General features: G+C 52.7%; 11 non-coding genes across 11 annotated transcripts; 3 read left to right on the top strand and 8 right to left on the bottom strand.

Moving 5' to 3' along the window:
- Positions 1-10,985: 10,985 nt before the first annotated feature.
- On the bottom strand, positions 10,986-11,059 carry TRNAN-GUU (transfer RNA asparagine (anticodon GUU)). Its single transcript has one exon. It is a non-coding gene; the product is annotated as a tRNA-Asn (tRNA).
- Positions 11,060-17,906: 6,847 nt separating this feature from the next.
- TRNAN-GUU (transfer RNA asparagine (anticodon GUU)) lies at positions 17,907-17,980 on the bottom strand. The gene has a single exon. It is a non-coding gene; the product is annotated as a tRNA-Asn (tRNA).
- A 4,570-nt stretch (positions 17,981-22,550) lies between these two features.
- On the bottom strand, positions 22,551-22,624 carry TRNAN-GUU (transfer RNA asparagine (anticodon GUU)). Its single transcript has one exon. It is a non-coding gene; the product is annotated as a tRNA-Asn (tRNA).
- Positions 22,625-24,909: 2,285 nt separating this feature from the next.
- On the bottom strand, positions 24,910-24,986 carry TRNAN-GUU (transfer RNA asparagine (anticodon GUU)). The gene has a single exon. It is a non-coding gene; the product is annotated as a tRNA-Asn (tRNA).
- A 2,501-nt stretch (positions 24,987-27,487) lies between these two features.
- TRNAN-GUU (transfer RNA asparagine (anticodon GUU)) lies at positions 27,488-27,561 on the bottom strand. Its single transcript has one exon. It is a non-coding gene; the product is annotated as a tRNA-Asn (tRNA).
- A 3,604-nt stretch (positions 27,562-31,165) lies between these two features.
- On the bottom strand, positions 31,166-31,239 carry TRNAN-GUU (transfer RNA asparagine (anticodon GUU)). The gene has a single exon. It is a non-coding gene; the product is annotated as a tRNA-Asn (tRNA).
- Positions 31,240-32,795: 1,556 nt separating this feature from the next.
- Positions 32,796-32,869, bottom strand: TRNAN-GUU (transfer RNA asparagine (anticodon GUU)). Its single transcript has one exon. It is a non-coding gene; the product is annotated as a tRNA-Asn (tRNA).
- Positions 32,870-38,408: 5,539 nt separating this feature from the next.
- On the bottom strand, positions 38,409-38,482 carry TRNAN-GUU (transfer RNA asparagine (anticodon GUU)). Its single transcript has one exon. It is a non-coding gene; the product is annotated as a tRNA-Asn (tRNA).
- Positions 38,483-45,245: 6,763 nt separating this feature from the next.
- Positions 45,246-45,319, top strand: TRNAN-GUU (transfer RNA asparagine (anticodon GUU)). Its single transcript has one exon. It is a non-coding gene; the product is annotated as a tRNA-Asn (tRNA).
- A 1,393-nt stretch (positions 45,320-46,712) lies between these two features.
- Positions 46,713-46,786, top strand: TRNAN-GUU (transfer RNA asparagine (anticodon GUU)). The gene has a single exon. It is a non-coding gene; the product is annotated as a tRNA-Asn (tRNA).
- Positions 46,787-58,468: 11,682 nt separating this feature from the next.
- TRNAN-GUU (transfer RNA asparagine (anticodon GUU)) lies at positions 58,469-58,542 on the top strand. Its single transcript has one exon. It is a non-coding gene; the product is annotated as a tRNA-Asn (tRNA).
- Positions 58,543-70,114: the final 11,572 nt, after the last annotated feature.

The following is a 70,114-nucleotide window of genomic DNA, read 5'->3' as shown; positions in this document are numbered from 1 at the left end:
AAAAAAAAGCAACACACCACTCCCGGGAGGGCTCGAAACTCCAACCTTTCGGTTAACAGCCGATCGCGCTAGCCAATTGCGCCACGGAGACAGTCCTGCTCCACTCTCACCACCATCAGAACATATCTTCAAAGCTATCAGCCCAAAGAAAAAAAAAGCGCCGCACTACCACCGGGTGGGCTCTAACCTCCAACCTTTCGGTTAACAGCCGATCGCGCTCGCCAATTGCGCCATGGAGACAGTCGTGCTCCACTCTCACCAACATCAGAACATATCTTCAAAGCTATCAGCCCAAAGAAAAAAAAGCGCCGCACCACCCCCGGCTGGGCTCGAACCTCCATCCTTTCTGTTAACAGCCGATCGCGATAGCCAATTGCGTCACGGAGACAGTCGTGCTCCACTCTCACCACCATTAGAACATATCTTCAAAGCAATCAGCGCAAAGAAAAAAAAAGGGACACACCGTCCTCGGGTGGGCTCGAAACTCCAACTTTTCGGTTAACAGCCGATCGCGCTAGCCAGTTGCGCCACGGAGACAGTCCTTCTCTACTCTCACCACCATCAGAACATATCTTCAAAGCTATCAGCTCAAAGAAAAAAAAGCGCCGCACCACTACCGGGTGGGCTCGAAACTCCAAGCTTTGAGTTAACAGCCGATCGCGCTAGCCAATTGCGCCACGGAGACAGTCCTGCTCCACTCTCACCACCATCAGAACATATCTTCAAAGCTATCAGCCCAAAAAAAAGCACCGCACCACCACCGGGTGGGCTCGAACCTCCAACCTTTCGGTTAACAGTCGATCGCGCTAGCCAATTGCGCCACGGAGACAGTCCTGCTTCACTCTCACCACCATCAGAACATATCTTCAAAGCTATCAGCCCATAGAAAAAAGCCCGCACCACCACCGGGTGTGCTCGAAACTCCAAGCTTTGAGTTAACAGCCGATCGCGCTAGCCAACTGCGCCACGGAGACAGTCGTGCTCCACTCTCACCACCGCCAGGACATTTCTTCAGAGCTATCAGCCCAAAAAAAAGAAGCGCCGCACCACCCCCAGGTGGGCTCGAACCTCCAACCTTTCAGTCAACAGCAGATCGCGCTAGCCATTTGCGCCACAGAGACAGACGTGCTCCACTCTCACCACCATCAGAACATATCTTCAAAGCTATCAGCGAAAAGAAAAAAAAGCGACACACCGTCCCCGGGTGGGCTCAAACCTCCAACCTCTCGGTTAACAGCCGATCGCGCTAGCCAAAAAATCGCCACGGAGACAGTCCTGCTATACTCTCACCACCATCAGAACATATCTTCAAAGCTATCAGTCCAAAGAAAAAAAGCGCCGCACCACTCCGGGTGGGCTTGAACCTCCAACCTTTCGGCTAACAGCCGATCGCGCTAGCCAATTGCGCCACGGAGACAGTCGTGCTCCACTTTCACCACCATCAGAACATATCTTCAAAGCTATCACCGCAAAGAAAAAAAAGCGACACACTGTCCCCGGGTGGACTCGAAACTCCAAGCTTTCGGTTAACAGCCGATCACGCTAGCCAATTGCGCCACGGAGACAGTCATGCTCCACTCTCACCGCCATCAGAACATATCTTCAAAGCTATCAGCCCATAGGAAAAAGCCCGCACCACCACCGGGTGTGGTCGAACCTCCAACCTGTCGGTTAACGGCCGAACGCGCTAGCCAATTGCGCCACGGAGACAGTCCTGCTCCACTCTAGCCACCATCAGAACATATCTTCAAAGCTATCAGCCCAAAGAAAAAAAAAGCGCCGCACTACCACCGGGTGGGCTCTAACCTCCAACCTTTCGGTTAACAGCCGATCGCGCTCGCCAATTGCGCCATGGAGACAGTCGTGCTCCACTCTCACCAACATCAGAACATATCTTCAAAGCTATCAGCCCAAAGAAAAAAAAGCGCCGCACCAACCCCGGCTGGGCTCGAACCTCCATCCTTTCTGTTAACAGCCGATCGCGATAGCCAATTGCGTCACGGAGACAGTCGTGCTCCACTCTCACCACCATTAGAACATATCTTCAAAGCAATCAGCGCAAAGAAAAAAAAAGCGACACACCGTCCTCGGGTGGGCTCGAAACTCCAACTTTTCGGTTAACAGCCGATCGCGCTAGCCAATTGCGCCACGGAGACAGTCCTGCTCTACTCTCACCACCATCAGAACATATCTTCAAAGCTATCAGCTCAAAGAAAAAAAAGCGCCGCACCACTACCGGGTGGGCTCGAAACTCCAAGCTTTGAGTTAACAGCCGATCGCGCTAGCCAATTGCGCCACGAAGACAGTCCTGCTCCACTCTCACCACCATCAGAACATATCTTCAAAGCTATCAGCCCAAAAAAAAAGCACCGCACCACCACCGGGTGGGCTCGAACCTCCAACCTTTCGGTTAACAGTCGATCGCGCTAGCCAATTGCGCCACGGAGACAGTCCTGCTTCACTCTCACCACCATCAGAACATATCTTCAAAGCTATCAGCCCATAGAAAAAAGCCCGCACCACCACCGGGTGTGCTCGAACCTCCAACCTTACGGTTAACGGCCGAACGCGCTAGCCAATTGCGCCACGGAGACAGTCCTGCTCCACTCTAGCCACCATCTGAACATATCTTTAAAGCTATCAGCCCAAAGAAAAAAAAGCAACACACCACTCCCGGGAGGGCTCGAACCTCCAACCTTTCGATTAACAGCCGATTGCGCTAGCCAATTGCGCCACGGAGACAGTCGTGCTCCACTCTCACCACCATCAGAACATTTCTTCGGAGCTATCAGCCCAAAGAAAAAAAAGCGCCGCACCACCACCGGGTGGGCTCGAACCTCCAACCTTTCGGTTAACAGCCGATCGCGCTAGCCAATGGCGCCACGGAGACAGTCGTGCTCCACTTTCACCACCATCAGAACATATCTTCAAAGCTATCAGCCCAAAGAAAAAAAGCGCCGCACCACCCCCGGGTGGGCTCCAACCTCCAACCTTTCGGCTAACAGCTGATCGCGCTAGCCAATTGCGCCACGGAGACAGTCACGCTCTACTTTCACCACCATCAGAACATATCTTTAAAGCTATCACCGCAAAGAAAAAAAGCGACACACCGTCCCCGGGTGGGCACGAAACTCCAAGCTTTCGGTAGACAGCCGATCACGCTAGCCAATTGCGCCACGGAGACAGTCATGCTCCACTCTCACCACCATCAAAACATATCTTCAAAGCTATCAGCCCAAAGAAAAAAAAAGCGCCGCACTACCACCGGGTGGGCTCTAACCTCCAACCTTTCGGTTAAAAGCCCATCGCGCTCGCCAATTGCGCCATGGAGACAGTCGTGCTCCACTCTCACCAACATCAGAACATATCTTCAAAGCTATCAGCCCAAAGAAAAAAAAGCGCCGCACCACCCCCGGCTGGGCTCGAACCTCCATCCTTTCTGTTAACATCCGATCGCGATAGCCAATTGCGTCACAGAGACAGTCGTGCTCCACTCTCACCACCATTAGAACATATCTTCAAAGCAACCAGCGCAAAGAAAAAAAAGCGACACACCGTCCTCGGGTGGGCTTGAAACTCCAACTTTTCGGTTAACAGCCGATCGCGCTAGCCAATTGCGCCACGGAGACAGTCCTGCTCTACTCTCACCACCATCAGAACATATCTTCAAAGCTATCAGCCCATAGAAAAAAGCCCGCACCACCACCGGGTGTGCTCGAACCTCCAACCTTTCGGTTAACGGCCGAACGCGCTAGCCAATTGCGCCACGGAGACAGTCCTGCTCCACTCTAGCCACCATCAGAACATATCTTTAAAGCTATCAGCCCAAAGAAAAAAAAGCAAGACACCACTCCCGGGAGGGCTCGAACCTCCAACCTTTCGGTTAACAGCCGATTGCGCTAGCCAATTGCGCCACGGAGACAGTCGTGCTCCACTCTATCCACCATCAGAACATTTCTTCGGAGCTATCAGCCCAAAGAAAAAAAAAGCGCCACACCACCACCGGGTGGGCTCGAACCTCCAACCTTTCGGTTAACAGCCGATCGCGCTAGCCAATGGCGCCACGGAGACAGTCGTGCTCCACGCTCACCACAGTCAGAACATTTCTTCAGAGCTATCAGCCCAAAGAAAAAAAAGCGCCGCACCAACACCTGGTGGGCTCGAACCTCCAAACTTTACGTTAACAGCGGATCGCGCTAGCCAATTGGGCCACGGAGACAGTCGTGCTCCACTCTCACCACCATTAGAACATATCTTCAAAGCTATCAGCGCAAAGAAAAAAGCAACGAACACTCCCGGGAGGGCTCAAACCTCCAAATTTTCGGTTCACAGCCGAACGTGCTGGCCAATTGCGCCACGGAGGCAGTCGTGCTCAGATCTGGCCACTGTGAGAACATGTCTCTAAAGTTATCAGCGCAAAGAAAAAAGCAACACACCACTCCCAGGAGGGCTCGAACCTCCAACCTTTACGTTAACAGCGGATCGCGCTAGCCAATTGGGCCACGGAGACAGTCGTACTCCACTCTCACCACCATTAGAACATATCTTCAAAGCTATCAGCGCAAAGAAAAAAGCAACACACCACTCCCGGGAGGGCTCAAACCTCCAATTTTTCGGTTAACAGCCGAACGTGCAAGCCAATTGCGCCACGGAGACAGTCGTGCTCAAATCTGACCACCGTGAAAACATGTCTCTAAAGTTATCAGCGCAAAGAAAAAAGCAACACACCACTCCCAGGAGGGCTCGAACCTCCAACCTTTCGCTTAACAGCCGATCGCGCTAGCAAATTGCGCCACGGAGCCAGTCCTGCTATACTCTCACCACCATCAGAACATATCTTCAAAGCTATCAGCCCAAAGAAAAAAAAGTGCCGCACCACAACCGGGTGGGCTCGAACCTCCAACTTTTCGGTTAACTGCAGATCGCGCTAGCCAACTGCGCCACGGAGACAGTCGTGCTCCACTCTCACCACCGCCAGGACATTTCTTCAGAGCTATCAGCCCAAAAAAAAGAAGCGCCGCACCACCCCCAGGTGGGCTCGAACCTCCAACCTTTCAGTCAACAGCAGATCGCGCTAGCCATTTGCGCCACAGAGACAGTCGTTCTCCTCTCTCACCACCATCAGAACATATCTTCAAAGCTATCAGCGAAAAGAAAAAAAAGCGACACACCGTCCCCGGGTAGGCTCAAACCTCCAACCTCTCGGTTAACAGCCGATCGCGCTAGCCAATTGCGCCACGGAGACATTCCTGCTATACTCTCACCACCATCAGAACATATCTTCAAAGCTATCAGTCCAAAGAAAAAAAGCGCCGCACCACTCCGGGTGGGCTCGAACCTCCAACCTTTCGGCTAACAGCCGATCGCGCTAGCCAATTGCGCCACGGAGACAGTCGTGCTCCACTTTCACCACCATCAGAACATATCTTCAAAGCTATCACCGCAAAGAAAAAAAAGCGACACACTGTCCCCGGGTGGGCTCGAAACTCCAAGCTTTCGGTTAACAGCCGATCACGCTAGCCAATTGCGCCACGGAGACATTCATGCTCCACTCTCACCGCCATCAGAACATATCTTCAAAGCTATCAGCCCATAGAAAAAAGCCCGCACCACCACCGGGTGTGCTCGAACCTCCAACCTGTCGGTTAACGGCCGAACGCGCTAGCCAATTGCGCCACGGAGACAGTCCTGCTCCACTCTAGCCACCATCAGAACATATCTTTAAAGCTATCAGCCCAAAGAAAAAAAAGCAACACACCACTCCCGGGAGGGCTCGAAACTCCAACCTTTCGGTTAACAGCCGATCGCGCTAGCCAATTGCGCCACGGAGACAGTCCTGCTCCACTCTCACCACCATCAGAACATATCTTCAAAGCTATCAGCCCAAAGAAAAAAAAGCGCCGCACTACCACCGGGTGGGCTCTAACCTCCAACCTTTCGGTTAACAGCCGATCGCGCTCGCCAATTGCGCCATGGAGACAGTCGTGCTCCACTCTCACCAACATCAGAACATATCTTCAAAGCTATCAGCCCAAAAAAAAAGCGCCGCACCACCCCCGGCTGGGCTCGAACCTCCATCCTTTCTGTTAACAGCCGATCGCGATAGCCAATTGCGTCACGGAGACAGTCGTGCTCCACTCTCACCACCATTAGAACATATCTTCAAAGCAATCAGCGCAAAGAAAAAAAAAGGGACACACCGTCCTCGGGTGGGCTCGAAACTCCAACTTTTCGGTTAACAGCCGATCGCGCTAGCCAATTGCGCCACGGAGACAGTCCTGCTCTACTCTCACCACCATCAGAACATATCTTCAAAGCTATCAGCTCAAAGAAAAAAAAGCGCCGCACCACTACCGGGTGGGCTCGAAACTCCAAGCTTTGAGTTAACAGCCGATCGCGCTAGCCAATTGCGCCACGGAGACAGTCCTGCTCCACTCTCACCACCATCAGAACATATCTTCAAAGCTATCAGCCCAAAAAATAGCACCGCACCACCACCGGGTGGGCTCGAACCTCCAACCTTTCGGTTAACAGTCGATCGCGCTAGCCAATTGCGCCACGGAGACAGTCCTGCTTCACTCTCACCACCATCAGAACATATCTTCAAAGCTATCAGCCCATAGAAAAAAGCCCGCACCACCACCGGGTGTGCTCGAAACTCCAAGCTTTGAGTTAACAGCCGATCGCGCTAGCCAACTGCGCCACGGAGACAGTCGTGCTCCACTCTCACCACCGCCAGGACATTTCTTCAGAGCTATCAGCCCAAAAAAAAGAAGCGCCGCACCACCCCCAGGTGGGCTCGAACCTCCAACCTTTCAGTCAACAGCAGATCGCGCTAGCCATTTGCGCCACAGAGACAGACGTGCTCCACTCTCACCACCATCAGAACATATCTTCAAAGCTATCAGCGAAAAGAAAAAAAAGCGACACACCGTCCCCGGGTTGGCTCAAACCTCCAACCTCTCGGTTAACAGCCGATCGCGCTAGCCAAAAAATCGCCACGGAGACAGTCCTGCTATACTCTCACCACCATCAGAACAAAACTTCAAAGCTATCAGTCCAAAGAAAAAAAGCGCCGCACCACTCCGGGTGGGCTTAAACCTCCAACCTTTCGGCTAACAGCCGATCGCGCTAGCCAATTGCGCCACGGAGACAGTCGTGCTCCACTTTCACCACCATCAGAACATATCTTCAAAGCTATCACCGCAAAGAAAAAAAAGCGACACACTGTCCCCGGGTGGACTCGAAACTCCAAGCTTTCGGTTAACAGCCGATCACGCTAGCCAATTGCGCCACGGAGACAGTCATGCTCCACTCTCACCGCCATCAGAACATATCTTCAAAGCTATCAGCCCATAGGAAAAAGCCCGCACCACCACCGGGTGTGCTCGAACCTCCAACCTGTCGGTTAACGGCCGAACGCGCTAGCCAATTGCGCCACGGAGACAGTCCTGCTCCACTCTAGCCACCATCAGAACATATCTTTAAAGCTATCAGCCCAAAGAAAAAAAAGCAACACACCACTCCCGGGAGGGCTCGAAACTCCAACCTTTCGGTTAACAGCCGATCGCGCTAGCCAATTGCGCCACGGAGACAGTCCTGCTCCACTCTCACCACCATCAGAACATATCTTCAAAGCTATCAGCCCAAAGAAAAAAAAGCGCCGCACTACCACCGGGTGGGCTCTTACCTCCAACCTTTCGGTTAACAGCCGATCGCGCTCGCCAATTGCGCCATGGAGACAGTCGTGCTCCACTCTCACCAACATCAGAACATATCTTCAAAGCTATCAGCCCAAAGAAAAAAAAGCGCTGCACCACCCCCGGCTGGGCTCGAACCTCCATCCTTTCTGTTAACAGCCGATCGCGATAGCCAATTGCGTCACGGAGACAGTCGTGCTCCACTCTCACCACCATTAGAACATATCTTCAAAGCAATCAGCGCAAAGAAAGAAAAAGCGACACACCGTTCTCGGGTGGGCTCGAAACTCCAACTTTTTGGTTAACAGCCGATCGCGCTAGCCAATTGCGCCACGGAGACAGTCCTGCTCTACTCTCACCACCATCAGAACATATCTTCAAAGCTATCAGCTCAAAGAAAAAAAAGCACCGCACCACTACCGGGTGGGCTCGAAACTCCAAGCTTTGAGTTAACAGCCGATCGCGCTAGCCAATTGCGCCACGGAGACAGTCCTGCTCCACTCTCACCACCATCAGAACATATCTTCAAAGCTATCAGCCCAAAAAAAAGCACCGCACCACCACCGGGTGGGCTCGGACCTCCAACCTTTCGGTTAACAGTCGATCGCGCTAGCCAATTGCGCCACGGAGACAGTCCTGCTTCACTCTCACCACCATCAGAACATATCTTCAAAGCTATTAGCCCATAGAAAAAAGCCCGCACCACCACCGGGTGTGCTCGAACCTCCAACCTTTCGGTTAACGGCCGAACGCGCTAGCCAATTGCGCCACGGAGACAGTCCTGCTCCACTCTAGCCACCATCAGAACATATCTTTAAAGCTATCAGCCCAAACAAAAAAAAGCAACACACCACTCCCGGGAGGGCTCGAACCTCCAACCTTTCGGTTAACAGCCGATTGAGCTGTCCAATTGCGCCACGGAGACAGTCGTGCTCCACTGTCACCACCATCAGCACATTTCTTCGGAGCTATCAGCCCAAAGAAAAAAAGCGCCGCACCACCACCGGGTGGGCTCGAACCTCCAACCTTTCAGTTAACAGCCGATCGCGCTAGCCAATGGCGCCACGGAGACAGTCGTCCTACCGCTGAGGATGGGGCCCTTGCCACCCCTACCTTTGCTTCTGGACTGCTGCTTCTGTTGATGATGACCGCTCCACTGCTTAATTAATCTTTCCTCTTCTTTCCACTTTTCTCCCTTTTTCCCTTCCCCGCAGGCACTGCGCCGTGCTCCCGACCGGGTTGCAGAAATTAGGTGCCTTTTCTCATCTTCTAACCACTACCACCACCACCACAGTCGTGCTCCACGCTCACCACAGTCAGAACATTTCTTCAGAGCTATCAGCCCAAAGAAAAAAAAGCGCCGCACCAACACCTGGTGGGCTCGAACCTCCAAACTTTACGTTAACAGCGGATCGCGCTAGCCAATTGGGCCACGGACACAGTCGTGCTCCACTCTCACCACCATTAGAACATATCTTCAAAGCTATCAGCGCAAAGAAAAAAGCAACGCAACACTCCCGGGAGGGCTCAAACCTCCAAATTTTCGGTTAACAGCCGAACGTGCTGGCCAATTGCGCCACGGAGACAGTCGTGCTCAGATCTGGCCATTGTGAGAACATGTCTCTAAAGTTATCAGCGCAAAGAAAAAAGCAACACACCACTCCCAGGAGGGCTCGAACCTCCAACCTTTCGGCTAACAGCCGATCGCGATAGCCAATTGCGTCACGGAGACAGTCGTGCTCCACTCTCACCACCATTAGAACATATCTTCTAAGCAATCAGCGCAAAGAAAAAAAAGCGACACACCGTCCCCGGGTGTGCTCGAAACTCCAACTTTTCGGTTAACAGCCGATCCCGCTAGCCAATTGCGCCACGGAGACAGTCCTGCTGTACTCTCACCACCATCAGAACATATCTTCAAAGCTATCAGCTCAAAGAAAAAAAAGCGCCGCACCACTACCGGGTGGGCTCGAAACTCCAAGCTTTCAGTTAACAGCCGATCGCGCTAGCCAATTGCGCCACGGAGACAGTCCTGCTCCACTCTCACCACCATCAGAACATATCTTCAAAGCTATCAGCCCAAAGAAAAAAAAGCGCCGCACTACCACCGGGTGGGCTCGAACCTCCAACCTTTCGGTTAACAGCCGATCGCGCTCGCCAATTGCGCCATGGAGACAGTCGTGCTCCACTCTCACTAACATCAGAACATATCTTCAAAGCTATCAGCTCAAAGAAAAAAAAGCGGCGCACCACCCCCGGGTAGGCTCGAACCTCCATACTTTCTGTTAACAGCCGATCGCGCTAGCCAATTGCGCCACGGAGACAGTCGTGCCCCACTCTCACCACCATCAGAACATATCTTCAAAGCTATCAGCGCAAAGAAAAAAAAAGCGACACACCGTCCAGGGGTGGGCTCGAAAGTCCAACCTTTCGGTTAACAGCCGATCGCGCTAGCCAATTGCGCCACGGAGACAGTCCTGCTCCACTCTCACCAACATCAGAACATATCTTCAAAGCTATCAGCTCAAAGAAAAAAAAGCGCCGCGCCACTACCGGGTGGGCTCGAAACTCCAAGCTTTCGGTTAACAGCCGATCGCGCTAGCCAATTGCGCCACGGAGACAGTCCTGCTCCACTCTCACCACCATCAGAACATATCTTCAAAGCTATCAGCCCAAAGAAAAAAAAGCGCCGCACCACCACCGGGTGGGCTCGAACCTCCAACCTTTCGGTTAACAGTCGATCGCGCTAGCCAACTGCGCCACGGAGACAGTCCTGCTTCACTCTCACCACCATCAGTACATATCTTCAAAGCTATCGGCCCATAGAAAAAAGCCCGCACCACCACCGGGTGTGCTCGAACCTTTAACCTTTCGGTTAACGGCCGAACGCGCTAGCCAATTGCGCCACGGAGACTGTCCTGCTCCACTCTAGCCAACATCAGAACATATCTTTAAAGCTATCAGCCCAAAGAAGAAAAAGCAACACACCACTCCCGGGAGGGCTCGAACCTCCAACCTTTCGGTTAACAGCCGATAGCGCTAGCCAATTGCGCCACAGAGACAGTCGTGCTCCACACTCACCACCGTCAGAACATTTCTTCGGAGCTATCAGCTCAAAGAAAAAAAAGCGCCGCACCACCACCGGGTGGGCTCGAACCTCCAACCTTTCGGTTAACAGCCGATCGTGCTAGCGAATGGCGCCACAGAGACAGTCGTGCTCCACTCTCACCACCATCAGAACATATCTTCAAAGCTATCAGCGAAAAGAAAAAAAAAGCGACACACCGTCCCCGGGTGGGCTCAAACCTCCAACCTCTCGGTTAACAGCCGATCGCGCTAGCCAATTGCGCCACGGAGACAGTCCTGCTATACTCTCACCACCATCAGAACATATCTTCAAAGCTATCAGTCCAAAGAAAAAAAGCGCCGCACCACTCCGGGTGGGCGCGAACCTCCAAACTTTCGTCTAACAGCCGATCGCGCTAGCCAATTGCGCCACGGAGACAGTCGTGCTCCACTTTCACCACCATCAGAACATATCTTCAAAGCTATCACCGCAAAGAAAAAAAAGCGACACACTGTCCCCGGGTGGGCTCGAAACTCCAAGCTTTCGGTTAACAGCCGATCACGCTAGCCGATTGCGCCACGGAAACAGTCATGCTCCACTCTCACCACCATCAGAACATATCTTCAAAGCTATCAGCCCAAAGAAAAAAAAAGCGCCGCACTACCACCGGGTGGGCCCTAACCTCCAACCTTTCGGTTAACAGCCGATCGCGCTCGCCAATTGCGCCATGGAGACAGTCGTGCTCCACTCTCACCAACATCAGAACATATCTTCAAAGCAATCAGCGCAAAGAAAAAAAAAGCGACACACCGTCCCCGGGTGGTCCCGAAACTCCAACTTTTCGGTTAACAGCTGATCGCGCTAGCCAATTGCGCCACGGAGACGGTCCTGCTTTACTCTCACCACCATCAGAACATATCTTCAAAGCTATCAGCTCAAAGAAAAAAAAGCGCCGCGCCACTACCGGGTGGGCTCGAAACTCCAAGCTTTCAGTCAACAGCAGATCGCGCTAGCCAATTGCGCCACAGAGACACTCGTGCTCCACTCTCACCACCATCAGAACATATCTTCAAAGCTATCAGTGAAAAGAAAAAAAAGCGACACACCGTCCCCGGGTGGGCTCGAAACTCCAACCTTTCGGTTAACAGCCGATCGCGCTAGCCAATTGCGCCACGGAGACAGTCCTGCTCCACTCTCACCACCATCAGAACATATCTTCAAAGCTATCAGCTCAAAGAAAAAAAAGCGCCGCGCCACTACCGGGTGGGCTCGAAACTCCAAGCTTTCGGTTAACAGCCGATCGCGCTAGCCAATTGCGCCACGGAGACAGTCCTCCTATACTCTCACCACCATCAGAACATACCTTCAAAGCTATCAGTCCAAAGAAAAAAAGCGCCGCACCACTCCAGGTGGGCTCGAACCTCCAACCTTTCGTCTAACAGCCGATCGCGCTAGCCAATTGCGCCACGCAGAGAGTGAGGCTCCACTTTCACCACCATCAGAACATATCTTCAAAGCTACCAGCCCAAAGAAAAAAAAGCGGCGCACCACCCCCGGGTGGGCTCAAACCTCCAAACTTTCTGTTAACAGCCGATCGCGCTAGCCAATTGCGCCACGGAGACAGTGAGGCTCCACTTTCACCACGATCAGAACATATCTTCAAAGCTATCAGCGCAAAAAAAAGCGACACACCGTCCCCAGTGGGCTCGAAACTCCAAGCTTTTGGTTAACAGCCGATCACGCTAGCCAATTGCGCAACGGAGACAGTCCTGCTCCACTCTCACCACCATCAGAACATATCTTCAAAGCTATCAGCCCAAAGAAAAAAAAGCGCCGCACTACCACCGGGTGGGCTCGAACCTCCAACCTTTCGGTTAACAGCCGATCGCGCTCGCCAATTGCGCCATGGAGACAGTCGTGCTCCACTCTCACTAACATCAGAACATATCTTCAAAGCTATCAGCCCAAAGAAAAAAAAGCGGCGCACCACCCCCGGGTGGGCTCGAACCTCCATACTTTCTGTTAACAGCCGATCGCGCTAGCCAATTGCGCCACGGAGACAGTCGTGCCCCACTCTCACCACCATCAGAACATATCTTCAAAACTATCAGCGCAAAGAAAAAAAAGCGACACACCGTCCCCGGGTGGGCTCGAAACTCCAACCTTTCGGTTAACAGCCGATCGCGCTAGCCAATTGCGCCACGGAGACAGTCCTGCTCCACTCTCACCACCATCAGAACATATCTTCAAAGCTATCAGCCCAAAGAAAAAAAGCGCCGCACCACCACCGGGTGGGCTCGAACCTCCAACCTTTCGGTTAACAGTCGATCGCGCTAGCCAACTGCGCCACGGAGACAGTCCTGCTTCACTCTCACCACCATCAGTACATATCTTCAAAGCTATCAGCCCATAGAAAAAAGCCCCCACCACCACTGGGTGTGCTCGAACCTTTAACCATTCGGTTAACGGCCGAACGCGCTAGCCAATTGCGCCACGGAGACTGTCCTGCTCCACTCTAGCCAACATCAGAACATATCTTTAAAGCTATCAGCCCAAAGAAATAAAAGCAACACACCACTCCCGGGAAGGCTCGAACCTCCAACCTTTCGGTTAACAGCCGATTGCGCTGTCCAATTGCGCCACGGAGACAGTCGTGCTCCACTGTCACCACCATCAGAACATTTCTTCGGAGCTATCAGCCCAAAGAAAAAAAGCGCCGCACCACCACCGGGTGGGCTCGAACCTCCAACCTTTCAGTTAACAGCCGATCGCGCTAGCCAATGGCGCCACGGAGACAGTCGTCCTACCGCTGAGGATGGGGCCCTTGCCACCCCTACCTTTGCTTCTGGACTGCTGCTTCTGTTGATGATGACCGCTCCACTGCTTAATTAATCTTTCCTCTTCTTTCCACTTTTCTCCCTTTTTCCCTTCCCCGCAGGCACTGCGCCGTGCTCCCGACCGGGTTGCAGAAATTAGGTGCCTTTTCTCATCTTCTAACCACTACCACCACCACCACAGTCGTGCTCCACGCTCACCACAGTCAGAACATTTCTTCAGAGCTATCAGCCCAAAGAAAAAAAGCGCCGCACCAACACCTGGTGGGCTCGAACCTCCAAACTTTACGTTAACAGCGGATCGCGCTAGCCAATTGGGCCACGGAGACAGTCGTGCTCCACTCTCACCACCATTAGAACATATCTTCAAAGCTATCAGCGCAAAGAAAAAAGCAATGCAACACTCCCGGGAGGGCTCAAACCTATAAATTTTCGGTTAACAGCCGAACGTGCTGGCCAATTGCGCCACGGAGACAGTCGTGCTCAGATCTGGCCACTGTGAGAACATGTCTCTAAAGTTATCAGCGCAAAGAAAAAAGCAACACACCACTCCCAGGAGGGCTCGAACCTCCAACCTTTCGGCTAACAGCCGATCGCGATAGCCAATTGCGTCACGGAGACAGTCGTGCTCCACTCTCACCACCATTAGAACATATCTTCTAAGCTATCAGCGCAAAGAAAAAAAAGCGACACACCGTCCCCGGGTGGGCTCGAAACTCCAACTTTTCGGTTAACAGCCGATCCCGCTAGCCAATTGCGCCACGGAGACAGTCCTGCTCTACTCTCACCACCATCAGAACATATCTTCAAAGCTATCAGCCCATAGAAAAAAGCCCGCACCACCACCGGGTGTGCTCGAAACTCCAAGCTTTGAGTTAACAGCCGATCGCGCTAGCCAACTGCGCCACGGAGACAGTCGTGCTCCACTCTCACCACCGCCAGGACATTTCTTCAGAGCTATCAGCCCAAAAAAAAGAAGCGCCGCACCACCCCCAGGTGGGCTCGAACCTCCAACCTTTCAGTCAACAGCAGATCGCGCTAGCCATTTGCGCCACAGAGACAGACGTGCTCCACTCTCACCACCATCAGAACATATCTTCAAAGCTATCAGCGAAAAGAAAAAAAAGCGACACACCGTCCCCGGGTTGGCTCAAACCTCCAACCTCTCGGTTAACAGCCGATCGCGCTAGCCAAAAAATCGCCACGGAGACAGTCCTGCTATACTCTCACCACCATCAGAACAAAACTTCAAAGCTATCAGTCCAAAGAAAAAAAGCGCCGCACCACTCCGGGTGGGCTTGAACCTCCAACCTTTCGGCTAACAGCCGATCGCGCTAGCCAATTGCGCCACGGAGACAGTCGTGCTCCACTTTCACCACCATCAGAACATATCTTCAAAGCTATCACCGCAAAGAAAAAAAAGCGACACACTGTCCCCGGGTGGACTCGAAACTCCAAGCTTTCGGTTAACAGCCGATCACGCTAGCCAATTGCGCCACGGAGACAGTCATGCTCCACTCTCACCGCCATCAGAACATATCTTCAAAGCTATCAGCCCATAGGAAAAAGCCCGCACCACCACCGGGTGTGCTCGAACCTCCAACCTGTCGGTTAACGGCCGAACGCGCTAGCCAATTGCGCCACGGAGACAGTCCTGCTCCACTCTAGCCACCATCAGAACATATCTTTAAAGCTATCAGCCCAAAGAAAAAAAAGCAACACACCACTCCCGGGAGGGCTCGAAACTCCAACCTTTCGGTTAACAGCCGATCGCGCCAGCCAATTGCGCCACGGAGACAGTCCTGCTCCACTCTCACCACCATCAGAACATATCTTCAAAGCTATCAGCCCAAAGAAAAAAAAGCGCCGCACTACCACCGGGTGGGCTCTTACCTCCAACCTTTCGGTTAACAGCCGATCGCGCTCGCCAATTGCGCCATGGAGACAGTCCTGCTTCACTCTCACCACCATCAGAACATATCTTCAAAGCTATTAGCCCATAGAAAAAAGCCCGCACCACCACCGGGTGTGCTCGAACCTCCAACCTTTCGGTTAACGGCCGAACGCGCTAGCCAATTGCGCCACGGAGACAGTCCTGCTCCACTCTAGCCACCATCAGAACATATCTTTAAAGCTATCAGCCCAAAGAAAAAAAAGCAACACACCACTCCCGGGAGGGCTCGAACCTCCAACCTTTCGGTTAACAGCCGATTGCGCTGTCCAATTGCGCCACGGAGACAGTCGTGCTCCACTGTCACCACCATCAGCACATTTCTTCGGAGCTATCAGCCCAAAGAAAAAAAGCGCCGCACCACCACCGGGTGGGCTCGAACCTCCAACCTTTCAGTTAACAGCCGATCGCGCTAGCCAATGGCGCCACGGAGACAGTCGTCCTACCGCTGAGGATGGGGCCCTTGCCACCGCTACCTTTGCTTCTGGACTGCTGCTTCTGTTGATGATGACCGCTCCACTGCTTAATTAATCTTTCCTCTTCTTTCCACTTTTCTCCCTTTTTCCCTTCCCCGCAGGCACTGCGCCGTGCTCCCGACCGGGTTGCAGAAATTAGGTGCCTTTTCTCATCTTCTAACCACTACCACCACCACCACAGTCGTGCTCCACGCTCACCACAGTCAGAACATTTCTTCAGAGCTATCAGCCCAAAGAAAAAAAAAGCGCCGCACCAACACCTGGTGGGCTCGAACCTCCAAACTTTACGTTAACAGCGGATCGCGCTAGCCAATTGGGCCACGGAGACAGTCGTGCTCCACTCTCACCACCATTAGAACATATCTTCAAAGCTATCAGCGCAAAGAAAAAAGCAACGCAACACTCCCGGGAGGGCTCAAACCTCCAAATTTTCGGTTAACAGCCGAACGTGCTGGCCAATTGCGCCACGGAGACAGTCGTGCTCAGATCTGGCCATTGTGAGAACATGTCTCTAAAGTTATCAGCGCAAAGAAAAAAGCAACACACCACTCCCAGGAGGGCTCGAACCTTCAACCTTTCGGCTAACAGCCGATCGCGATAGCCAATTGCGTCACGGAGACAGTCGTGCTCCACTCTCACCACCATTAGAACATATCTTCTAAGCAATCAGCGCAAAGAAAAAAAAGCGACACACCGTCCCCGGGTGGGCTCGAAACTCCAACTTTTCGGTTAACAGCCGATCCCGCTAGCCAATTGCGCCACGGAGACAGTCCTGCTGTACTCTCACCACCATCAGAACATATCTTCAAAGCTATCAGCTCAAAGAAAAAAAAGCGCCGCACCACTACCGGGTGGGCTCGAAACTCCAAGCTTTCAGTTAACAGCCGATCGCGCTAGCCAATTGCGCCACGGAGACAGTCCTGCTCCACTCTCACCACCATCAGAACATATCTTCAAAGCTATCAGCCCAAAGAAAAAAAAGCGCCGCACTACCACCGGGTGGGCTCGAACCTCCAACCTTTCGGTTAACAGCCGATCGCGCTCGCCAATTGCGCCATGGAGACAGTCGTGCTCCACTCTCACTAACATCATAACATATCTTCAAAGCTATCAGCTCAAAGAAAAAAAAGCGGCGCACCACCCCCGGGTAGGCTCGAACCTCCATACTTTCTGTTAACAGCCGATCGCGCTAGCCAATTGCGCCACGGAGACAGTCGTGCCCCACTCTCACCACCATCAGAACATATCTTCAAAGCTATCAGCGCAAAGAAAAAAAAAGCGACACACCGTCCCCGGGTGGGCTCGAAAGTCCAACCTTTCGGTTAACAGCCGATCGCGCTAGCCAATTGCGCCACGGAGACAGTCCTGCTCCACTCTCACCAACATCAGAACATATCTTCAAAGCTATCAGCTCAAAGAAAAAAAAAGCGCCGCGCCACTACCGGGTGGGCTCGAAACTCCAAGCTTTCGGTTAACAGCCGATCGCGCTAGCCAATTGCGCCACGGAGACAGTCCTGCTCCACTCTCACCACCATCAGAACATATCTTCAAAGCTATCAGCCCAAAGAAAAAAAAGCGCCGCACCACCCCCGGGTGGGCTCGAACCTCCAACCTTTCGGTTAACAGTCGATCGCGCTAGCCAACTGCGCCACGGAGACAGTCCTGCTTCACTCTCACCACCATCAGTACATATCTTCAAAGCTATCGGCCCATAGAAAAAAGCCCGCACCACCACCGGGTGTGCTCGAACCTCCAACCTTTCGGTTAACGGCCGATCGTGCTAGCCAATGGCGCCACAGAGACAGTCGTGCTCCACTCTCACCACCATCAGAACATATCTTCAAAGCTATCAGCGAAAAGAAAAAAAAAGCGACACACCGTCCCCGGGTGGGCTCAAACCTCCAACCTCTCGGTTAACAGCCGATCGCGCTAGCCAATTGCGCCACGGAGACAGTCCTGCTATACTCTCACCACCATCAGAACATATCTTCAAAGCTATCAGTCCAAAGAAAAAAAGCGCCGCACCACTCCGGGTGGGCGCGAACCTCCAAACTTTCGTCTAACAGCCGATCGCGCTAGCCAATTGCGCCACGGAGACAGTCGTGCTCCACTTTCACCACCATCAGAACATATCTTCAAAGCTATCACCGCAAAGAAAAAAAAGCGACACACTGTCCCCGGGTGGGCTCGAAACTCCAAGCTTTCGGTTAACAGCCGATCACGCTAGCCGATTGCGCCACGGAAACAGTCATGCTCCACTCTCACCACCATCAGAACATATCTTCAAAGCTATCAGCCCAAAGAAAAAAAAAGCGCCGCACTACCACCGGGTGGGCCCTAACCTCCAACCTTTCGGTTAACAGCCGATCGCGCTCGCCAATTGCGCCATGGAGACAGTCGTGCTCCACCCTCACCAACATCAGAACATATCTTCAAAGCAATCAGCGCAAAGAAAAAAAAAGCGACACACCGTCCCCGGGTGGTCCCGAAACTCCAACTTTTCGGTTAACAGCTGATCGCGCTAGCCAATTGCGCCACGGAGACGGTCCTGCTTTACTCTCACCACCATCAGAACATATCTTCAAAGCTATCAGCTCAAAGAAAAAAAAGCGCCGCGCCACTACCGGGTGGGCTCGAAACTCCAAGCTTTCAGTCAACAGCAGATCGCGCTAGCCAATTGCGCCACAGAGACACTCGTGCTCCACTCTCACCACCATCAGAACATATCTTCAAAGCTATCAGTGAAAAGAAAAAAAAAGCGACACACCGTCCCCGGGTGGGCTCGAAACTCCAACCTTTCGGTTAACAGCCGATCGCGCTAGCCAATTGCGCCACGGAGACAGTCCTGCTCCACTCTCACCACCATCAGAACATATCTTCAAAGCTATCAGCTCAAAGAAAAAAAAGCGCCGCGCCACTACCGGGTGGGCTCGAAACTCCAAGCTTTCGGTTAACAGCCGATCGCGCTAGCCAATTGCGCCACGGAGACAGTCCTCCTATACTCTCACCACCATCAGAACATACCTTCAAAGCTATCAGTCCAAAGAAAAAAAGCGCCGCACCACTCCAGGTGGGCTCGAACCTCCAACCTTTCGTCTAACAGCCGATCGCGCTAGCCAATTGCGCCACGCAGAGAGTGAGGCTCCACTTTCACCACCATCAGAACATATCTTCAAAGCTACCAGCCCAAAGAAAAAAAAGCGGCGCACCACCCCCGGGTGGGCTCAAACCTCCAAACTTTCTGTTAACAGCCGATCGCGCTAGCCAATTGCGCCACGGAGACAGTGAGGCTCCACTTTCACCACGATCAGAACATATCTTCAAAGCTATCAGCGCAAAAAAAAGCGACACACCGTCCCCAGTGGGCTCGAAACTCCAAGCTTTTGGTTAACAGCCGATCACGCTAGCCAATTGCGCAACGGAGACAGTCCTGCTCCACTCTCACCACCATCAGAACACATCTTCAAAGCTATCAGCCCAAAGAAAAAAAAAGCGCCGCACCACTCCGGGTGGGCTTGAACCTCCAACCTTTCGGCTAACAGCCGATCGCGCTAGCCAATTGCGCCACGGAGACAGTCGTGCTCCACTTTCACCACCATCAGAACATATCTTCAAAGCTATCACCGCAAAGAAAAAAAAGCGACACACTGTCCCCGGGTGGACTCGAAACTCCAAGCTTTCGGTTAACAGCCGATCACGCTAGCCAATTGCGCCACGGAGACAGTCATGCTCCACTCTCACCGCCATCAGAACATATCTTCAAAGCTATCAGCCCATAGGAAAAAGCCCGCACCACCACCGGGTGTGCTCGAACCTCCAACCTGTCGGTTAACGGCCGAACGCGCTAGCCAATTGCGCCACGGAGACAGTCCTGCTCCACTCTAGCCACCATCAGAACATATCTTTAAAGCTATCAGCCCAAAGAAAAAAAAGCAACACACCACTCCCGGGAGGGCTCGAAACTCCAACCTTTCGGTTAACAGCCGATCGCGCCAGCCAATTGCGCCACGGAGACAGTCCTGCTCCACTCTCACCACCATCAGAACATATCTTCAAAGCTATCAGCCCAAAGAAAAAAAAGCGCCGCACTACCACCGGGTGGGCTCTTACCTCCAACCTTTCGGTTAACAGCCGATCGCGCTCGCCAATTGCGCCATGGAGACAGTCCTGCTTCACTCTCACCACCATCAGAACATATCTTCAAAGCTATTAGCCCATAGAAAAAAGCCCGCACCACCACCGGGTGTGCTCGAACCTCCAACCTTTCGGTTAACGGCCGAACGCGCTAGCCAATTGCGCCACGGAGACAGTCCTGCTCCACTCTAGCCACCATCAGAACATATCTTTAAAGCTATCAGCCCAAAGAAAAAAAAGCAACACACCACTCCCGGGAGGGCTCGAACCTCCAACCTTTCGGTTAACAGCCGATTGCGCTGTCCAATTGCGCCACGGAGACAGTCGTGCTCCACTGTCACCACCATCAGCACATTTCTTCGGAGCTATCAGCCCAAAGAAAAAAAGCGCCGCACCACCACCGGGTGGGCTCGAACCTCCAACCTTTCAGTTAACAGCCGATCGCGCTAGCCAATGGCGCCACGGAGACAGTCGTCCTACCGCTGAGGATGGGGCCCTTGCCACCGCTACCTTTGCTTCTGGACTGCTGCTTCTGTTGATGATGACCGCTCCACTGCTTAATTAATCTTTCCTCTTCTTTCCACTTTTCTCCCTTTTTCCCTTCCCCGCAGGCACTGCGCCGTGCTCCCGACCGGGTTGCAGAAATTAGGTGCCTTTTCTCATCTTCTAACCACTACCACCACCACCACAGTCGTGCTCCACGCTCACCACAGTCAGAACATTTCTTCAGAGCTATCAGCCCAAAGAAAAAAAAAGCGCCGCACCAACACCTGGTGGGCTCGAACCTCCAAACTTTACGTTAACAGCGGATCGCGCTAGCCAATTGGGCCACGGAGACAGTCGTGCTCCACTCTCACCACCATTAGAACATATCTTCAAAGCTATCAGCGCAAAGAAAAAAGCAACGCAACACTCCCGGGAGGGCTCAAACCTCCAAATTTTCGGTTAACAGCCGAACGTGCTGGCCAATTGCGCCACGGAGACAGTCGTGCTCAGATCTGGCCATTGTGAGAACATGTCTCTAAAGTTATCAGCGCAAAGAAAAAAGCAACACACCACTCCCAGGAGGGCTCGAACCTTCAACCTTTCGGCTAACAGCCGATCGCGATAGCCAATTGCGTCACGGAGACAGTCGTGCTCCACTCTCACCACCATTAGAACATATCTTCTAAGCAATCAGCGCAAAGAAAAAAAAGCGACACACCGTCCCCGGGTGGGCTCGAAACTCCAACTTTTCGGTTAACAGCCGATCCCGCTAGCCAATTGCGCCACGGAGACAGTCCTGCTGTACTCTCACCACCATCAGAACATATCTTCAAAGCTATCAGCTCAAAGAAAAAAAAGCGCCGCACCACTACCGGGTGGGCTCGAAACTCCAAGCTTTCAGTTAACAGCCGATCGCGCTAGCCAATTGCGCCACGGAGACAGTCCTGCTCCACTCTCACCACCATCAGAACATATCTTCAAAGCTATCAGCCCAAAGAAAAAAAAGCGCCGCACTACCACCGGGTGGGCTCGAACCTCCAACCTTTCGGTTAACAGCCGATCGCGCTCGCCAATTGCGCCATGGAGACAGTCGTGCTCCACTCTCACTAACATCATAACATATCTTCAAAGCTATCAGCTCAAAGAAAAAAAAGCGGCGCACCACCCCCGGGTAGGCTCGAACCTCCATACTTTCTGTTAACAGCCGATCGCGCTAGCCAATTGCGCCACGGAGACAGTCGTGCCCCACTCTCACCACCATCAGAACATATCTTCAAAGCTATCAGCGCAAAGAAAAAAAAAGCGACACACCGTCCCCGGGTGGGCTCGAAAGTCCAACCTTTCGGTTAACAGCCGATCGCGCTAGCCAATTGCGCCACGGAGACAGTCCTGCTCCACTCTCACCAACATCAGAACATATCTTCAAAGCTATCAGCTCAAAGAAAAAAAAAGCGCCGCGCCACTACCGGGTGGGCTCGAAACTCCAAGCTTTCGGTTAACAGCCGATCGCGCTAGCCAATTGCGCCACGGAGACAGTCCTGCTCCACTCTCACCACCATCAGAACATATCTTCAAAGCTATCAGCCCAAAGAAAAAAAAGCGCCGCACCACCCCCGGGTGGGCTCGAACCTCCAACCTTTCGGTTAACAGTCGATCGCGCTAGCCAACTGCGCCACGGAGACAGTCCTGCTTCACTCTCACCACCATCAGTACATATCTTCAAAGCTATCGGCCCATAGAAAAAAGCCCGCACCACCACCGGGTGTGCTCGAACCTCCAACCTTTCGGTTAACGGCCGATCGTGCTAGCCAATGGCGCCACAGAGACAGTCGTGCTCCACTCTCACCACCATCAGAACATATCTTCAAAGCTATCAGCGAAAAGAAAAAAAAAGCGACACACCGTCCCCGGGTGGGCTCAAACCTCCAACCTCTCGGTTAACAGCCGATCGCGCTAGCCAATTGCGCCACGGAGACAGTCCTGCTATACTCTCACCACCATCAGAACATATCTTCAAAGCTATCAGTCCAAAGAAAAAAAGCGCCGCACCACTCCGGGTGGGCGCGAACCTCCAAACTTTCGTCTAACAGCCGATCGCGCTAGCCAATTGCGCCACGGAGACAGTCGTGCTCCACTTTCACCACCATCAGAACATATCTTCAAAGCTATCACCGCAAAGAAAAAAAAGCGACACACTGTCCCCGGGTGGGCTCGAAACTCCAAGCTTTCGGTTAACAGCCGATCACGCTAGCCGATTGCGCCACGGAAACAGTCATGCTCCACTCTCACCACCATCAGAACATATCTTCAAAGCTATCAGCCCAAAGAAAAAAAAAGCGCCGCACTACCACCGGGTGGGCCCTAACCTCCAACCTTTCGGTTAACAGCCGATCGCGCTCGCCAATTGCGCCATGGAGACAGTCGTGCTCCACCCTCACCAACATCAGAACATATCTTCAAAGCAATCAGCGCAAAGAAAAAAAAAGCGACACACCGTCCCCGGGTGGTCCCGAAACTCCAACTTTTCGGTTAACAGCTGATCGCGCTAGCCAATTGCGCCACGGAGACGGTCCTGCTTTACTCTCACCACCATCAGAACATATCTTCAAAGCTATCAGCTCAAAGAAAAAAAAGCGCCGCGCCACTACCGGGTGGGCTCGAAACTCCAAGCTTTCAGTCAACAGCAGATCGCGCTAGCCAATTGCGCCACAGAGACACTCGTGCTCCACTCTCACCACCATCAGAACATATCTTCAAAGCTATCAGTGAAAAGAAAAAAAAAGCGACACACCGTCCCCGGGTGGGCTCGAAACTCCAACCTTTCGGTTAACAGCCGATCGCGCTAGCCAATTGCGCCACGGAGACAGTCCTGCTCCACTCTCACCACCATCAGAACATATCTTCAAAGCTATCAGCTCAAAGAAAAAAAAGCGCCGCGCCACTACCGGGTGGGCTCGAAACTCCAAGCTTTCGGTTAACAGCCGATCGCGCTAGCCAATTGCGCCACGGAGACAGTCCTCCTATACTCTCACCACCATCAGAACATACCTTCAAAGCTATCAGTCCAAAGAAAAAAAGCGCCGCACCACTCCAGGTGGGCTCGAACCTCCAACCTTTCGTCTAACAGCCGATCGCGCTAGCCAATTGCGCCACGCAGAGAGTGAGGCTCCACTTTCACCACCATCAGAACATATCTTCAAAGCTACCAGCCCAAAGAAAAAAAAGCGGCGCACCACCCCCGGGTGGGCTCAAACCTCCAAACTTTCTGTTAACAGCCGATCGCGCTAGCCAATTGCGCCACGGAGACAGTGAGGCTCCACTTTCACCACGATCAGAACATATCTTCAAAGCTATCAGCGCAAAAAAAAGCGACACACCGTCCCCAGTGGGCTCGAAACTCCAAGCTTTTGGTTAACAGCCGATCACGCTAGCCAATTGCGCAACGGAGACAGTCCTGCTCCACTCTCACCACCATCAGAACACATCTTCAAAGCTATCAGCCCAAAGAAAAAAAAAGCGCCGCACTACCACCGGGTGGGCTCGAACCTCCAACCTTTCGGTTAACAGCCGATCGCGCTCACCAATTGCGCCATGGAGACAGTCGTGCTCCACTCTCACTAACATCAGAACATATCTTCAAAGCTATCAGCCCAAAGAAAAAAAAGCGGCGCACCACCCCCGGGTGGGCTCGAACCTCCATACTTTCTGTTAACAGCCGATCGCGCTAGCCAATTGCGCCACGGAGACAGTCGTGCCCCACTCTCACCACCATCAGAACATATCTTCAAAGCTATCAGCGCAAAGAAAAAAAAGCGACACACCGTCCCCGGGTGGGCTCGAAACTCCAACCTTTCGGTTAACAGCCGATCGCGCTAGCCAATTGCGCCACGGAGACAGTCCTGCTCCACTCTCACCACCATCAGAACATATCTTCAAAGCTATCAGCCCAAAGAAAAAAAGCGCCGCACCACCACCGGGTGGGCTCGAACCTCCAACCTTTCGGTTAACAGTCGATCGCGCTAGCCAACTGCGCCACGGAGACAGTCCTGCTTCACTCTCACCACCATCAGTACATATCTTCAAAGCTATCAGCCCATAGAAAAAAGCCCCCACCACCACTGGGTGTGCTCGAACCTTTAACCATTCGGTTAACGGCCGAACGCGCTAGCCAATTGCGCCACGGAGACTGTCCTGCTCCACTCTAGCCAACATCAGAACATATCTTTAAAGCTATCAGCCCAAAGAAAAAAAAGCAACACACCACTCCCGGGAGGGCTCGAACCTCCAACCTTTCGGTTAACGGCCGAACGCGCTAGCCAATTGCGCCACGGAGACAGTCCTGCTCCACTCTAGCCACCATCAGAACATATCTTTAAAGCTATCAGCCCAAAGAAAAAAAAGCAACACACCACTCCCGGGAAGGCTCGAACCTCCAACCTTTCGGTTAACAGCCGATTGCGCTGTCCAATTGCGCCACGGAGACAGTCGTGCTCCACTGTCACCACCATCAGAACATTTCTTCGGAGCTATCAGCCCAAAGAAAAAAAGCGCCGCACCACCACCGGGTGGGCTCGAACCTCCAACTTTTCAGTTAACAGCCGATCGCGCTAGCCAATGGCGCCACGGAGACAGTCGTCCTACCGCTGAGGATGGGGCCCTTGCCACCCCTACCTTTGCTTCTGGACTGCTGCTTCTGTTGATGATGACCGCTCCACTGCTTAATTAATCTTTCCTCTTCTTTCCACTTTTCTCCCTTTTTCCCTTCCCCGCAGGCACTGCGCCGTGCTCCCGACCGGGTTGCAGAAATTAGGTGCCTTTTCTCATCTTCTAACCACTACCACCACCACCACAGTCGTGCTCCACGCTCACCGCAGTCAGAACATTTCTTCAGAGCTATCAGCCCAAAGAAAAAAAAGCGCCGCACCAACACCTGGTGGGCTCGAACCTCCAAACTTTACGTTAACAGCGGATCGCGCTAGCCAATTGGGCCACGGAGACAGTCGTGCTCCACTCTCACCACCATTAGAACATATCTTCAAAGCTATCAGCGCAAAGAAAAAAGCAATGCAACACTCCCGGGAGGGCTCAAACCTATAAATTTTCGGTTAACAGCCGAACGTGCTGGCCAATTGCGCCACGGAGACAGTCGTGCTCAGATCTGGCCACTGTGAGAACATGTCTCTAAAGTTATCAGCGCAAAGAAAAAAGCAACACACCACTCCCAGGAGGGCTCGAACCTCCAACCTTTCGGCTAACAGCCGATCGCGATAGCCAATTGCGTCACGGAGACAGTCGTGCTCCACTCTCACCACCATTAGAACATATCTTCTAATCAATCAGCGCAAAGAAAAAAAAGCGACACACCGTCCCCGGGTGGGCTCGAAACTCCAACTTTTCGGTTAACAGCCGATCCCGCTAGCCAATTGCGCCACGGAGACAGTCCTGCTCTACTCTCACCACCATCAGAACATATCTTCAAAGCTATCAGCTCAAAGAAAAAAAAGCGCCGCACCACTACCGGGTGGGCTCGAAACTCCAAGCTTTCAGTTAACAGCCGATCGCGCTAGCCAATTGCGCCACGGAGACAGTCCTGCTCCACTCTCACCACCATCAGAACATCTTCAAAGCTATCAGCCCAAAGAAAAAAAAGCGCCGCACTACCACCGGGTGGGCTCGAACCTCCAACCTTTCGGTTAACAGCCGATCGCGCTCGCCAATTGCGCCATGGAGACAGTCGTGCTCCACTCTCACTAACATCAGAACATATCTTCAAAGCTATCAGCTCAAAGAAAAAAAAGCGGCGCACCACCCCCGGGTAGGCTCGAACCTCCATACTTTCTGTTAACAGCCGATCGCGCTAGCCAATTGCGCCACGGAGACAGTCGTGCCCCACTCTCACCACCATCAGAACATATCTTCAAAGCTATCAGCGCAAAGAAAAAAAAAGCGACACACCGTCCCCGGGTGGGCTCGAAAGTCCAACCTTTCGGTTAACAGCCGATCGCGCTAGCCAATTGCGCCACGGAGACAGTCCTGCTCCACTCTCACCACCACCAGAACATATCTTCAAAGCTATCAGCTCAAAGAAAAAAAGCGCCGCGCCACTACCGGGTGGGCTCGAAACTCCAAGCTTTCGGTTAACAGCCGATCGCGCTAGCCAATTGCGCCACGGAGACAGTCCTGCTCCACTCTCACCACCATCAGAACATATCTTCAAAGCTATCAGCCCAAAGAAAAAAAAGCGCCGCACCACCACCGGGTGGGCTCGAACCTCCAACCTTTCGGTTAACAGTCGATCGCGCTAGCCAACTGCGCCACGGAGACAGTCCTGCTTCACTCTCACCACCATCACTACATATCTTCAAAGCTATCAGCCCATAGAAAAAAGCCCGCACCACCACCGGGTGTGCTCGAACCTTTAACCTTTCGGTTAACGGCCGAACGCGCTAGCCAATTGCGCCACGGAGACTGTCCTGCTCCACTCTAGCCAACATCAGAACATATCTTTAAAGCTATCAGCCCAAAGAAGAAAAAGCAACACACCACTCCCGGGAGGGCTCGAACCTCCAACCTTTCGGTTAACAGCCGATAGCGCTAGCCAATTGCGCCACAGAGACAGTCGTGCTCCACACTCACCACCGTCAGAACATTTCTTCGGAGCTATCAGCTCAAAGAAAAAAAAGCGCCGCACCACCACCGGGTGGGCTCGAACCTCCAACCTTTCGGTTAACAGCCGATCGTGCTAGCCAATGGCGCCACAGAGACAGTCGTGCTCCACTCTCACCACCATCAGAACATATCTTCAAAGCTATCAGCGAAAAGAAAAAAAAGCGACACACCGTCCCCGGGTGGGCTCAAACCTCCAACCTCTCGGTTAACAGCCGATCGCGCTAGCCAATTGCGCCACGGAGACAGTCCTGCTATACTCTCACCACCATCAGAACATATCTTCAAAGCTATCAGTCCAAAGAAAAAAAGCGCCGCACCACTCCGGGTGGGCGCGAACCTCCAAACTTTCGTCTAACAGCCGATCGCGCTAGCCAATTGCGCCACGGAGACAGTCGTGCTCCACTTTCACCACCATCAGAACATATCTTCAAAGCTATCACCGCAAAGAAAAAAAAGCGACACACTGTCCCCGGTTGGGCTCGAAACTCCAAGCTTTCGGTTAACAGCCGATCACGCTAGCCGATTGCGCCACGGAAACAGTCATGCTCCACTCTCACCACCATCAGAACATATCTTCAAAGCTATCAGCCCAAAGAAAAAAAAAACGCCGCACTACCACCGGGTGGGCCCTAACCTCCAACCTTTCGGTTAACAGCCGATCGCGCTCGCCAATTGCGCCATGGAGACAGTCGTGCTCCACTCTCACCAACATCAGAACATATCTTCAAAGCTATCAGCCCAAAGAAAAAAAAGCGCCGCACCACTCCCGGCCGGGCTCGAACCTCCATCCTTTCTGTTAACAGCCGATCGCGATAGCCCATTGCGTCACGGAGACAGTCGTGCTCCACTCTCACCACCATTAGAACATATCTTCAAAGCAATCAGCGCAAAGAAAAAAAAGCGACACACCGTCCCCGGGTGGTCTCGAAACTCCAACTTTTCGGTTAACAGCCGATCGCGCTAGCCAATTGCGCCACGGAGACAGTCCTGCTCAAATCTCAACACCATCAGAACATATCTTCAAAGCTATCAGCTCAAAGAAAAAAAAGCGCCGCACCACTACCGGGTGGGCTCGAAACTCCAAGCTTTCAGTTACAGCCGATTGCGCTAGCCAATTGCGCCACGGAGACAGTCCTGCTCCACTCTCACCACCATCAGAACATATCTTCAAAGCTATCAGCGCAAAGAAAAAAAAGCGACACACCGTCCCCGATTGGGCTCGAAACTCCAACCTTTCGGTTAACAGCCGATCGCGCTAGCCACGGAGACAGTCCTGCTCCACTCTCACCACCATCAGAACATATCTTCAAAGCTATCAGCTCAAAGAAAAAAAAGCGCCGAGCCACTACCGGGTGGGCTCGAAACTCCAAGCTTTCGGTTAACAGCCGATCGCGCTAGCCAATCGCGCCACGAAGACAGTCCTGCTCTACTCTCACCACCATCAGAACATATCTTCAAAGCTATCAGCCCAAAGAAAAAAAGCGCCGCACCAACACCGGGTGGGCTCGAACCTCAAACCTTTTGGTTAACAGTCGATCGCGCTAGCCAATTGCGCCACGGAGACAGTCCTGCTTCACTCTCACCACCATAAGAACATATCTCTAAAGCTATCAGCCCATAGAAAAATAAGCCCACACCACCACCGGGTGGGCTCGAACCTCCAACCTTTCGGATAACAGCCGATCGCGCTAGCAAATTGCGCCACGGAGACAGTCCTGCTATATTCTCAATACCATCAGAACATATCTTCAAAGCTATCAGCCCAAAGAAAAAAAAGTGCCGCACCACCACCGGGTGGGCTCCAACCTCCAAATTTTTGGTTAACTGCAAATTGCGCTAGCCAACTGTGCCACGGAGAAGGTCGTGCTCCACTCTCACCACCGTCCGAACATTTCTTCACAGCTATCAGCCCAAAGAAAAAGAAGCGCCGCACCACCACCGGGTGGGCTCGAACCTGCAACTTTCGGTCAACAGCAGATTGCGCTAGCCAATTGTGCCACGGTGACAGTCGTGCTCCACTCTCACCACCATCAGAACATATCTTCAAAGCTGTCAGGGAAAAAAAAAGCGACACACCGTCCCCGGGTTGGCTCAAACCTCCAACCTTTCGGTTAACAGCCGATCGCGCCAGCCAATCGCGCCACGGAGACAGTCCTGCTATACTCTCACCACCATCAGAACATATCTTCAAAGCTATCAGTCCAAAGAAAAAAAGCGCCGCACCACTCCGGGTGGGCTCGAACCTCCAACCTTCCGTCTAACAGCCGATCGCGCTAGCCAATTGCGCCACGGAGACAGTCGTGCTCCACTTTCACCACCATCAGAACATATCTTCAAAGCTATCACCGGAAAGAAAAAAAAGCGACACACCGTCCCCGGGTGGGCTCGAAACTCCAAGCTTTCGGTTAACAGCCGATCACGCTAGCCAATTGCGCCACGGAGACAGTCATGCTCCACTCTCACCACCATCAGAACATATCTTCAAAGCTATCAGCCCAAAGAAAAAAAAAGTGCCGCACTACCACCGGGTGGGCTCTAACCTCCAACCTTTAGGTTAACAGCCGATCTCGCTCGCCAATTGCGCCATGCAGACAGTCGTGCTCCACTCTCACCAACATCAGAACATATCTTCAAAGCTATCAGCCCAAAGAAAAAAAAGCGCCGCACCACCCCCGGCCGGGCTCGAACCTCCATCCTTTCTGTTAACAGCTGATCGCGATAGCCAATTGCGTCACGGAGACAGTCGTGCTCCACTCTAACCACCATTAGAACATATCTTCAAAGCAATCAGCGCAAAGAAAAAAAAGCGACACACTGTCCCCGGGTGGGCTCGAAACTCCAACTTTTCGGTTAACAGCCGATCGCGCTAGCCAATTGCGCCACGGAGACAGTCCTGCTCTACTCTCACCACCATCAGAACATATCTTCAAAGCTATCAGCTCAAAGAAAAAAAAGTGCCGCACCAATACCGGGTGGGCTCGAAACTCCAAGCTTTCGGTTAACAGCCGATCGCGCTAGCCAATTGCGCCACTGAGACAGTCCTGCTCCACTCTCACCACCATCAGAACATATCTTCAAAGCTATCAGCGCAAAGAAAAAAAAAGCGACACACCGTCCCCGGGTGGGCTCGAAACTCCAAGCTTTCGGTTAACAGCCGACCGCGCTAGCCAATTGCGCCACGGAGACAGTCCTGCTCTACTCTCACCACCATCAGAACATATCTTCAAAGCTATCAGCCCAAAGAAAAAAAGCGCCGCACCACCACCGGGTGGGCTCGAACCTCCAACCTTTCGGTTAACAGTCGACAGCGCTAGCCAACTGCGCCACGGAGACAGTCCTGCTTCACTCTCACCACCATCAGTACATATCTTCAAAGCTATCAGCCCATAGAAAAAAGCCCGCACCACCACCGGGTGTGCTCGAACCTTTAATCTTTCGGTTAACGGCCGAACGCGCTAGCCAATTGCGCCACTGAGACTGTCCTGCTCCACTCTAGCCAACATCAGAACATATCTTTAAAGCTATCAGCCCAAAGAAAAAAAGCGACACACCACTCCCGGGAGGGCTCGAACCTCCAACCTTTCGGTTAACAGCCGATAGCGCTAGCCAATTGTGCCACAGAGACATTCGTGCTCCACTCTCACCACCGTCAGAACATTTCTTCGCAGCTATCAGCCCAAAGAAGAAAAAGCGCCGCACCACCACCGGGTGGGCTCGAACCTCCAACCTTTCGGTTAACAGCTGATCGCGCTAGCCAATGGCGCCACAGAGACAGTCGTGCTCCACTCTCACCACAATCAGAACATATCTTCAAAGCTATCAACGAAAAGAGAAAAAAAGCGACACACCGTCCCCGGGTGGGCTCAAACCTCCAACCTCTCGGTTAACAGCCGATCGCGCTAGCCAATTGCGCCACGGAGACAGTCCTGCTATACTCTCACCACCATCAGAACATATCTTGAAAGCTATCAGTCCAAAGAAAAAAAGCGCCGCACCACTCCGGGTGGGCTCGAACCTCCAACCTTTCGTCTAACAGCCGATCGCGCTAGCCGACTGCGCCACGGAGACAGTCGTGCTCCACTTTCACCACCATCAAAACATATCTTCAAAGCTATCACCGCAAAGAAAAAAAAAACGACACACTGTCCCCGGGTGGGCTCGAAACTCCAAGCTTTCGGTTAACAGCCGATCACGCTAGCCGATTGCGCCACGGAAACAGTCATGCTCCACTCTCACCACCATCAGAACATATCTTCAAAGCTATCGGCCCAAAGAAAAAAAAAAGCGCCGCACTACCACCGGGTGGGCTCTAACCTCCAACCTTTCGGTTAACAGCCGATCGCGCTCGCCAATTGCGCCATGGAGACAGTCGTGCTCCACTCTCACCAACATCAGAACATATCTTCAAAGCTATCAGCCCAAAGAAAAAAAAGCGCCGCACCACTCCCGGCCGGGCTCGAACCTCCATCCTTTCTGTTAACAGCCGATCGCGATAGCCAATTGCGTCACGGAGACAGTCGTGCTCCACTCTCACCACCATTAGAACATATCTTCAAAGCAATCAGCGCAAAGAAAAAAAAGCGACACACCGTCCCCGGGTGGTCTCGAAACTCCAACTTTTCGGTTAACAGCCGATCGCGCTAGCCAATTGCGCCACGGAGACAGTACTGCTCTACTCTCACCACCATCAGAACATATCTTCAAAGCTATCAGCTCAAAGAAAAAAAAGTGCCGCACCACTACCGGGTGGGCTCGAAACTCCAAGCTTTCAGTTAACAGCCGATCGCGCTAGCCAATTGCGCCACGAAGACAGTCCTGCTCCACTCTCACCACCATCAGAACATATCTTCAAAGCTATCAGCGCAAAGAAAAAAAAAGCGACACACCGTCCCCAGGTGGGCTCGAAACTCCAACCTTTCGGTTAACAGCCGATCGCGCTAGCCAATTGCGCCACGGAGACAGTCCTGCTCCACTCTCACCACCATCAGAACATATCTTCAAAGCTATCAGCTCAAAGAAAAAAAAGCGCCGAGCCACTACCGGGTGGGCTCGAAACTCCAAGCTTTCGGTTAACAGCCGATCGCGCTAGCCAATTGCGCCACTGAGACTGTCCTGCTCCACTCTAGCCAACATCAGAACATATCTTTAAAGCTATCAGCCCAAAGAAAAAAAGAGACACACCACTCCTGGGAGGGCTCCAACCTCCAACCTTTCGGTTAACAGCCGATAGCGCTAGCCAATTGCGCCACAGAGACATTCGTGCTCCACTCTCACCACCGTCAGAACATTTCTTCGCAGCTAGCAGCCCAAAGAAAATAAAGCGCCGCACCACCACCGGGTGGGCTCGAACCTCCAACCTTTCGGTTAACAGCTGATCGCGCTAGCCAATGGCGCCACAGAGACAGTCGTGCTCCACTCTCACCACAATCAGAACATATCTTCAAAGCTATCAGCGAAAAGAGAAAAAAAGCGACACACCGTCCCCGGGTGGGCTCAAACCTCCAACCTCTCGGTTAACAGCCGATCGCGCTAGCCAATTGCGCCACGGAGACAGTCCTGCTATACTCTCACCACCATCAGAACATATCTTGAAAGCTATCAGTCCAAAGAAAAAAAGCGCCGCACCACTCCGGGTGGGCTCGAACCTCCAACCTTTCGTCTAACAGCCGATCGCGCTGGCCGATTGCGCCACGGAGACAGTCGTGCTCCACTTTCACCACCATCAAAACATATCTTCAAAGCTATCACCGCAAAGAAAAAAAACGACACACTGTCCCCGGGTGGGCTCGAAACTCCAAGCTTTCGGTTAGCAGCCGATCACGCTAGCCGATTGCGCCACGGAAACAGTCATGCTCCACTCTCACCACCATCAGAACATATCTTCAAAGCTATCGGCCCAAAGAAAAAAAAGCGCCGCACTACCACCGGGTGGGCTCTAACCTCCAACCTTTCGGTTAACAGCCGATCGCGCTCGCCAATTGCGCCATGGAGACAGTCGTGCTCCACTCTCACCAACATCAGAACATATCTTCAAAGCTATCAGCTCAAAGAAAAAAAAGCGCCGCACCACTACCGGGTGGTCTCGAAACTCCAAGCTTTCAGTTAACAGCCGATCGCGCTAGCCAATTGCGCCACGAAGACAGTCCTGCTCCACTCTCACCACCATCAGAACATATCTTCAAAGCTATCAGCGCAAAGAAAAAAAAAGCGACACACCGTCCCCAGGTGGGCTCGAAACTCCAACCTTTCGGTTAACAGCCGATCGCGCTAGCCAATTGCGCCACGGAGACAGTCCTGCTCCACTCTCACCACCATCAGAACATATCGTTAAAGCTACCAGCTCAAAGAAAAAAAAGCGCCGAGCCACTACCGGGTGGGCTCGAAACTCCAAGCTTTCGGTTAACAGACGATCGCGCTAGCCAATTGCGCCACGAAGACAGTCCTGCTCTACTCTCACCACCATCAGAACATATCTTCAAAGCTATCAGCCCAAAGAAAAAAAGCGCCGCACCACCACCGGGTGGGCTAGAACCTCAAACCTTTTGGTTAACAGTCGATCGCGCTAGACAATTGCGCCACGGAGACAGTCCTGCTCCACTCTCACCACCATCAGAACATATCTTCAAAGCTATCAGCCCAAAGAAAAAAAAAGTGCCGCACTACCACCGGGTGGGCTCTAACCTCCAACCTTTCGGTTAACAGCCGATCTCGCTCGCCAATTGCGCCATGCAGACAGTCGTGCTCCACTCTCACCAACATCAGAACATATCTTCAAAGCTATGAGCCCAAAGAAAAAAAAGCGCCGCACCACCCCCGGCCGGGCTCGAACGTCCATCCTTTCTGTTAAAAGCCGATCGCGATAGCCAATTGCGTCACGGAGACAGTCGTGCTCCACTCTCACCACCATTAGAACATATCTTCAAAGCAATCAGCGCAAAGAAAAAAAAGCGACACACTGTCCCCGGGTGGGCTCGAAACTCCAACTTTTCGGTTAACAGCCGATCGCGCTAGCCAATTGCGCCACGGAGACAGTCCTGCTCTACTCTCACCACCATCAGAACATATCTTCAAAGCTATGAGCTCAAAGAAAAAAAAGTGCCGCACCAATACCGGGTGGGCTCGAAACTGCAAGCTTTCGGTTAACAGCCGATCGCGCTAGCCAATTGCGCCACTGAGACAGTCCTGCTCCACTCTCACCACCATCAGAACATATCTTCAAAGCTATCAGCGCAAAGAAAAAAAAAGCGACACACCGTCCCCGGGTGGGCTCGAAACTCCAAGCTTTCGGTTAACAGCCGATCGCGCTAGCCAATTGCGCCACGGAGACAGTCCTGCTCTACTCTCACCACCATCAGAACATATCTTCAAAGCTATCAGCCTTAAGAAAAAAAGCGCCACACCACCACCGGGTGGGCTCGAACCTCCAACCTTTCGGTTAACAGTCGACCGCGCTAGCCAACTGCGCCACGCAGACAGTCCTGCTTCACTCTCACCACCATCAGTACATATCTTCAAAGCTATCAGCCCATAGAAAAAAGCCCGCACCACCACCGGGTGTGCTCGAACCTTTAACCTTTCGGTTAACGGCCGAACGCCCTAGCCAATTGCGCCACTGAGACTGTCCTGCTCCACTCTAGCCAACATCAGAACATATCTTTAAAGCTATCAGCCCAAAGAAAAAAAGCGACACACCACTCCCGGGAGGGCTCGAACCTCCAACCTTTCGGTTAACAGCCGATAGCGCTAGCCAATTGCGCCACAGAGACATTCGTGCTCCACTCTCACCACCGTCAGAACATTTCTTCGCAGCTATCAGCCCAAAGAAAAAAAAGCGCCGCACCACCACCGGGTGGGCTCGAACCTCCAACCTTTCGGTTAACAGCTGATCGCGCTAGCCAATGGCGCCACAGAGACAGTCATGCTCCACTCTCACCACAATCAGAACATATCTTCAAAGCTATCTGCGAAAAGAGAAAAAAAGCGACACACCGTCCCCGGGTGGGCTCAAACCTCCAACCTCTCGGTTAACAGCCGATCGCGCTAGCCAATCGCGCCACGGAGACAGTCCTGCTATACTCTCACCACCATCAGAACATATCTTGAAAGCTATCAGTCCAAAGAAAAAAAGCGCCGCACCACTCCCGGTGGGCTCGAACCTCCAACCTTTCGTCTAACAGCCGATCGCGCTAGCCGATTGCGCCACGGAGACAGTCGTGCTCCACTTTCACCACCATCAAAACATATCTTCAAAGCTATCACCGCAAAGAAAAAAAAACGACACACTGTCCCCGGGTGGGCTCGAAACTCCAAGCTTTCGGTTAACAGCCGATCACGCTAGCCGATTGCGCCACGGAAACAGTCATGCTCCACTCTCACCACCATCAGAACATATCTTCAAAGCTATCAGCCCAAAGAAAAAAAGCGCCGCACCACCACCGGGTGGGCTAGAACCTCAAACCTTTTGGTTAACAGTCGATCGCGCTAGCCAATTGCGCCACGGAGACAGTCCTGCTTCACTCTCACCACCATAAGAACATATCTCTAAAGCTATCAGCCCATGGAAAAATAAGCCCACACCACCACTGGGTGAGCGCGAACCTCCAACCTTTCGGATAACAGCCGATCGCGCTAGCCAATTGCGCCACGAAGACAGTCCTGCTCCACTCTCACCACCATCAGAACATATCTTCAAAGCTATCAGCGCAAAGAAAAAAAAAGCGACACACCGTCCCCTGGTGGGCTCGAAACTCCAACCTTTCGGTTAACAGCCGATCGCGCTAGCCAATTGCGCCACGGAGACAGTCCTGCTCCACTCTCACCACCATCAGAACATATCTTCAAAGCTATCAGATCAAAGAAAAAAAAGCGCCGAGCCACTACCGGGTGGGCTCGAAACTCCAAGCTTTCGGTTAACAGCCGATCGCGCTAGCCAATTGCGCCACGAAGACAGTCCTGCTCTACTCTCACCACCATCAGAACATATCTTCAAAGCTATAAGCCCAAAGAAAAAAAGCGCCGCACCACCACCGGGTGGGCTAGAACCTCAAACCTTTTGGTTAACAGTCGATCGCGCTAGCCAATTGCGCCACGGAGACAGTCCTTCTTCACTCTCACCACCATAAGAACATATCTCTAAAGCTATCAGCCCATAGAAAAATAAGCCCCACCACCACCGGGTGAGCGCGAACCTCCAACCTTTCGGTTAACAGCCGATCGCGCTAGCCAATCGCGCCACGGAGACAGCCCTGCTATACTCTCACTACCATCTAAACATATCTTCAAAGCTATCAGTCCAAAGAAAAAAAGCGCCGCACCACTCCGGGTGGGCTCGAACCTCCAAGCTTTCGTCCAACAGCCGATCGCGCTAGCCAATTGCGCCACGGAGACAGTCGTGCTCCACTTTAACCACCATCAGAACATATCTTCAAAGCTATCACCGGAAAGAAAAAAAAGCGACACACCGTCCCCGGGCTGGCTCGAAACTCCAAGCTTTCGGTTAACAGCCGATCACGCTAGCCAATTGCGCCACGGAGACAGTCATGCTCCACTCTCACCACCATCAGAACATATCTTCAAAGCTATCAGCCCAAAGAAAAAAAAAGCGCCGCACTACCATCGGGTGGGCTCTAACCTCCAACCTTTCGGTTAACAGCCGATCTCGCTCGCCAATTGCGCCATGGAGACAGTCGTGCTCCACTCTCACCAACATCAGAACATATCTTCAAAGCTATCAGCCCAAAGAAAAAAAAGCGCCGCACCACCCCCGGCAGGGCTCGAACCTCCATCCTTTCTGTTAACAGCCGATCGCGATAGCCAATTGCGTCACGGAGACAGTCGTGCTCCACTCTCACCACCATTAGAACATATCTTCAAAGCAATCAGCGCAAAGAAAAAAAAAAGCGATACACCGTCCCCGGGTGGGCTCGAAACTCCAACTTTTCGGTTAACAGACGATCGCGCTAGCCAATTGCGCCACGGAGACAGTCCTGCTCTACTCTCACCACCATCAGAACATATCTTCAAAGCTATCAGCTCAAAGAAAAAAAAAGTGCCGCACCAATACCGGGTGGGCTCGAAACTCCAAGCTTTCAGTTAACAGCCGATCGCGCTAGCCAATTGCGCCACGGAGACAGTCCTGCTCCACTCTCACCACCATCAGAACATATCTTCAAAGCTATCAGCGCAAAGAAAAAAAAGCGACACACCGTCCCCGGGTGGGCTCGAAACTCAAACCTTTCAGTTAACAGCCGATCGCGCTAGCCAATTGCGCCACGGAGACAGTCCTGCTCCACTCTCACCACCATTAGAACATATCTTCAAAGCTATCAGCTCAAAGAAAAAAAAGCGCCGCGCCACTACCGGGTGGGCTCGAAACTCCAAGCTTTCGGTTAACAGCCGATCGCGCTAGCCAATTGCGCCACGGAGACAGTCCTGCTCCACTCTCACCACCATCAGAACATATCTTCAAAGCTATCAGCCCAAAGAAAAAAAGCGCCGCACCACCACCGGGTGGGCTCGGACCACCAACCTTTCGGTTAACAGTCGATCGCGCTAGCCAACTGCGCCACGGAGACAGTCCTGCTTCACTCTCACCACCATCAGTACAAATCTTCAAAGCTATCAGCTCATAGAAAAAAGCCCGCACCACCACCGGGTGTGCTCGAACCTTTAACCTTTCGGTTAACGGCCGAACGCGCTAGCCAATTGCGCCACGGAGCCTGTCCTGCTCCACTCTAGCCAACATCAGAACATATCTTTAAAGCTATCAGCCCAAAGAAAAAAAGCAACACACCACTCCCGGGAGGGCTCGAACCTCCAACCCTTCGGTTAACAGCCGATAGCGCTAGCCAATTGCGCCACGGAGACAGTCGTGCTCCACTCTCACCACCGTCAGAACATTTCTTCGGAGCTATCAGCCCAAAGAAAAAAAAAGCGCCGCACCACCACCGGGTGGGCTCGAACCTCCAACCTTTCGGTTAATAGCCGGTCGCGCTAGCCAATGGCGCCACAGAGACAGTCGTGCTCCACTCTCACCACCATAAAAACATATCTTCAAAGCTATCAGCGAAAAGAAAAAAAAAAGCGACACATCGTCCCCGGGTGGGCTCAAACCTCCAACCTCTCGGTTAACAGCCGATCGCGCTAGCCAATTGCGCCACGGAGACAGTCCTGCTATACTCTCACCACCATCAGAACATATCTTCAAAGCTATCAGTCCAAAGAAAAAAAGCGCCGCACCACTCCGGGTTGGCTCGAACCTCCAACTTTTCGTCTAACAGCCGATCGCGCTAGCCAATTGCGCCACGGAGACAGTCGTGCTCCACTTTCACCACCATCAGAACATATTTTCAAAGCTATCACCGCAAAGAAAAAAAGCGACACACTGTCCCCGGGTGGGCTCGAAACTCCAAGCTCTCGGTTAACAGCCGATCACGCTAGCCGATTGCGCCACGGAAACAGTCATGCTCCACTCTCACCACCATCAGAACATATCTTCAAAGCTATCAGCACAAAGAAAAAAAAAGCGCCGCACTACCACCGGGTGGGCTCTAACCTCCAACTTTTCGGTTAACAGCCGATCGCGCTCGCCAATTGCGCCATGGAGACAGTCGTGCTCCACTCTCACCAACATCAGAACATATCTTCAAAGCTATCAGCCCAAAGAAAAAAAAGCGCCGCACCACTCCCGGCCGGGCTCGAACCTCCATCCTTTCTGTTAACAGCCGATCGCGATAGCCAATTGCGTCACGGAGACAGTCGTGCTCCACTCTCACCACCATTAGAACATATCTTCAAAGCAATCAGCGCAAAGAAAAAAAAGCGACACACCGTCCCCGGGTGGTCTCGAAACTTCAACTTTTCGGTTAACAGCCGATCGCGCTAGCCAATTGCGCCACGGAGACAGTCCTGCTCTACTCTCACCACCATCAGAACATATCTTCAAAGCTATCAGGTCAAAGAAAAAAAAGCGCCGCACCACTACCGGGTGGGCTCGAAACTCCAAGCTTTCAGTTAACAGCCGATCGCGCTAGCCAATTGCGCCACGGAGACAGTCCTGCTCCACTCTCACCACCATCAGAACATATCTTCAAAGCTATCAGCGCAAAGAAAAAAAAGCGACACACCGTCCCCGGGTGGGCTCGAAACTCCAACCTTTCGGTTAACAGCCGATCGCGCTAGCCAATTGCGCCACGGAGACAGCCCTGCTCCACTCTCACCACCATCAGAACATATCTTCAAAGCTATCAGCTCAAAGAAAAAAAAGCGCCGAGCCACTACCGGGTGGGCTCGAAACTCCAAGCTTTCGGTTAACAGCCGATCGCGCTAGCCAATTGCGCCACGAAGACAGTCCTGCTCTACTCTCACCACCATCAGAACATATTTTCAAAGCTATCAGCCCAAAGAAAAAAAGCGCCGCACCACCACCGGGTGGGCTCGAACCTCAAACCTTTTGGTTAACAGTCGATCGCGCTAGCCAATTGCGCCACGGAGACAGTCCTGCTTCACTCTCACCACCATAAGAACATATCTCTAAAGCTATCAGCCCATAGAAAAATAAGCCCACACCACCACCGGGTGGGCTCAAACCTCCAACCTTTCGGATAACAGCCGATCGCGCTAGCCAATTGCGCCACGGAGAGAGTCGTGCTCCACTCTCACCACCATCAGAACATATCTTCAAAGCTATCAGCCCAAAGAAAAAAAAAGCGCCGCACTACCACCGGGTGGGCTCTAACCTCCAACCTTTCGGTTAACAGCCGATCTCGCTCGCCAATTGCGCCATGGAGACAGTCGTGCTCCACTCTCACCAACATCAGAACATATCTTCAAAGCTATCAGCCCAAAGAAAAAAAAGCGCCGCACCACCATCGGCCGGGCTCGAACCTCCATCCTTTCTGTTAACAGCCGATCGCGATAGCCAATTGCGTCACGGAGACAGTCGTGCTCCACTCTCACCACCATTAGAACATATCTTCAAAGCAATCAGCGCAAAGAAAAAAAAGCGACACACCGTCCCCGGGTGGGCTCGAAACTCCAACTTTTCGGTTAACAGCCGATCGCGCTAGCCAATTGCGCCACGGAGACAGTCCTGCTCTACTCTCACCACCATCAGAACATATCTTCAAAGCTATCAGCTCAAAGAAAAAAAGTGCCGCACCAATACCGGGTGGGCTCGAAACTCCAAGCTTTCGGTTAACAGCCGATCGCGCTAGCCAATTGCGCCACGGAGACAGTCCTGCTCCACTCTCACCACCATCAGAACATATCTTCAAAGCTATCAGCGCAAAGAAAAAAAAAGCGACACACCGTCCCCGGGTGGGCTCGAAACTCAAACCTTTCGGTTAACAGCCGATCGCGCTAGCCAATTGCGCCACGGAGACAGTCCTGCTCCACTCTCACCACCATCAGAACATATCTTCAAAGCTATCTGCTCAAAGAAAAAAAAGCGCCGAGCCACTACCGGGTGGGCTCGAAACTCCAAGCTTTCGGTTAACACCCGATCGCGCTAGCCAATTGCGCCACGGAGACAGTCCTGCTCTACTCTCACCACCATCAGAACATATCTTCAAAGTTATCAGCGCAAAAAAAAGCAACACACCACTCCCGGGAGGGCTCGAACCTCCAACCTTTCGCCTAACAGCTGATCGCGCTAGCAAATTGCGCCACGGAGACAGTCCTGCTATACTCTCAATACCATCAGAACATATCTTCAAAGCTATCAGCCCAAAGAAAAAAAAGTGCCGCACCACCACCGGGTGGGCTCGAACCTCCAACTTTTTGGTTAACTGCAAATTGCGCTAGCCAACTGCGCCACGGAGACAGTCGTGCTCCACTCTCTCCACCGTCCGAACATTTCTTCACAGCTATCAGACCAAAGAAAAAGAAGCGCCGCACCACCACCGGGTGGGCTCGAACCTGCAACCTTTCGGTCAACAGCAGATCGCGCTAGCCAATTGCGCCACGGAGACAGTCGTGCTCCACTCTCACCACCATCAGAACATATCTTCAAAGCTGTCAAAAAAAGAAAAAAAAGCGACACACCGTCCCCGGTGGGCTCAAACCTCCAACCTCTCGGTTAACAGCCGATCGCGCTAGCCAATAGCGCCACGGAGACAGTCCTGCTATACTCTCACCACCATCAGAACATATCTTCAAAGCTATCAGTCCAAAGAAAAAAAAATCGCCGCACCACTCCGGGGGGGGCTCGAACCTCCAGCTTTTCGTCTAACAGCCGATCGCGCTAGCCAATTGCGCCACGGAGACAGTGAGGCTCCACTTTTACCACCATCAGAACATATCTTCAAAGCTATCAGCGCAAAAAAAGCGACACACCGTCCCCGGGTGGGCTCGAAACTCCAACTTTTAGGTTAACAGCCGATCGCGCTAGCCAATTGCGCCACGGAGACAGTCCTGCTCTACTCTCACCACCATCAGAACATATCTTCAAAGCTATCAGCTCAAAGAAAAAAAAAGCGCCGCACCAATACCGGGTGGGCTCGAAACTCCAAGCTTTCGGTTAACAGCCGATCGCGCTAGCCAATTGCGCCACGGAGACAGTCCTGCTCCACTCTCACCACCATCAGAACATATCTTCAAAGCTATCAGCGCAAAGAAAAAAAAAGCGACACACCGTCCCCGGGTGGGCTAGAAACTCAAACCTTTCGGTTAACAGCCGATCGCGCTAGCCAATTGCGCCACGGAGACAGTCCTGCTCCACTCTCACCACCATCAGAACATATCTTCAAAGCTATCTGCTCAAATAAAAAAAAGCGCCGAGCCACTACCGGGTGGGCTCGAAACTCCAAGCTTTCGGTTAACAGCCGATCACGCTAGCCAATTGCGCCACGGAGACAGTCCTGCTCTACTCTCACCACCATCAGAACATATCTTCAAAGCTATCAGCCCATAGAAAAAAAGCGCCGCACCACCACCGGGTGGGCTCGAACCTCAAACCTTTTGGTTAACAGTCAATCGCGCTAGCCAATGGCGCCACGGAGACAGTCCTGCTTCACTCTCACCACCATCAGAACATATCTTCAAAGCTATCAGCCCAAAGAAAAAAAAGTGCCGCACCACCACCGGGTGGGCTCGAACCTCCAAATTTTTGGTTAACTGCAAATCGCGCTAGCCAACTGTGCCACGGAGACAGTCGTGCTCCACTCTCACCACCGTCCGAACATTTCTTCACAGCTATCAGCCCAAAGGAAAAGAGGCGCCGCACCACCACCGGGTGGGCTCGAACCTGCAACCTTTCGGTCAACAGCAGATCGCGCTAGCCAATTGCGCCACGGAGACAGTCGTGCTCCACTCTCACCACCATCAGAGCATATCTTCAAAGCTGTCAGGGAAAAGAAAAAAAAGCGACACACCGTCCCTGGGTTGGCTCAAACCTCCAACCTCTCGGTTAACAGCCGATCGCGCTAGCCAATTGCGCCACGGAGACAGTCCTGATATACTCTCACCACCATCAGAACATATCTTCAAAGCTATCAGTCCAAAGAAAAAAAGCGCCGCACCACTCCGGGTGGGCTCGAACCTCCAACCTTTCGTCTAACAGCCGATCGCGCTAGCCAATTGCGCCACGGAGACAGTCGTGCTCCACTTTTACCACCATCAGAACATATCTTCAAAGCAATCAGCGCAAAGAAAAAAAAGCGACACACCGTCCCCGGGTGGGCTCGAAACTCCAACTTTTCGGTTAACAGCCGATCGCGCTAGCCAATTGCGCCACGGAGACAGTCCTGCTCTACTCTCACCACCATCAGAACATATCTTCAAAGCTATCAGCTCAAAGAAAAAAAAAGCGCCGCACCAATACCGGGTGGGCTCGAAACTCCAAGCTTTCGGTTAACAGCCGATCGCGCTAGCCAATTGCGCCACGGAGACAGTCCTGCTCCACTCTCACCACCATCAGAACATATCTTCAAAGCTATCAGCGCAAAGAAAAAAAAAGCGACACACCGTCCCCGGGTGGGCTAGAAACTCAACCCTTTCGGTTAACAGCCGATCGCGCTAGCCAATTGCGCCACGGAGACAGTCCTGCTCCACTCTCACCACCATCAGAACATATCTTCAAAGCTATCTGCTCAAATAAAAAAAAAGCGCCGAGCCACTACCGGGTGGGCTCGAAACTTCAAGCTTTCGGTTAACAGCCGATCGCGCTAGCCAATTGCGCCACGGAGACAGTCCTGCTCTACTCTCACCACCATCAGAACATATCTTCAAAGCTATCAGCCCAAAGAAAAAAAGCGCCGCACCACCACCGGGTGGGCTCGAACCTCAAACCTTTTGGTTAACAGTCGATCGCGCTAGCCAATGGCGCCACGGACACAGTCCTGCTTCACTCTCACCACCATCAGAACATATCTTCAAAGCTATCAGCTCAAAGAAAAAAAAGTGCCGCACCACCACCGGGTGGGCTCGAACCTCCAAATTTTTGGTTAACTGCAAATCGCGCTAGCCAACTGTGCCACGGAGACAGTCGTGCTCCACTCTCACCACCGTCCGAACATTTCTTCAGAGCTATCAGCCCAAAGGAAAAGAAGCGCCGCACCACCACAGGTGGGCTCGAACCTGCAACCTTTCGGTCAACAGCAGATCGCGCTAGCCAATTGCGCCACGGAGACAGTCGTGCTCCACTCTCACCACCATCAGAACATATCTTCAAAGCTGTCAGGGAAAAGAAAAAAAAGCGACACACCGTCCCCGGGTGGGCTCAAACCTCCAACCTCTCGGTTAACAGCCAATCGCGCTAGCCAATTGCGCCACGGAGACAGTCCTGATGTACTCTCACCACCATCAGAACATATCTTCAAAGCTATCAGTCCAAAGAAAAAAAGCGCCGCACCACTCCGGGTGGGCTCGAACCTCCAACCTTTCGTCTAACAGCCGATCGCGCTAGCCAATTGCGCCACGGAGACAGTCGTGCTCCACTTTCACCACCATCAGAACATATCTTCAAAGCTATCACCGGAAAGAAAAAAAAGCGACACACCGTCCCCGGGTGGGCTCGAAACTCCAAGCTTTCGGTTAACAGCCGATCACGCTAGCCAATTGCGCCACGGAGACAGTCACGGAGACAACCAAAAGGTTGGAGGTTCGAGCCCACCCAGTGGTGGTGTGGGCTTATTTTTCTATGGGCTGATAGCTTTGAAGATATGTTCTGATGGTGGTGAGAGTGAAGCAGGACTGTCTCCGTGGCGCAATTGGCTAGCGTGATCGACTGTTAACAAAAATGTTTGAGGTTCGAGCCCACCCGGTGGTGGTGCGGCGCTTTTTTTCTTTGGGCTGATAGCTTTGAAGATATGTTCTGATGGTGGTGAGAGTAGAGCAGGACTGTCTCCGTGGCGCAATTGGCTAGCGCTATCGGCTGTTAACCGAAAGCTTGGAGTTTCGAGCCCACCCGGTAGCGGCGCGGCGCTTTTTTTTCTTTGAGCTGATAGCTTTGAAGATATGTTCTGATGGGGGTGAGAGTGGAGCAGGACTGTCTCCGTGGCGCAATTGGCTAGCGCGATCGGCTGTTAACCGAAAGGTTGGAGTTTCGAGCCCACCCGGGGGTGGTGCGCCGCTTTTTTTCTTTGGGCTGATAGCTTTGAAGATATGTTCTGATGTTAGTGAGAGTGGAGCACGACTGTCTCCATGGCGCAATTGGCGAGCGCGATCGGCTGTTAACCGAAAGGTTGGAGGTTCGAGCCCACCCGGTGGTAGTGCGGCGCTTTTTTTTCTTTGGGCTGATAGCTTTGAAGATATGTTCTGATGGTGGTGAGAGTGGAGCTGGACTGTCTCCGTTGCGCAATTGGCTAGCGTGATCGGCTGTTAACCGAAAGCTTGGAGTTTCGAGCCCACTGGGGACGGTGTGTCGCTTTTTTTCTTTGGACTGATAGCTTTGAAGATATGTCCTGATGGTGGTGAGAGTATAGCAGGACTGTCTCCGTGGCGCAATCGGCTAGCGCGATCGGCTGTTAACCGAGAGGTTGGAGGTTTGAGCCCACCCGGGGACGGTGTGTCGCTTTTTTTTCTTTTCGCTGATAGCTTTGAAGATATGTTCTGATGGTGGTGAGAGTGGAGCACGACTGTCTCTGTGGCGCAATTGGCTAGCGCGATCTGCTGTTGACTGAATGTTTGGAGGTTTGAGCCCACCCGGTGGTGGTGCGGCACTTTTTTTTCTTTGGGCTGATAGCTCTGAAGAAATGTTCTGATGGGGGTGAGATTATAGCAGGACTGCCTCCGTGGCGCAATTTGCTAGCGCGATCGGCTGTTAAGCGAAAGGTTGGAGGTTCGAGCCCTCCTGGGAGTGGTGTGTTTCTTTTTTCATTGCGCTGATAGCTTTGAAGATATGTTCTAATGGTGGTGAGAGTGGAGCACGACTGTCTCCGTGGCCCAATTGGCTAGCGCGATCCGCTGTTAACGTAAAGGTTGGAGGTTCGAGCCCACCAGGTGGTGGGGCGGCGCTTTTTTTTCTTTAGGCTGATAGCTCTGAAGAAATGTTCTGATGGTGGTGAGAGTGAAGCAGGACTGTCTCCGTGGCGCAATTGGCTAGCGCGATCGGCTGTTAACAAAAATGTTTGAGGTTCGAGCCCACCCGGTGGTGGTGCGGCGCTTTTTTTCTTTGGGCTGATAGCTTTGAAGATATGTTCTGATGGTGGTGAGAGTAGAGCAGGACTGTCTCCGTGGCGCAATTGGCTAGCGCGATCGGCTGTTAACCTAAAGCTTGGAGTTTCGAGCCCACCCGGTAGCGGCGCGGCGCTTTTTTTCTTTGAGCTGATAGCTTTGAAGATATGTTCTGATGGTGGTGAGAGTGGAGCACGACTGTCTCCGTGGCGCAATTGGCTAGCGCGATCGGCTGTTAACAGAAAGGATGGAGGTTCGAGCCCACCCGGGGGTGGTGCGCCGCTTTTTTTCTTTTGGCTGATAGCTTTGAAGATATGTTCTGATGTTAGTGAGAGTGGAGCACGACTGTCTCCATGGCGCAATTGGCGAGCGCGATCGGCTGTTAACCGAAAGGTTGGAGGTTCGAGCCCACCCGGTAGCGGCGCGGCGCTTTTTTTTCTTTGAGCTGATAGCTTTGAAGATATGTTCTGATGGTGGTGAGAGTGGAGCTGGACTGTCTCCGTTGCGCAATTGGCTAGCGTGATCGGCTGTTAACCGAAAGCTTGGAGTTTCGAGCCCACTGGGGACGGTGTGTCGCTTTTTTTGCGCTGACAGCTTTGAAGATATGTTCTGATGGTGGTGAAAGTGGAGCCTCAGTGTCTCCGTGGCGCAATTGGCTAGCGCCATCGGCTGTTAGACGAAAGGTTGGAGGTTCGAGCCCACCCAAAATGGTGCGGCGCTTTTTTTCTGTGGACTGATAGCTTTGAAGATATGTTCTGATGGTGGTGAGAGTATAGCAGGACTGTCTCCGTGGCGCAATCGGCTAGCGCAATCGGCTGTTAACCGAGAGGTTGGAGGTTTGAGCCCACCCGGGGACGGTGTGTCGCTTTTTTTTCTTTTCGCTGATAGCTTTGAAGATATGTTCTGATGGTGGTGAGAGTGGAGCACGACTGTCTCCGTGGCGCAGTTGGCTAGCGCGATTTGCAGTTAACCGAAAAGTTGGAAGTTCGAGCCCACCCGGTGGTGGTGCGGCAGTTTTTTTTCTTTGGGTTGATAGCTTTGAAGATATGTTCTGATGGTGGTGAGAGTATAGCAGGACTGCCTCCGTGGCGCAATTTGCTAGCGCGATCGGCTGTTAAGCGAAAGGTTGGAGGTTCGAGCCCTCCTGGGAGTGGTGTGTTGCTTTTTTCTTTGCGCTGATAACTTTAGAGACATGTTCTCATGGTGGTGAGATCTGAGCAAGACTGTCTCCGTGGCGCAATTGGCCAGCACGTTCGGCTGTTAACCGAAAAATTGGAGGTTTGAGCCCTCCCGGGAGTGGTGTGTTGCTTTTTTCTTTTCGCTGATAGCTTTGAAGATATGTTCTGATGGTGGTGAGAGTGGAGCACGACTGTCTCCGTGGCGCAGTTGGGTAGCGCGATCCGCTGTTTACGTAAAGGTTGGAGGTTCTAGCCCACCAGGTGGTGGTGCGGCGCTTTTTTTGAGCTGGTAGCTCTGAAGAAATGTTGTGACGGTGGTGAGCGTGGAGCACGACTGTCTCCGTGGCGCCATTGGCTAGCGCGATCGGCTGTTAACCGAAAGGTTGGAGGTTCGAGCCCACCCGGTGGTGGTGCGGCGCTTTTTTTTCTTTGGGCTGATAGCTCCGAAGAAATGTTGTGACGGTGGTGAGAGTGGAGCACGACTGTCTCCGTGGCGCCATTGGCTAGCGCTATCGGCTGTTAGACGAAAGGTTCGATGTTCGAGCCCACCCGGAGTGGTGCGGCGCTTTTTTTCTTTGGACTGATAGCTTTGAAGATATGTTCTGATGGTGGTGAGAGTATAGCAGGACTGTCTCCGCGGCGCGAGTTGCTAGCACGATCGGCTGTTAACCGAGAGGTTGGAGGTTTGAGCCCACCCGGCGACGGTGTGTCGCTTTTTTTTTCTTTTCGCTGATAGCTTTAAAGATATGTTCTCATGGTGGTGAGAGTGGAGCACGACTGTCTCTGTGGCGCCATTGGCTAGCGCGATCGGCTGTTAACCGAAAGGTTGGAGGTTCGAGCACACGCGGTGGTGGTGCTGGCTTTTTTCTATGGGCTGATAGCTTTGAAGATATGTTCTGATGGTGGTGAGAGTGAAGCAGGACTGTCTCCGTGGCGCAATTGGCTAGCGCGGTCGACTGTTAACCGAAAGGTTGGAGGTTCGAGCCCACCCGGTAGTGGTGCGGCGCTTTTTTTCTTTGAGCTGATAGCTTTGAAGATATGTTCTGATGGTGGTGAGAGTAGAGCAGGACTGTCTCCGTGGCGCAATTGGCTAGCGCGATCGGCTGTTAACAAAAATGTTTGAGGTTCGAGCCCACCCGGTGGTGGTGCGGCGCTTTTTTTCTTTGGGCTGATAGCTTTGAAGATATGTTCTGATGGTGGTGAGAGTAGAGCAGGACTGTCTCCGTGGCGCAATTGGCTAGCGCGATCGGCTGTTAACCGAAAGCTTGGAGTTTCGAGCCCACCCGGTAGCGGCGCGGCGCTTTTTTTTCTTTGAGCTGATAGCTTTGAAGATATGTTCTGATGGTGGTGAGAGTGGAGCACGACTGTCTCCGTGGCGCAATTGGCTAGCGCGATCGGCTGTTAACAGAAAGGATGGAGGTTCGAGCCCACCCGGGGGTGGTGCGCCGCTTTTTTTCTTTGGGCTGATAGCTTTGAAGATATGTTCTGATGTTAGCGAGAGTGGAGCACGACTGTCTCCATGGCGCAATTGGCGAGCGCGATCGGCTGTTAACCGAAAGGTTGGAGGTTCGAGCCCACCCGGTAGCGGCGCGGCGCTTTTTTTGTTTGAGCTGATAGCTTTGAAGATATGTTCTGATGGTGGTGAGAGTGGAGCAGGACTGTCTCCGTGGCGCAATTGGCTAGCGCGATCGGCTGTTAACCGAAAGGTTGGAGTTTCGAGCCCACTCGGGGACGGTGTGTCGCTTTTTTTTTCTTTGCGCTGATAGCTTTGAAGATATGTTCTGAGGGTGGTGAGAGTGGAGCACGACTGTCTCCGTGGCGCAATTGGCTAGCGCGATCGGCTGTTAACAAAAAGGATGGAGGTTCGAGCCCACCCGGGGGTGGTGCGCCGCTTTTTTTCTTTGGGCTGATAGCTTTTAAGATATGTTCTGAGTTTAGTGAGAGTGGAGCACGACTGTCTCCATGGCGCAATTGCCGAGCGCGATCAGCTGTTAACCGAAAGGTTGGAGGTTCGAGCCCACCCGGTGGTAGTGCGGCGCTTTTTTTCTTTGGGCTGATAGCCTTGAAGATATGTTCTGATGGGGGTGAGAGTGGAGCTGGACTGTCTCCGTTGCACAATTGGCTAGCGTGATCGGCTGTTAACCGAAAGCTTGGAGTTTCGAGCCCACTGGGGACGGTGTGTCGCTTTTTTTGCGCTGATAGCTTTGAAGATATGTTCTGATGGTGGTGAAAGTGTAGCCTCAGTGTCTCCGTGGCGCAATTGGCTAGCGCCATCGGCTGTTAGACGAAAGGTTGGAGGTTCGAGCCCACCCAAAGTGGTGCGGCGCTTTTTTTCTGTGGACTGATAGCTTTGAAGATATGTTCTGATGGTGGTGAGAGTATAGCAGGACTGTCTCCGTGGCGCAATCGGCTAGCGCGATCGGCTGTTAACCTAGAGGTTGGAAGTTTGAGCCCACCCGGGGACGGTGTGTCGCTTTTTTTTCTTTTCGCTGATAGCTTTGAAGATATGTTCTGATGGTGGTGAGAGTGGAGCACGACTGTCTCCGTGGCGCAGTTGGCTAGCGCGATTTGCATTTAACCGAAAAGTTAGAAGTTCGAGCCCACCCGGTGGTGGTGCGGCAGTTTTTTTTCTTTGGGCTGATAGCTTTGAAGATATGTTCTGATGGTGGTGAGATTATAGCAGGACTGCCTCCGTGGCGCAATTTGCTAGCGCGATCGGCTGTTAAGCGAAAGGTTGGAGGTTCGAGCCCTCCTGGGAGTGGTGTGTTGCTTTTTTCTTTGCGCTGATAACTTTAGAGACATGTTCTCATGGTGGTGAGATCTGAGCAAGACTGTCTCCGTGGCGCAATTGGCCAGCACGTTCGGCTGTTAACCGAAAAATTGGAGGTTTGAGCCCTCCCGGGAGTGGTGTGTTGCTTTTTTCTTTGCGCTGATAGCTTTGAAGATATGTTCTAATGGTGTTGAGAGTGGAGCACGACTGTCTCCGTGGCCCAATTGGGTAGCGCGATCCGCTGTTAACGTAAAGGTTGGAGGTTCTAGCCCACCAGGTGGTGGTGCGGCGCTTTTTTTTTTGAGCTGGTAGCTCTGAAGAAATGTTCTGACGGTGGTGAGCGTGGAGCACGACTGTCTCTGTGGCGCCATTGGCTAGCGCGATCGGCTGTTAACCGAAAGGTTGGAGGTTCGAGCCCACCCGGTGGTGGTGCGGCGCTTTTTTTCTTTGGGCTGATAGCTCCGAAGAAATGTTGTGACGGTGGTGAGAGTGGAGCACGACTGTCTCCGTGGCGCCATTGGCTAGCGCTATCGGCTGTTAGACGAAAGGTTCGATGTTCGAGCCCACCCGGAGTGGTGCGGCGCTTTTTTTCTTTGGACTGATAGCTTTGAAGATATGTTCTGATGGTGGTGAGAGTATAGCAGGACTGTCTCCGTGGCGCGATTGGCTAGCGCGATCGGCTGTTAACCGAGAGGTTGGAGGTTTGAGCCCACCCGGCGACGGTGTGTCGCTTTTTTTTTCTTTTCGCTGATAGCTTTGAAGATATGTTCTCATGGTGGTGAGAGTGGAGCACGACTGTCTCTGTGGCGCCATTGGCTAGCGCGATCGGCTGTTAACCGAAAGGTTGGAGGTTCGAGCACACCCGGTGGTGGTGCTGGCTTTTTTCTATGGGCTGATAGCTTTGAAGATATGTTCTGATGGTGGTGAGAGTGAAGCAGGACTGTCTCCGTGGCGCAATTGGCTAGCGCGGTCGACTGTTAACCGAAAGGTTGGAGGTTCGAGCCCACCCGGTAGTGGTGCGGCGCTTTTTTTTCTTTGAGCTGATAGCTTTGAAGATATGTTCTGATGGTGGTGAGAGTAGAGCAGGACTGTCTCCGTGGCGCAATTGGCTAGCGCGATCGGCTGTTAACAAAAATGTTTGAGGTTCGAGCCCACCCGGTGGTGGTGCGGCGCTTTTTTTCTTTGGGCTGATAGCTTTGAAGATATGTTCTGATGGTGGTGAGAATATAGCAGGACTGCCTCCGTGGCGCAATTTGCTAGCGCGATCGGCTGTTAAGCGAAAGGTTGGAGGTTCGAGCCCTCCTGGGAGTGGTGTGTTGCTTTTTTCTTTGCGCTGATAACTTTAGAGACATGTTCTCATGGTGGTGAGATCTGAGCAAGACTGTCTCCGTGGCGCAATTGGCCAGCACGTTCGGCTGTTAACCAAAAAATTGGAGGTTTGAGCCCTCCCGGGAGTGGTGTGTAGCTTTTTTCTTTGCGCTGATAGCTTTGAAGATATGTTCTAATGGTGTTGAGAGTGGAGCACGACTGTCTCCGTGGCCCAATTGGGTAGCGCGATCCGCTGTTAACGTAAAGGTTGGAGGTTCTAGCCCACCAGGTGGTGGTGCGGCGCTTTTTTTTTGAGCTGGTAGCTCTGAAGAAATGTTCTGACGGTGGTGAGCGTGGAGCACGACTGTCTCCGTGGCGCCATTGGCTAGCGCGATCGGCTGTTAACCGAAATGTTGGAAGTTCGAGCCCACCCGGTGGTGGTGTGGCGCTTTTTTTTCTTTGGGCTGATAGCTCCGAAGAAATGTTGTGACGGTGGTGAGAGTGTAGCACGACTGTCTCCGTGGCGCCATTGGCTAGCGCTATCGGCTGTTAGACGAAAGTTTGGAGGTTCGAGCCCACCCGGAGTGGTGCGGCGCTTTTTTTCTTTTCGCTGATAGCTTTGAAGATATGTTCTCTTGGTGGTGAGAGTGGAGCACGACTGTCTCTGTGGCGCCATTGGCTAGCGCGATCGGCTGTTAACCGAAAGGTTGGAGGTTCGAGCCCACCCGGTGGTGGTGCGGCGCTTTTTTTTCTTTGGGCTGATAGCTCCGAAAAAATGTTCTGACGGTGGTGAGAGTGGAGCACGACTGTCTCCGTGGCGCAATTGGCTAGCGCTATCGGCTGTTAACCGAAAGGTTGGAGGTTCGAGCCCTCCCGGGAGTGGTGTGTTGCTTTTTTTCTTTGGGCTGATAGCTCTGAAGAAATGTTCTGACGGTGGTGAAAGTGGAGCCTCACTGTCTTCGTGGCGCAATTGGCTAGCGCGATCGGCTGTTAGAAGAAAGGTTGGAGGTTCGAGCCCACCTGGAGTGGTGCGGCGTTTTTTTCTTTGGACTGATAGCTTTGAAGATATGTTCTGCTGGTGGTGAGAGTATAGGAGGACTGTCTCCCTGGCGCAATTGGCTAGCGCGATCGGCTGTTAACCGAAAGCTTGGAGTTTCGAGCCCACCCGGTAGTGGCGCGGCGCTTTTTTTTCTTTGACCTGATTGTTTGAAGATATGTTCTGATGGTGGTGAGAGTGGAGCAGGACTGTCTCCGTGGCGCAATTGGCTAGCTCGATCGGCTGTTAACCGAAAGGTTAAAGTTTCGAGCCCACCCGGGGACGGTGTGTCGCTTTTTTTTTCTTTTCGCTGATAGCTTTGAAGATATGTTCTGATGGTGGTGAGAGTGGAGCACGACTGTCTCTGTGGCGCAGTTGGCTAGCGCGATTTGCAGTTAACCGAAAAGTTGGAGGTTCGAGCCCACCCGGTGGTGGTGAGGCACTTTTTTTTCTTTGGGCTGATAGCTTTGAAGATATGTTCTGATGGTGGTGAGAGTGGAGCTGGACTGTCTCCGTTGCGCAATTGGCTAGCGTGATCGGCTGTTAACCGAAAGCTTGGAGTTTCGAGCCCACTGGGGACGGTGTGTCGCTTTTTTTTCTTTTCGCTGATAGCTTTGAAGATATGTTCTCATGGTGGGAAGAGTGGAGCACGACTGTCTCTGTGGCGCCATTGGCTAGCGCAACCGGCTGTTAACCGAAAGGTTGGAGGTTCGAGCCCACCCGGTGGTGGTGCGGCGTTTTTTTTTCTTTGGGGTGATAGCTCCGAAAAAATGTTCTGACGGTGGTGAGAGTGGAGCTCGACTGTCTCCGTGGCGCAATTGGCTAGCGCTATCGGCTCTTAACCGAAAGGTTGGAGGTTCGAGCCCTCCCGGGAGTGGTGTGTTGCTTTTTTTTCTTTGGGCTGATAGCTCTGAAGAAATGTTCTGACGGTGGTGAAAGTGGAGCCTCACTGTCTCCGTGGCGCAATTGGCTAGCGCGATCGGCTGTTAACAGAAAGGATGGAGGTTCGAGCCCACGCGGGGGTGGTGCGCCGCTTTTTTTTCTTTGGGCTGATAGCTTTTAAGATATGTTCTGATGTTAGTGAGAGTGGAGCACGACTGTCTCCATGGCCCAATTGGGTAGCGCGATCCGCTGTTAACGTAAAGGTTGGAGGTTCTAGCCCACCAGGTGGTGGTGCGGCGCTTTTTTTTTGAGCTGGTAGCTCTGAAGAAATGTTCTGACGGTGGTGAGCGTGGAGCACGACTGTCTCCGTGGCGCCATTGGCTAGCGCGATCGGCTGTTAACCGAAAGGTTGGAGGTTCGAGCCCACCCGGTGGTGGTGCGGCGCTTTTTTTCTTTGGGCTGATAGCTCCGAAGAAATGTTGTGACGGTGGTGAGAGTGGAGCACGACTGTCTCCGTGGCGCCATTGGCTAGCGCTATCGGCTGTTAGACGAAAGGTTCGATGTTCGAGCCCACCCGGAGTGGTGCGGCGCTTTTTTTCTTTGGACTGATAGCTTTGAAGATATGTTCTGATGGTGGTGAGAGTATAGCAGGACTGTCTCCGTGGCGCGATTGGCTAGCGCGATCGGCTGTTAACCGAGAGGTTGGAGGTTTGAGCCCACCCGGCGACGGTGTGTCGCTTTTTTTTTCTTTTCGCTGATAGCTTTGAAGATATGTTCTCATGGTGGTGAGAGTGGAGCACGACTGTCTCTGTGGCGCCATTGGCTAGCGCGATCGGCTGTTAACCGAAAGGTTGGAGGTTCGAGCACACCCGGTGGTGGTGCTGGCTTTTTTCTATGGGCTGATAGCTTTGAAGATATGTTCTGATGGTGGTGAGAGTGAAGCAGGACTGTCTCCGTGGCGCAATTGGCTAGCGCGGTCGACTGTTAACCGAAAGGTTGGAGGTTCGAGCCCACCCGGTAGGGGTGCGGCGCTTTTTTTTCTTTGAGCTGATAGCTTTGAAGATATGTTCTGATGGTGGTGAGAGTAGAGCAGGACTGTCTCCGTGGCGCAATTGGCTAGCGCGATCGGCTGTTAACAAAAATGTTTGAGGTTCGAGCCCACCCGGTGGTGGTGCGGCGCTTTTTTTCTTTGGGCTGATAGCTTTGAAGATATGTTCTGATGGTGGTGAGAATATAGCAGGACTGCCTCCGTGGCGCAATTTGCTAGCGCGATCGGCTGTTAAGCGAAAGGTTGGAGGTTCGAGCCCTCCTGGGAGTGGTGTGTTGCTTTTTTCTTTGCGCTGATAACTTTAGAGACATGTTCTCATGGTGGTGAGATCTGAGCAAGACTGTCTCCGTGGCGCAATTGGCCAGCACGTTCGGCTGTTAACCAAAAAATTGGAGGTTTGAGCCCTCCCGGGAGTGGTGTGTAGCTTTTTTCTTTGCGCTGATAGCTTTGAAGATATGTTCTAATGGTGTTGAGAGTGGAGCACGACTGTCTCCGTGGCCCAATTGGGTAGCGCGATCCGCTGTTAACGTAAAGGTTGGAGGTTCTAGCCCACCAGGTGGTGGTGCGGCGCTTTTTTTTGAGCTGGTAGCTCTGAAGAAATGTTCTGACGGTGGTGAGCGTGGAGCACGACTGTCTCCGTGGCGCCATTGGCTAGCGCGATCGGCTGTTAACCGAAATGTTGGAAGTTCGAGCCCACCCGGTGGTGGTGTGGCGCTTTTTTTTCTTTGGGCTGATAGCTCCGAAGAAATGTTGTGACGGTGGTGAGAGTGTAGCACGACTGTCTCCGTGGCGCCATTGGCTAGCGCTATCGGCTGTTAGACGAAAGGTTGGAGGTTCGAGCCCACCTGGAGTGGTGCGGCGTTTTTTTCTTTGGACTGATAGCTTTGAAGATATGTTCTGCTGGTGGTGAGAGTATAGTAGGACTGTCTCCCTGGCGCAATTGGCTAGCGCGATCGGCTGTTAACCGAAAGCTTGGAGTTTCGAGCCCACCCGGTAGTGGCGCGGCGCTTTTTTTTCTTTGACCTGATTGTTTGAAGATATGTTCTGATGGTGGTGAGAGTGGAGCAGGACTGTCTCCGTGGCGCAATTGGCTAGCTCGATCGGCTGTTAACCGAAAGGTTGGAGTTTCGAGCCCACCCGGGGACGGTGTGTCGCTTTTTTTTTCTTTTCGCTGATAGCTTTGAAGATATGTTCTGATGGTGGTGAGAGTGGAGCACGACTGTCTCTGTGGCGCAGTTGGCTAGCGCGATTTGCAGTTAACCGAAAAGTTGGAGGTTCGAGCCCACCCGGTGGTGGTGTGTCGCTTTTTTTTCTTTTCGCTGATAGCTTTGAAGATATGTTCTCATGGTGGGAAGAGTGGAGCACGACTGTCTCTGTGGCGCCATTGGCTAGCGCAACCGGCTGTTAACCGAAAGGTTGGAGGTTCGAGCCCACCCGGTGGTGGTGCGGCGTTTTTTTTTCTTTGGGGTGATAGCTCCGAAAAAATGTTCTGACGGTGGTGAGAGTGGAGCTCGACTGTCTCCGTGGCGCAATTGGCTAGCGCTATCGGCTCTTAACCGAAAGGTTGGAGGTTCGAGCCCTCCCGGGAGTGGTGTGTTGCTTTTTTTTCTTTGGGCTGATAGCTCTGAAGAAATGTTCTGACCGTGGTGAAAGTGGAGCCTCACTGTCTCCGTGGCGCAATTGGCTAGCGCGATCGGCTGTTAACAGAAAGGATGGAGGTTCGAGCCCACGCGGGGGTGGTGCGCCGCTTTTTTTTCTTTGGGCTGATAGCTTTTAAGATATGTTCTGATGTTAGTGAGAGTGGAGCACGACTGTCTCCATGGCGCAATTGGCGAGCGCGATCAGCTGTTAACCGAAAGGTTGGAGGTTCGAGCCCACCCGGTGGTAGTGCGGCGCTTTTTTTCTTTGGGCTGATAGCTTTGAAGATATGTTCTGATGGTGGTGAGAGTATGGCAGGACTGACTCCGTGGCGCAATCGGCTAGCGCGATCGGCTGTTAACCGAGAGGTTGGAGGTTTGAGCCCACCCGGGGACGGTGTGTCGCTTTTTTTTCTTTTCGCTGATAGCTTTGAAGATATGTTCTAATGGTGTTGAGAGTGGAGCACGACTGTCTCCGTGGCCCAATTGGGTAGCGCGATCCGCTGTTAACGTAAAGGTTGGAGGTTCTAGCCCACCAGGTGGTGGTGCGGCGCTTTTGTTTTTGAGCTGGTAGCTCTGAAGAAATGTTCTGACGGTGGTGAGCGTGGAGCACGACTGTCTCCGTGGCGCCATTGGCTAGCGCGATCGGCTGTTAACCGAAAGGTTGGAGGTTCGAGCCCACCCGGTGGTGGTGCGGCGCTTTTTTTTCTTTGGGCTGATAGCTCCGAAGAAATGTTGTGACGGTGGTGAGAGTGGAGCACGACTGTCTCCGTGGCGCCATTGGCTAGCGCTATCGGCTGTTAGACGAAAGTTTGGAGGTTCGAGCCCACCCGGAGTGGTGCGGCGCTTTTTTTCTTTGGACTGATAGCTTTGAAGATATGTTCTGATGGTGGTGAGAGTATAGCAGGACTGTCTCCGTGGCGCGATTGGCTAGCGCGATCGGCTGTTAACCGAGAGGTTGGAGGTTTGAGCCCACCCGGGGACGGTGTGTCGCTTTTTTTTTCTTTTCGCTGATAGCTTTGAAGATATGTTCTCATGGTGGTGAGAGTGGAGCACGACTGTCTCTGTGGCGCCATTGGCTAGCGCGATCGGCTGTTGACCGAAAGGTTGGAGGTTCGAGCCCACCCGGTGGTGGTGCGGCGCTTTTTTTTCTTTGGGCTGATAGCTCCGAAAAAATGTTCTGACGGTGGTGAGAGTGGAGCACGACTGTCTCCGTGGCGCAATTGGCTAGCGCTATCGGCTGTTAACCAAAAGGTTGGAGGTTCGAGCCCTCCCGGGAGTGGTGTGTTGCTTTTTTTCTTTGGGCTGATTGCTCTGAAGAAATGTTCTGACGGTGGTGAAAGTGGAGCCTCACTGTCTCCGTGGCGCAATTGGCTAGCGCGATCGGCTGTTAGACGAAAGGTTGGAGCTTCGAGCCCACCTGGAGTGGTGCGGCGCTTTTTTTCTTTGGACTGATAGCTTTGAAGATATGTTCTGATGGTGGTGAGAGTATAGGAGGACTGTCTCCGTGGTGCAATTGGCTAGCGCGATCGGCTGTTAACCAAAAGCTTGGAGTTTCGAGCCCACCCGGTAGTGGCGCGGCGCTTTTTTTTCTTTGAGCTGATTGCTTTGAATATATGTTCTGATGGTGGTGAGAGTGGAGCACGACTGTCTCTGTGGCGCAGTTGGCTAGCGCGATTTGCAGTTAACCGAAAAGTTGGAGGTTCGAGCCCACCCGGTGGTGGTGCGGCACTTTTTTTTCTTTGGGCTGATAGCTTTGAAGATATGTTCCGATGGTGGTGAGAGTATAGCAGGACTGCCTCCGTGGCGCATTTTGCTAGCGCGATCGGCTGTTAAGCGAAAGGTTGGAGGTTCGAGCCCTCCTGGGAGTGGTGTGTTGCTTTTTTCTTTGCGCTGATAATTTTAGAGACATGTTCTCACGGTGGTGAGATCTGAGCAAGACTGTCTCCGTGGCGCAATTGGCCAGCACGTTCGGCTGTTAACCGAAAAATTGGAGGTTTGAGCCCTCCCGGGAGTGGTGTGTTGCTTTTTTCTTTGCGCTGATAGCTTTGAAATTATGTTCTAATGGTGTTGAGAGTGGAGCACGGCTGTCTCCGTGGCCGAATTGGGTAGCGCGATCCGCTGTTAACGTAAAGGTTGGAGGTTCAAGCCCACCAGGTGGTGGTGCGGCGCTTTTTTTTCTTTGGGCTGGTAGCTCTGAAGAAATGTTCTGGCGGTGGTGAGCGTGGAGCACGACTGTCTCCGTGGCGCCATTGGCTAGCGCGATCGGCTGTTAACCGATAGGTTGGAGGTTCGAGCCCACCCAGTGGTGGTGCGGCGCTTTTTTTTCTTTGGGCTGATAGCTCCGAAGAAATGTTCAAGTGGTGGTAAAAGTGAAGCAGGACTGTCTCCGTGGCGCAATTGGCTAGCGCGATCGACTGTTAACCGAAAGGTTGGAGGTTCGAGCCCACCCGGTGGTGGTGCGGCGCTGTTTTTCTTTGGGCTGATAGCTTTGAAGATATGTTCTGATGGTGGTGAGAGCGGAGCAGGACTGTCTCCGTGGCGCAATTGGCTAGCGCGATCGCCTGTTACCTGAAAGCTTGGAGTTTCGAGCCCACCCGGTAGTGGTGCGGCGCTTTTTTATCTTTGAGCTGATAGCTTTGAAGGTATGTTCTGATGGTGGTGAGAGTAGAGCAGGACTGTCTCCGTGGCGCAATTGGCTAGCGCGTTCGGCTGTTAACCGAAAGGTTGGAGTTTCGAGCCCACCCGGGGACGGTGTGTCGCTTTTTTTTTTCTTTGCGCTGATTGCTTTGAAGATATGTTCTAATGGTGGTGAGAGTGGAGCACGACTGTCTCCGTGACGCAATTGGCTATCGCGATCGGCTGTTAACAGAAACGATGGAGGTTCGAGCCCGGCCGGGAGTGGTGCGGCGCTTTTTTTTTCTTTGGGCTGATAGCTTTAAAGATATGTTCTGATGTTGGTGAGAGTGGAGCACGACTGTCTCCGTGGCGCAATTGGCGAGCGCGATCAGCTGTTAACCGAAAGGTTGGAGGTTAGAGCCCACGCGGTGGTGGTGCGGCGCTTTTTTTCTTTGGGCTGATAGCTTTGAAGATATGTTCTGATGGTGGTGAGAGTGGAGCAGGACTGTCTCAGTGGCGCAATTGGCTAGCGCGATCGGCTGTTAACTGAAAGCTTGGAGTTTCGAGCCCACCCGGTAGTGGTACGGCGCTTTTTTTTCTTTGAGCTGATAGCTTTGAAGATATGTTCTAATGGTGGTGAGAGTGGAGCACGACTGTCTCCGTGACGCAATTGGCTATCGCGATCGGCTGTTAGCCGAAAGGTTGGAGGTTCGAGCCCTCCTGGGAGTGGTGTGTTGCTTTTTTCTTTGCGCTGATAACTTTAGAGACATGTTCTCACAGTGGTCAGATCTGAGCACGACTGCCTCCGTGGCGCAATTGGCCAGCATGTTCGGCTGTTAACCGAAAATTTGGAGGTTTGAGCCCTCCCGGGAGTGGTGTGTTGCTTTTTTTTGCGCTGATAGCTTTGAAGATATGTTCTAATGGTGGTGAGAGTGGAGCACGACTGTCTCCGTGGCCCAATTAGCTAGCGCGATCCACTGTTAACGTAAAGGTTGGAGGTTCGAGCCCACCAGGTGTTGGTGCGGCGCTTTTTTTTCTTTGGGCTGATAGCTCTGAAGAAATGTTCTGACGGTGGTGAGCGTGGAGCACGACTGTCTCCGTGGCGCCATTGGCTAGCGCGATCGGCTGTTAACCGAAAGGTTGGAGGTTCGAGCCCACCCGGTGGTGGTGCGGCGCTTTTTTTTCTTTGGGCTGATAGCTCCGAAGAAATGTTCTGATGGTGGTGAGAGTGGAGCACGACTGTCTCCGTGGCGCAATTGGCTAGCGCTATCGGCTGTTAACCGAAAGGTTGGAGGTTCGAGCCCTCCCGGGAGTGGTGTGTTGCTTTTTTTTCTTTGGGCTGACAGCTTTAAAGATATGTTCTGATGGTGGCTAGAGTGGAGCAGGACTGTCTCCTTTGCGCAATTGGCTAGCGCGTTCGGCCGTTAACCGACAGGTTGGAGGTTCGAGCACACCCGGTGGTGGTGCGGGCTTTTTTCTATGGGCTGATAGCTTTGAAGATATGTTCTGATGGTGGTGAGAGTGAAGCAGGACTGTCTCCGTGGCACAATTGGCTAGCGCGATCGACTGTTAACTGAAAGGTTGGAGGTTCGAGCCCACCCGGTGGTGGTGCGGCGCTTATTTTTCTTTGGGCGGATAGCTCCGAAGAAATGTTCTGATGGTGGTGAGAGTGGAGCACGACTGTCTCCGTGGCGCAATTGGCTAGCGCTATCGGCTGTTAACCGAAAGGTTGGAGGTTCGAGCCCTCCCGGGAGTGGTGTGTTGCTTTTTTTTCTTTGGGCTGATAGCTTTAAAGATATGTTCTGATGGTGGCTAGAATGGAGCAGGACTGTCTCCGTGGCGCAATTGGCTAGCGCGATCGGCTGTTAACTGAAAGCTTGGAGTTTCGAGCCCACCCGGTAGTGGTGCGGCGCTTCTTTTTTGGGCTGATAGCTCTGAAGAAATGTCCTGGCGGTGGTGAGAGTGGAGCACGACTGTCTCCGTGGCACAGTTGGCTAGCGCGATTTGCAGTTAACCGAAAAGTTGGAGGTTCAAGCCCACCCGGTTGTGGTGCGGCACTTTTTTTCTTTGGGCTGATAGCTTTGAAGATATGTTCTGATGGTGGTGAGAGTAAAGCAGGACTGGCTCCGTGGCGCAATTTGCTAGCGCGATCGGCTGTTAGGCGAAAGGTTGGAGGTTCGAGTCCTCCTGGGAGTGGTGTGTTGCTTTTTTCTTTGCGCTGATAACTTTAGAGACACGTTCTCACGGTGGTCAGATCTGAGCACGACTGTCTCCGTGGCGCAATTGGCCTGCACGTTCGGCTGTTAACCGAAAAATTGGAGGTTTGAGCCCTCCCGGGAGTGGTGTGTTGCTTTTTTCTTTGCGCTGATAGCTTTGAAGATATGTTCTAATGGTGGTGAGAGTGGAGCACGACTGTCTCCGTGGCCCAATTGGCTAGCGCGATCCGCTGTTAACGTAAAGGTTGGAGGTTCGAGCCCACCAGGTCGTGGTGCGGCGCTTTTTTTTCTTTGGGCTGATAGCTCTGAAGAAATGTTCTGACGGTGGTGAGCGTGGAGCACGACTGTCTCCGTGGCGCCATTGGCTAGCGCGATCGGCTGTTAACCGAAAGGTTGGAGGTTCGAGCCCACCCGGTGGCGGTGCGGCGCTTTTTTTTCTTTGGGCTGATAGCTCCGAAGAAATGTTCTGATGGTGGTGAGAGTGGAGCACGACTGTCTTCGTGGCGCAATTGGCTAGCGCTATCGGCTGTTAACCGAAAGGTTGGAGGTTCGAGCCCTCCCGGGAGTGGTGTGTTGCTTTTTTTTCTTTGTGCTGATAGCTTTAAAGATATGTTCTGATGGTGGCTAGAGTCGAGCAGGACTGTCTCCGTGGCGCAATTGGCTAACGCGTTCGGCCGTTAACCGAAAGGTTGGAGGTTCGAGCACACCCGGTGGTGGTGCGGGCTTTTTTCTTTGGGCTGATAGCTTTGAAGATATGTTCTGATGGTGGTGAGAGTGAAGGAGGACTGTCTCCGTGGCGCAATTGGCTAGCGCGATCGACTGTTAACCGAAAGGTTGGAGGTTCGAGCCCACCCGGTGGTGGTGCGGCGCTTTTTTTCTTTGGGCTGATAGCTTTGAAGATATGTTCTGATGGTGTTGACAGTGGAGCAGGACTGTCTCCGTGGCGCAATTGGCTAGCGCGATCGGCTGTTAACTGAAAGCTTGGAGTTTCGAGCCCACCCGGTAGTGGTGCGGCGCTTTTTTTTCTTTGAGCTGATAGCTTTGAAGATATGTTCTGATGGTGGTGAGAGTAGAGCAGGACTGTCTGCGTGGCGCAATTGGCTAGCGCGATCGGCTGTTAACCGAAAAGTTGGAGTTTCGAGCCCATCCGGGGACGGTGTGTCGCTTTTTTTTCTTTGCGCTGATTGCTTTGAAGATATGTTCTGATGGTGGTGAGAGTAGAGCAGGACTGTCTCCGTGGCACAATTGGCTAGCGCGATCGGCTGTTAACCGAAAAGTTGGAGTTTCGAGCCCACCCGGGGACGGTGTGTCGCTTCTTTTTTCTTTGCGCTGATTGCTTTGAAGATATGTTCTAATGGTGGTGAGAGTGGAGCACGACTGTCTCCGTGACGCAATTGGCTATCGCGATCGGCTGTTAACAGAAAGGATGGAGGTTCGAGCCCGGCCGGGGGGGGTGCGGCGCTTTTTTTTCTTTGGGCTGATAGCTTTGAAGTTATGTTCTGATGTTGGTGAGAGTGGAGCACGACTGTCTCCATGGCGCAATTGGCGAGCGCGATCGGCTGTTAACCGAAAGGTTGGAGGTTACAGCCCACCCCGTGGTAGTGCGGCGCTTTTTTTTCTTTGGGCTGATAGCTTTGAAGATATGTTCTGATGGTGGTGAGAGTGGAGCATGACTGTCTCCGTGGCGCAATTGGCTAGAGCGATCGGCTGTTACCCGAAAGGTTGGAGGTTGGAGCCCACCCGGGGGTGGTGCGGCGCTTTTTTTCTTTGGGCTGATAGCTTTGAAGATATGTTCTGATGGTGGTGAGAGTGTAGCAGGACTCTCTCCGTGGCGCAAATGGCTAGCGCGATCGGCTGTTAGCCGAAAGGTTGGAAGTTCGAGCCCACCCGGGGGTGGTGCGGCGCTTTTTTTCTTTGGGCTGATAGCTTTGAAGATATGTTCTGATGGTGGTGAGAGTGTAGCAGGACTGTCTCCGTGGCGCAATTGGCTTTCGCGATCGGCTGGTAACCGAGAGGTTGGAGGTTTGAGCCCACCCGGGGACGGTGTGTCGCTTTTTTTTTCGCTGATAGCTTTGAAGATATGTTCTGATGGTGGTGAGAGTGGAGCACGACTGTGTCCGTGGCGCAATTGGCTAGCGCGATCTGCTGTTGACCGAAAGGTTGGAGGTTCGAGCCCACCCGGTGGTGGTGTGGGCTTATTTTTCTAGGGGCTGATAGCTTTGAAGATATGTTCTGATGGTGGTGAGAGTGAAGCAGGACTGTCTCCGTGGCGCATTTGGCTAGCGCGATCGACTGTTAACCAAAAGGTTTGAGGTTCGAGCCCACCCGGTGGTGGTGCGGCGCTTTTTTGTTTGGGCTGATAGCTTTGAAGATATGTTCTGATGGTGGTGAGAGTAGAGCAGGACTGTCTCCGTGGCGCAATTGGCTAGCGCGATCGGCTGTTAACCGAAAGCTTGGAGTTTCGAGCCCACCCGGTAGTGGCGCGGCGCTTTTTTTTCTTTGATCTGATAGCTTTGAAGATATGTTCTGATGGTGGTGAGAGTGGAGCAGGACTATCTCCGTGGCGCAATTGGCTAGCGCGATCGGCTGTTAACCGAAAGTTTGGAGTTTCGAGCCCACCCGTGGACGGTGTGTCGCTTTTTTTTCTTTGCGCTGGTAGCTTTGAAGATATGTTCTGATGGTTGTGAGAGTGGAGCAAGACTGTCTACGTGGCGCAATTGGCTAGCGCGATCGGTTGTTAACCGAAAAGTTGGAGTTTTGAGCCCACCCGGGGACGGTGTGTCGCTTCTTTTTTCTTTGCGCTGATTGCTTTGAAGATATGTTCTAATGGTGGTGAGAGTGGAGCACGACTGTCTCCGTGACGCAATTGGCTATCGCGATCGGCTGTTAACAGAAAGGATGGAGGTTCGAGCCCACCCGGGGACGGTGTGTCGCTTCTTTTTTCTTTGCGCTGATTGCTTTGAAGATATGTTCTAATGGTGGTGAGAGTGGAGCACGACTGTCTCCGTGACGCAATTGGCTATCGCGATCGGCTGTTAACCGAAAGGTTGGAGGTTACAGCCCACCCGGTGTTAGTGCGGCGCTTTTTTTTTCTTTGGGCTGATAGCTTTGAAGATATGTTCTGATGGTGGTGAGAGTGGAGCATGACTGTCTCCGTGGCGAAATTAGCTAGAGCGATCGGCTGTTACCCGAAAGGTTGGAGGTTGGAGCCCACCCGGGGGTGGTGCGGCGCTTTTTTTCTTTGGGCTGATAGCTTTGAAGATATGTTCTGATGGTGGTGAAAGTGGAGCACGACTGTCTCCGTGGCGCAAATGGCTAGCGCGATCGGCTGTTAGCCGAAAGGTTGGAAGTTCGAGCCCACCCGGGGGTGGTGCGGCGCTTTTTTTCTTTGGGCTGATAGCTTTGAAGATATGTTCTGATGGTGGTGAGAGTGTAGCAGGACTGTCTCCGTGGCGCAATTGGCTTTCGCGATCGGCTGGTAACCGAGAGGTTGGAGGTTTGAGCCCACCCGGGGACGGTGTGTCGCTTTTTTTTTCGCTGATAGCTTTGAAGATATGTTCTGATGGTGGTGAGAGTGGAGCACGACTGTGTCCGTGGCCCAATTGGCTAGCGCGATCCGCTGTTAACGTAAAGGTTGGAGGTTCGAGCCCACCAGGTGGTGGTGCGGCGCTTTTTTTTCTTTGGGCTGATAGCTCTGAAGAAATGTTCTGACGGTGGTGAGCGTGGAGCACGACTGTCTCCGTGGCGCCATTGGCTAGCGCGATCGGCTGTTAACCGAAAAGTTGGAGGTTCGAGCCCACCCGGTGGCGGTGCGGCGCTTTTTTTTCTTTGGGCTGATAGCTCCGAAGAAATGTTCTGATGGTGGTGAGAGTGGAGCACGACTGTCTTCGTGGCGCAATTGGCTAGCGCTATCGGCTGTTAACCGAAAGGTTGGAGGTTCGAGCCCTCCCGGGAGTGGTGTGTTGCTTTTTTTTCTTTGTGCTGATAGCTTTAAAGATATGTTCTGATGGTGGCTAGAGTCGAGCAGGACTGTCTCCGTGGCGCAATTGGCTAGCGCGTTCGGCCGTTAACCGAAAGGTTGGAGGTTCGAGCACACCCGGTGGTGGTGCGGGCTTTTTTCTTTGGGCTGATAGCTTTGAAGATATGTTCTGATGGTGGTGAGAGTGAAGCAGGACTGTCTCCGTGGCGCAATTGGCTAGCGCGATCGACTGTTAACCGAAAGGTTGGAGGTTCGAGCCCACCCGGTGGTGGTGCGGCACTTTTTTTCTTTGGGCTGATAGCTTTGAAGATATGTTCTGATGGTGTTGACAGTGGAGCAGGACTGTCTCCGTGGCGCAATTGGCTAGCGCGATCGGCTGTTAACTGAAAGCTTGGAGTTTCGAGCCCACTCGGTAGTGGTGCGGCGCTTTTTTTTCTTTGAGCTGATAGCTTTGAAGATATGTTCTGATGGTGGTGAGAGTAGAGCAGGATTGTCTGCGTGGCGCAATTGGCTAGCGCGATCGGCTGTTAACCGAAAAGTTGGAGTTTCGAGCCCATCCGGGGACGGTGTGTCGCTTTTTTTTTCTTTGCGCTGATTGCTTTGAAGATATGTTCTGATGGTGGTGAGAGTAGAGCAGGACTGTCTCCGTGGCACAATTGGCTAGCGCGATCGGCTGTTAACCGAAAAGTTGGAGTTTCGAGCCCACCCGGGGACGGTGTGTCGCTTCTTTTTTCTTTGCGCTGATTGCTTTGAAGATATGTTCTAATGGTGGTGAGAGTGGAGCACGACTGTCTCCGTGACGCAATTGGCTATCGCGATCGGCTGTTAACAGAAAGGATGGAGGTTCGAGCCCGGCCGGGGGTGGTGCGGCGCTTTTTTTTCTTTGGGCTGATAGCTTTGAAGATATGTTCTGATGGTGGAGAGAGTGGAGCATGACTGTCTCCGTGGCGCAATTGGCTAGAGCGATCGGCTGTTACCCGAAAGGTTGGAAGTTCGAGCCCACCCGGGGGTGGTGCGGCGCTTTTTTTCTTTGGGCTGAAAGCTTTGAAGATATGTTCTGATGGTGGTGAGAGTGTAGCAGGACTGTCTCCGTGGCGCAATTGGCTAGCGCGATCGACTGTTAACCGAAAGGTTGGAGGTTCGAGCCCACCCGGTGGTGGTGCGGCGCTTATTTTTCTTTGGGCTGATAGCTCCGAAGAAATGTTCTGATGGTGGTGAGAGTGGAGCACGACTGTCTCCGTGGCGCAATTGGCTAGCGCTATCGGCTGTTAACCGAAAGGTTGGAGGTTCGAGCCCTCCCGGGAGTGGTGTGTTGCTTTTTTTTCTTTGGGCTGATAGCTTTAAAGATATGTTCTGATGGTGGCTAGAGTGGAGCAGGACTAACTCCGTGGCGCAATTGGCTAGCGCGATCGGCTGTTAACTGAAAGCTTGGAGTTTCGAGCCCACCCGGTAGTGGTGCGGCGCTTTTTTTTCTTTGAGCTGATAGCTTTGAAGATATGTTCTGATGGTGGTGAGAGTAGAGCAGGACTGTCTCCGTGGCGCAATTGGCTAGCGCGATCGGCTGTTAACCGAAAAGTTGGAGTTTCGAGCCCACCCGGGGACGGTGTGTCGCTTCTTTTTTCTTTGCGCTGATTGCTTTGAAGATATGTTCTAATGGTGGTGAGAGTGGAGCACGACTGTCTCCGTGACGCAATTGGCTATCGCGATCGGCTGTTAACCGAAAGGTTGGAGGTTACAGCCCACCCGGTGTTAGTGCGGCGCTTTTTTTTTCTTTGGGCTGATAGCTTTGAAGATATGTTCTGATGGTGGTGAGAGTGGAGCATGACTGTCTCCGTGGCGCAATTAGCTAGAGCGATCGGCTGTTACCCGAAAGGTTGGAGGTTGGAGCCCACCCGGGGGTGGTGCGGCGCTTTTTTTCTTTGGGCTGATAGCTTTGAAGATATGTTCTGATGGTGGTGAAAGTGGAGCACGACTGTCTCCGTGGCGCAAATGGCTAGCGCGATCGGCTGTTAGCCGAAAGGTTGGAAGTTCGAGCCCACCCGGGGGTGGTGCGGCGCTTTTTTTCTTTGGGCTGATAGCTTTGAAGATATGTTCTGATGGTGGTGAGAGTGTAGCAGAACTGTCTCCGTGGCGCAATTGGCTTTCGCGATCGGCTGGTAACCGAGAGGTTGGAGGTTTGAGCCCACCCGGGGACGGTGTGTCGCTTTTTTTTTCGCTGATAGCTTTGAAGATATGTTCTGATGGTGGTGAGAGTGGAGCACGACTGTGTCCGTGGCCCAATTGGCTAGCGCGATCCGCTGTTAACGTAAAGGTTGGAGGTTCGAGCCCACCAGGTGGTGGTGCGGCGCTTTTTTTTCTTTGGGCTGATAGCTCTGAAGAAATGTTCTGACGGTGGTGAGCGTGGAGCACGACTGTCTCCGTGGCGCCATTGGCTAGCGCGATCGGCTGTTAACCGAAAGGTTGGAGGTTCGAGCCCACCCGGTGGCGGTGCGGCGCTTTTTTTTCTTTGGGCTGATAGCTTTGAAGATATGTTCTGATGGTGGTGAAAGTGGAGCACGACTGTCTCCGTGGCGCAAATGGCTAGCGCGATCGGCTGTTAGCCGAAAGGTTGGAAGTTCGAGCCCACCCGGGGGTGGTGCGGCGCTTTTTTTCTTTGGGCTGATAGCTTTGAAGATATGTTCTGATGGTGGTGAGAGTGTAGCAGGACTGTCTCCGTGGCGCAATTGGCTTTCGCGATCGGCTGGTAACCGAGAGGTTGGAGGTTTGAGCCCACCCGGGGACGGTGTGTCGCTTTTTTTTTTCGCTGATAGCTTTGAAGATATGTTCTGATGGTGGTGAGAGTGGAGCACGACTGTGTCCGTGGCCCAATTGGCTAGCGCGATCCGCTGTTAACGTAAAGGTTGGAGGTTCGAGCCCACCAGGTGGTGGTGCGGCGCTTTTTTTCTTTGGGCTGATAGCTCTGAAGAAATGTTCTGACGGTGGTGAGCGTGGAGCACGACTGTCTCCGTGGCGCCATTGGCTAGCGCGATCGGCTGTTAACCGAAAGGTTGGAGGTTCGAGCCCACCCGGTGGCGGTGCGGCGCTTTTTTTTCTTTGGGCTGATAGCTCCGAAGAAATGTTCTGATGGTGGTGAGAGTGGAGCACGACTGTCTTCGTGGCGCAATTGGCTAGCGCTATCGGCTGTTAACCGAAAGGTTGGAGGTTCGAGCCCTCCCGGGAGTGGTGTGTTGCTTTTTTTTCTTTGTGCTGATAGCTTTAAAGATATGTTCTGATGGTGGCTAGAGTCGAGCAGGACTGTCTCCGTGGCGCAATTGGCTAGCGCGTTCGGCCGTTAACCGAAAGGTTGGAGGTTCGAGCACACCCGGTGGTGGTGCGGGCTTTTTTCTTTGGGCTGATAGCTTTGAAGATATGTTCTGATGGTGGTGAGAGTGAAGCAGGACTGTCTCCGTGGCGCAATTGGCTAGCGCGATCGACTGTTAACCGAAAGGTTGGAGGTTCGAGCCCACCCGGTGGTGGTGCGGCGCTTTTTTTCTTTGGGCTGATAGCTTTGAAGATATGTTCTGATGGTGTTGACAGTGGAGCAGGACTGTCTCCGTGGCGCAATTGGCTAGCGCGATCGGCTGTTAACTGAAAGCTTGGAGTTTCGAGCCCACCCGGTAGTGGTGCGGCGCTTTTTTTTCTTTGAGCTGATAGCTTTGAAGATATGTTCTGATGGTGGTGAGAGTAGAGCAGGACTGTCTGCGTGGCGCAATTGGCTAGCGCGATCAGCTGTTAACCGAAAAGTTGGAGTTTCGAGCCCATCCGGGGACGGTGTGTCGCTTTTTTTTTCTTTGCGCTGATTGCTTTGAAGATATGTTCTGATGGTGGTGAGAGTAGAGCAGGACTGTCTCCGTGGCACAATTGGCTAGCGCGATCGGCTGTTAACCGAAAAGTTGGAGTTTCGAGCCCACCCGGGGACGGTGTGTCGCTTCTTTTTTCTTTGCGCTGATTGCTTTGAAGATATGTTCTAATGGTGGTGAGAGTGGAGCACGACTGTCTCCGTGACGCAATTGGCTATCGCGATCGGCTGTTAACAGAAAGGATGGAGGTTCGAGCCCGGCCGGGGGTGGTGCGGCGCTTTTTTTTCTTTGGGCTGATAGCTTTGAAGATATGTTCTGATGGTGGAGAGAGTGGAGCATGACTGTCTCCGTGGCGCAATTGGCTAGAGCGATCGGCTGTTACCCGAAAGGTTGGAAGTTCGAGCCCACCCGGGGGTGGTGCGGCGCTTTTTTTCTTTGGGCTGAAAGCTTTGAAGATATGTTCTGATGGTGGTGAGAGTGTAGCAGGACTGTCTCCGTGGCGCAATTGGCTAGCGCGATCGACTGTTAACCGAAAGGTTGGAGGTTCGAGCCCACCCGGTGGTGGTGCGGCGCTTATTTTTCTTTGGGCTGATAGCTCCGAAGAAATGTTCTGATGGTGGTGAGAGTGCAGCACGACTGTCTCCGTGGCGCAATTGGCTAGCGCTATCGGCTGTTAACCGAAAGGTTGGAGGTTCGAGCCCTCCCGGGAGTGGTGTGTTGCTTTTTTTTCTTTGGGCTGATAGCTTTAAAGATATGTTCTGATGGTGGCTAGAGTGGAGCAGGACTAACTCCGTGGCGCAATTGGCTAGCGCGATCGGCTGTTAACTGAAAGCTTGGAGTTTCGAGCCCACCCGGTAGTGGTGCGGCGCTTTTTTTTCTTTGAGCTGATAGCTTTGAAGATATGTTCTGATGGTGGTGAGAGTAGAGCAGGACTGTCTCCGTGGCGCAATTGGCTAGCGCGATCGGCTGTTAACCGAAAAGTTGGAGTTTCGAGCCCACCCGGGGACGGTGTGTCGCTTCTTTTTTCTTTGCGCTGATTGCTTTGAAGATATGTTCTAATGGTGGTGAGAGTGGAGCACGACTGTCTCCGTGACGCAATTGGCTATCGCGATCGGCTGTTAACCGAAAAGTTGGAGGTTACAGCTCACCCGGTGTTAGTGCGGCGCTTTTTTTTTCTTTGGGCTGATAGCTTTGAAGATATGTTCTGATGGTGGTGAGAGTGGAGCATGACTGTCTCCGTGGCGCAATTAGCTAGAGCGATCGGCTGTTACCCGAAAGGTTGGAGGTTGGAGCCCACCCGGGGGTGGTGCGGCGCTTTTTTTCTTTGGGCTGATAGCTTTGAAGATATGTTCTGATGGTGGTGAAAGTGGAGCACGACTGTCTCCGTGGCGCAAATGGCTAGCGCGATCGGCTGTTAGCCGAAAGGTTGGAAGTTCGAGCCCACCCGGGGGTGGTGCGGCGCTTTTTTTCTTTGGGCTGATAGCTTTGAAGATATGTTCTGATGGTGGTGAGAGTGTAGCAGGACTGTCTCCGTGGCGCAATTGGCTTTCGCGATCGGCTGGTAACCGAGAGGTTGGAGGTTTGAGCCCACCCGGGGACGGTGTGTCGCTTTTTTTTTCGCTGATAGCTTTGAAGATATGTTCTGATGGTGGTGAGAGTGGAGCACGACTGTG

The sequence above is a fragment of the Rhipicephalus microplus genome, unplaced genomic scaffold (assembly GCF_043290135.1).
Source record: "Rhipicephalus microplus isolate Deutch F79 unplaced genomic scaffold, USDA_Rmic scaffold_40, whole genome shotgun sequence".
NCBI classification, from domain to species: domain Eukaryota; kingdom Metazoa; phylum Arthropoda; class Arachnida; order Ixodida; family Ixodidae; genus Rhipicephalus; species Rhipicephalus microplus.
This window is presented reverse-complemented; position numbering and strand designations above follow the sequence as displayed.